Source organism: Miscanthus floridulus, chromosome 11 (genome assembly GCF_019320115.1).
Source record: "Miscanthus floridulus cultivar M001 chromosome 11, ASM1932011v1, whole genome shotgun sequence".
Classification (NCBI taxonomy): domain Eukaryota; kingdom Viridiplantae; phylum Streptophyta; class Magnoliopsida; order Poales; family Poaceae; genus Miscanthus; species Miscanthus floridulus.
Window position 1 is genome coordinate 7,016,097 of NC_089590.1, and position 72,089 is coordinate 7,088,185.

The following is a 72,089-nucleotide window of genomic DNA, read 5'->3' on the forward strand; positions in this document are numbered from 1 at the left end:
TTTCACGTAGTGTACATGAACTCATTATTGGACGTAAAACCATGATAGGAACGACACAGTTTCCAGGAGACTCATTGGAAGCGATCCATGAGTGTGCTTCATCTTAGTCTTTGCCTCTTTAATTGAGCGAGATGGCTATCGTTGTCAATTAAAGCGACAACAATTTACTCAATGAAAGAGAACATGTTTGAATGGGCAACTAGTGATGTTGTGTCATGGAGACGGGCTCAACCGGGTTATATTTATTAACTTTTCCAGTCATTTCTTCTTATTAAGGCCGCAAGCTTCGGCCGATGCTCAGCGTGGCCACGATATTAAAATTAACCGTGGCTGTCTGATGCTGTTTTACGTCGTTGATTTTCTACCGCGTGTCCGGTCATTCCGTAGTGCGATTCGTCGATCCGACTGTAGCTTCGTGCCTACGTGGTTGCCTATCGTTGGCCCGTTACCGCCGTCCTCGCCTCCTGGTCCTTTATGAGTTGCATTGGGCCGTCGGGTTGGAGAAAATTGGAATTTTGCCCTCATGGCAGGTGGGCTTCATTTAAATGCCATCAAGTTTGTGAGTTTCACTGAAATGCCCTTATAAAATAGGTGCTTCACGCTATTTTACCATTTTCTGATTTTAGACCAACTTAAAAAAATTTCAGCCCGAATTTTTACCTGCTCTGATCCATTTTACCCCTGCCTCCGTTACTCGTTCTCTCTTTTTCTCACGGACAGTAAGTCGTCTCTCTCTCTCTCACGGCGGGGATATCTCCCAGGCGAGAGCAGGACGCCGGCGGTCACAGTCCCGGGCCGCTCCTCCCCAGGCGCGCCGCCCCATCGTGAGTCGTGACTGAACCGCATCGTCCCCCACGCCGATTGCTTCGGTGAGTTAGGCATGGCGGTGCTGCAAACGCACCAGCACGGCTAGGCCCCACCCTGCTCCACACGAGCGCTCGAACTTGGAACTGAGAACGAAGAACAGAAGGAGCGAGCGCTGCAAGGCCTGAGCTGATTTCTACAAGACCGAGCAAATCAGAAACGCTTGCAGCAGGGGAAGGGCAGGGACTGCACTACACCATTCCACTTCACACAGGTGGCTACTGTCCCCAACCAGAAACGCACGAACAGGAAGCTGAGCGGAATGAACAGAAAAGGGCGGCTCCAAGAAATTTAACAAAATCCTACCCAAACCTCCATGAACCACTCCCAAACTTTGCACAGATGCAATTCAACCTAGCACGAACCTATTCCCCAAAAATCATTGTCTGAGATTGACCCAAACTCTGAAAATCAGGATTGAAACCAAGAACAAAAATGGGGAAAAATAGAACGCGTGGTCGCCGGCCTGGCGCGGACGGTCAAGGCGAGGACGCCTGGTGACGCATGGCCTTCGGCGGTGGCCTGGCGCGGACGGGCGGCGGTAGCCAGCGTCGACTGGAGCGACGGCGACAGCACCATCATCACCATGCGGCGGATAAGAAGCCGGACAGGCACGCCACCCACAGCATCACGCTGCTCCCCGCGGCTTGGCTGGGGCCGCCTTCGCCTGGTGCAAGGAGCCGTCTTGGGGGCGGATGACGGCGGCGAGGCTCGGCCCGGGGGCGCAGCACGGGGGTAGGGGCGGCCTGGGGCGACGGCGCTCTGCCTTTCCCGCGAGCGAGAGAACGAGAGGGGGAGAGATGAGAGGGCAGGGGTCAATGAGCTCAGGGGCAAAATGGTTAGTTCAGGCTAAAATTTTGAGTGAAAAATATTAAAAATAGACTTAAATTTTAAAATGGCATTATAACGTGTTGGACTCGTTACATAAGGGCATTTCAGCGAAACCCACAAACTTGATGGCATTTAAGCGAAGCCCACCTGCCAGGGCAAATTTCCAATTTTCTCGTCGGGTTGCGGCCTCCCATACCTCGCTACGGCTTTTCGTCTCCGTGTCTTTCTCGTGCGCTCCGTCCTCGTCGCCGTCGCCATCATTGACCTCGCCGCGGGGGCCCCTTCTCTCCTCTTCAGCTTGCGTGGTGAGCTGCGGTCCCCATGGCCTCACCCCGTCCGCTTGAACTTATCAGCGTACTTTTTTTTTCTCACAACGAATCAACATAATCAGCCATTTTTTCGGCCAGCTTCGGCCATGGTTGTTTATCGGCCATTGCGGCTTCTTCCTCGTCTTTGGCTTCTTCCTCCGCTGTCTCTGCCTGCCTTCTATGCCTGCGTTTTGCCCTGCGCCTTGGGTTCGTTCCACATTCTGTGCTGCTCGTCGGGTTTCTCTTTCCGTGCGCCATCTTTCTGCGCCTATTAGGGTTCGCCGCTACAGTACAGCGCCGCGCCGGGCCGCCTTGTCATCGCCGTGTTTCGACTGCCTGCTTTGTTGCCTTGCCCTCCTCTTCTTCCGCCTCCGGTTTCCCACCTTCTTTATGTCTGAGTTGCGTCCTATTGGCCGTTTTCTTGTGTCCTCCCTGTGTCTCTGTCCTTGGTAGGGTTTGGGGCTACAGTGCCGTTCCTCACCTCGCCGTCCTCGTCTTGCCGTCTCTCGTCGGTGCCCTTCCTGCGCTTGCCGTCCTGGTGTCCCGTCTACGATTTCCCCGTTCTTTTGCGTTTTGGCTTTTTTTTCTCTCCGCGCCTTTTGCCTCTCCTCTGCTTACGCGGTGACATTTGCCGTTCTCCTAATCTTTCTTTTGTTTGCAGGTTGGCTGCGCCCAGTCCACCGCTGCGGGCTCACTATGTAGGTAATTTTGTTGTTGCTACGGTGCTATGGCGGAATGTCCTTCCAATTCCTGTCGTTTGTTCGTCTTCATGATTTTCTTTCCAATGTCTCTGCTCGCAGCTGTGTCGTGCGTCAAGGTGAGCTGATCATCGGCAGGGGGGCCCTATTTCTTATCCGGTTGCTGTACATAGGGGCGGATCTGCTAGGGGGGCTGCCGAGGCTCAAGCCCCCCCTGGCCGCGCCATTGGAGCCCCCCTTAGCCCTCCATGAATTTTTCAGCCATTAACAACAGGGAAGAAGGTGCTGGAGTGCTCCTGACGGAGGTTGAAGATGAGTTTCGAGTTGAAGATGAGTTCTCAGCCCCCCTAAATGTATTTTCTAGATCCGCAACTGGCTGTACAGATAGTGCTTATTTTCCTCTGATCAGTTTCCTCACGTTCAGTGATGAATTCCATGTGTTTGTGTGTGCATGCATATGTTTGCTGTATATTCTTTGCGTATGCTTAGAATTGTCCTTTGTACTGTGGGTTCATCGCTTGTTACCACGCTATGCTTTCTTTTGTTAGCTTATGTTTCCTATCAAATCGCTAGTTTCTGTTTGTCTTACTCTGTGTGATCGTGCTGTTAGGTACACTCAAATATCTCCTGCCAGTTCGATCCGAGTTCCCATGCCGTTTGCCCTCATTACCATCCTGCTGCTCTGTTCAGCGATGTGTTTTGTTCCTCGGTCATGAGGTTATCCATTATGTACTTTGGGTTTACCTAGCGCTACTGCTTCTGTTCGTCTTGGGCATTTTTTTTGTTTCAATCCTTTGCTTGAGAGGGCACGAATTGAATCTAGGGCTATCAATTTTGGTGCAGGCTATAGGATTGGATGAGATCTTGGTGAAATCTTGCTCCATTCTTCCTTCAGTTGGAGGTTCTGTCCTGGGTGCATTGTTTAGTTCCAAGGTTGCATCTTCTTGATCTTGATTCCTTGCAATTCCTATGGTGTTTATATCAGTTCTATTAACCTTGCCTCCATACTTTGTAGCAATGTTGCGTTAAAATTGGCGTCATGGTGCCTCCTATGCTCCTTAAGTGAAGGTACAACACTACAACCGCTGACTTTTCATCTCTTTTTTCCTCACTAGGTAAATGCCCGTGCATTGCAACGGAAACACATAATACCACGATAACATATGTATGAGCGTGTGTTATACTGTTATCAAAAATAGATACCGCAATCATAATGTTCCAATCAATTTTACATAAGTCTTCACGAAAGATAGATAGTTAAAATATAACTCTAAATTTGAATGCAAAATTGAAACATCAACATCAATTGTCGCATCACTACATGCCTACGATACACGAAAGATAAGCTTGCACTTCTTTAGGAATCAAGTGCTACGGAAAGATAATCATAACAAGTTTGTATTTCACAATACATGTTTTACAATCTATTCTACAATTAAGAAACTAATCTCTCAATAGTTCGACTAAGAGAACGTGCTTTGCACGAATACCAAGCTGCAGTTGGTCACCAATCAATGATGATCCAGAAGATTTTCTAGCCCAAGATGCGGCGTCTGACTTCTTGCAGCTGAAGCATGCAGATGACTGAATCTATAGTTAGAAGTATCTTACATATAAGTTGTTTGTTAATTTTTAAAGTTAAAGTACCATTGATATCCTAAAAAAATATGTATCGATGTGTGATGCATTACCTCTTTTATGGAGTTATAACCTCTTTATATACGATATTCTTTGTGAATATATCCTTTGTCGCTTTCTTCTTTCCATTCCCTTTTCCTTTCCTCTTGTTCACGTCCTTCTCAGCAGCCGGCACGGTTAGGATCCTAATGTTCAATTTTGTCGTAGCTCTTGATAGCGTCACATACAATTGGAAGTGTGAGAACACTGGTTTCGGCAAGTATACCCCGACGTTAGGGATAGTCTACCCTTACGACTTGTTAACGGTCATCGCGAAGTTGAGCCGTATAGGGAACTGCTTTCGCTTAAATTGGAAAGGGAACATCTCATCATCCAACGGGCATAAGGGTATACGAGGCAGAAAACCCCGCTTTTCAGCATGCTGTCCCAACACAATTTCCGTGTCTATGGTATTCTTTTGAAACCCCCGTATGATAAGCCTGGTACCATTACAAAGTCCATTCGCAGGGTCAATGTTTCTAAGTAATATGACCGAACAACCCATCTTCAGCTTCAACACATGTGTAGGTAGACCATTGGGTGAAGTGTTAAGAAATTCCTTAGGGTAGTAGTTGTGCGGATCATCCACTGCACAATCAAAACTATGGTACACCATCTCTTTCTCGTGGAAATGACCTATCATCTTCATATTAATCATATCAACCCAGTCGTTCTGCGTAGATAAGATCGCTCGAGAGGTGATATAATCTTTACTTGACATATTCGCATTGAGGTTAGGGAATATGCAGTCAATTAGAGTATCAAGGTCACTATCTTCCTCATTGTGTGGTACACATATATCATGAGGAAGACGGATTTCATCATCAACAGCCGCCTCCTCAGATCCTCCACCGACGCGCAACAAGTATTCTACAAACCACGGGGCGCTCTTTGCCCTCATATTACGCACCAGTTTTAGGTGTCGCATGGAATCCCAAAGGTACGACATACGCAGTGAGGCACCGACCACCTGAGCCCTCAACCCTCTCTGAACAACGGGAAGAACCTATCTGAAATCTCCACCGAACACCATGGTCTTCCCACCGAATGACAGCTCTAGTCGATCCATTATATCACGGAGGCTATTGTCCAGCGCCTCGATAGACTGCCTCTTTATCATGCTAGCCTCGTCCCAAATAATGAGAGATGATGCTCGAAGCAGCGTGGTAGTACCACTCTGTTTCGTGAAGGTGCAAAAGGCCCCATTATCAATAGTAAGGGAAATCTTGAAGCGCGAGTGGGCGGTTCTACCACCAGGCATTATTGAGGCTGCGACACCAGATGTAGCTGTTGCCACAACAATCTTTTTCTGACTACGTATAATAGCGAGAAGTGCTCTGTACTAGATAAGTCTTTCTGGTCCCACTAGGACCATCCACAAAGAAGAGACCTCCGTCGTCGGTATCAACCGAGGACATGATCTCATCATATGCAGCCTGTCGGGTTCATAAACCCGGGGTCCCTCGGGGACCGGCTTCCACGCCAGGGCTCGGCCTAGGAAAACGGCCTTTCTTTCTTCTGGACCGGCCCGAAAGTCTAAAACCAACAGACCAGAGCACTCACTTCAGGCCTAGGCCACCTTCGGCCCATGTCTCCGATCGGAGCACTAGCTCAAGCTCAGGCCAGCTCCGAACGGCCTCTCCGATCGGAGCGCTAGCGTCAGGCCTGGCTGCCTCCGCACGGCCTCCACTTAGAAAGCCTGACCCGAGGACCACCTCCTGACTCTGACCCTGTGTCTCTGACCAGGATTCATAGAAAAACACCTGCCATCACTATTCTTCGACTGGCGCACCAGAACCGACTGGGGACCATCCGACCAGGGACGCCCGCTCGGAAAGAACCAGAAGGCATGCGGAGAAAGGTAAGGCATGGCTCACAAGTCAACACCACTGTACCAGGGACCATACCCTACATGAAGCAGTGCTCTGCAGCCACCTTGACACAAAGTATTGTAGGGGCCACTAGAAACTCCCCTATGGTAAGCCCCCTGCGTGTCTCTAGACATCGATCGTGGTATGGGCTCCTAGGATTTGCCATACCGGATGAACATAGCACGGCTCCTCACATGCCACTAGGCATCAAAAAGTATTTTGCAGGTACCGGCGTCATCCTTCTTGAAGAAGATAGCTCGACCTCCCATGCACATCCTGACATCCTACAGCGACATCGACAGTATTGGGGGGCTTCAACCATTATCTAGTTTTCATCACCGTAGGCAGCAAGACTTAGAAATATCTATACTCTCCCCCTCTCACCTATAAAGCCATCCCCTTCATCTATAAAAGGGGATGCACTCCCTCCCCTGAAGGGGAGATTGACTTCTTGAAGCTCAGACCCACTGGATCGATATCAACACTTCCAACCATAGGACCGCCAAGTTCCAACTGCAACCCTTCCGGTCGAAGCCAACCTGATCCTCACGAACACCTCCTCCTTTCTCCTTCTCGTTTGTAACCCCACTATAGACTTTGAGCACCTAGGCTCAGGAATAAAGTCACCAACCAACCCCGACTGGATGTAGGGCATGTTGCCTGAACCAGTATAAGTCCTGTGTCATTGTGTGCTAGGCCACCTCTGATCATAATATACAGCAAAACTACAAATATTTACTAGTTGGTCACTTTCTGCACCCACAGTTGGCACCGTCCGTGGAGAAGACGTTGTACGTTCAACACTCTTTTGGTCATCGGATGGCCCATTTTTCCGCCACCCCCACCATGGCGGGCTCAGGCGATATGATTCAGTTTTGGCTCATTGGAGTTCCCCGCACTCTCGCCCACCGGGATGCAGGTTCCACCCAGCCTTCGAGCCATTCCAGGCCTCCCGCTTTAGGGAGCCTAGACTTCAGTCACCGACTGGCTCGGCAGTACTCCACCTCCGCAAGGAGGCTCACGACCCGGCACCCGTCGGAGGGACATCCTCCATCGACTCCTAGGACGCGCAACTTTGACGGCACGGACATCTGTGCTTCATTCCAAGCAAACTCTCTGCTCAAACCCCGCTGTGAGTAATATACATGCTGTTATTTACTTACTACGCTCTATCTTCCGCCAAATACCCGGTGGGTTACCGTTGTCCTCATCGCAGCCGCCATATGGCCAGTTCCCCTATGGCCTTGCAGTCTTCCACGGACTGCATACGCCCGGGGACTCCAAAAGGTGCTGGCACCATACCCTATTACGTCTGAGTTCATGGGGATGGCAAGCTATTCTCCCACCTTCTTCCTCGACATCATGGATGACGGCGTCGGGAGTGATGGCTCCAGCATCGGTGATATGGCGCCTAGCCACCGTTGATCCTAGGAGTATGCTGTGGCGGACGCCCCAGAATAGCCGCTAGGGGTAACAGAGTCCTTCCAGACCCACCCCCCACTGGGCCCCCACGCAGGGAACCTCCGAGCTCACACAGTGAGCACGGGAAGGATCTACGACGATAGTGGCCGCATCAGCCACCAACTACACCAACGCGCTCGGACGCACTACACTACGCCCCAGTGCGCATAGACCTAGCAAGCGACGCTCGGGGTCGTGCCCGTCTGCCCCAGTGCAACACCTCGGTTCGGGGGACTAATCCTCCATAGTTCGCTTATGCTAGTCAGAACATTGCCGCCGCGGCAATGCTCCTATGTGACCTGCCCAAACCAAATGACCCTCACGGACTGGGCAATCCATCAGAACCTCCGGGCACTGTTGGAGACCGCCGTCGTTCAACAGGCGAAGTACTCCGTATTGCAACTCATGACCTCGCACCTTGTCCGAGGAACAGGGACTGCAACAGATAGGGCACCACACCCTGTCATCACCTCAACCACTGATTGCGGCACAAGGAGCCACAACTGCTCCTCATCTTGACTTGACGACCACCCTGTATCGATCCGCCTATCTACGTGTGGCTCGGGCCGAACCAAGATGCGCGTAGCGTCGACCAGAGTTCTAGCCCTGACAGCCTGGAACCACATACCTTTGTCCAACACCCCCAACAAGCAGCCATTTTCTGCCAGTGCTTCAACGAGGGCCGTGACAAAGGTAAGGCCAAGCGCTAAGATCAAGACGAGGGCCCCTCCACACAGAGGGGAAAGAAGAACAGAAAGGATCGCCACTGACCGACCAACTCCGCGTTGGCCGTCGCGGCAGATTATGCAGGCACTCAGCCCCAGCAAGACCCTCTAGGCCACTTTCATGAGCTCATGGAGAGCCCATGCACCAACCACAACTATCCCGTCAACCATCTCTACAAGGACTGCCAGCTCCTTAGGCGCCTGCTGAGGTAGGCTGGCGGGCCAAGGGAAGAAGGGGGCGCAACGGACAAGGATCCAGACGACTGAGGTGATCCGACCAGAAGCCTACCGACTGAAGGGCGACGACGATGCTCTCTCCAAGGACATTGGAACAGCTATGTCTTTTCTTCTTTTCCTAAGTTTTGGTCTTACCTTACTTAGCGAACGCTCCTACAAGAGCACCCCGACCCAAACACTGTTCAGCTCGGAGCGCTCGGGGGCTCCACCAGGGGGCTCTACTACCCCTTTGTTGTTTTTACCTTAAATACTCTTTTGCTTTTGTATAAAGAAACTCCTTCCTACCTGAGTAAAAGGGTAGTTCGTTCCTTTGTTTTACCTTACGTAACTTTGCTTTAGAACATTCCGACTGATCGCACCCTGCCTTTTCCTACGGCTACGACCTGGCCGAGCCTCGCAGGCCACGCCCCTAGGCTTGTAAAGTTACAGCCCACGGAACAAACGGGCAGGTACGAGAGAGAAAGAAATTTAAAACAAAATTATGCCAAGGGAGAACTAAGGAACGAAAGGGAACAAGCTTCCCCGAATGGAGCAACTCCATTACAAAAGCAAAAAACCGATTACAGTCATTAAAACACACCACGAACGTCTTACACGGGGGCTCCCCCATGAACTTAAAACTTTTTATGATTACTATCTACTTCCACTAAACTACTATTATTTTTACATGCTACTGGGCTGGCCCGGCGACATCCGACTGACGGTGCAAACGACGAAGGCTCAAGCTGCTCACTTCCCGATGGCACGGCATCCGGCTCAGCCAAGACCGGGGCGACATTCCCCTTCGACCCAGGCTCTTCGCCATCCAAAAGCTCTAGAGAATCCTCTCCACTGCGCACTTTTGGCTAGGTGTCATGCGGCGAATGTCCATCACCCACTCGGCGAAGACTTGATCTGCCACCGACCACAGCATACGGTAGCAAGCGCTCCCTGATTGACTAGATGTTCGCCATGCTCATACGTTCAGTGTATTCGCTACATATGGTGGCGAAGTCCAGGTGTGGATGGTGCGTCCCCACCGCTGGTCAGCACCCTCGACGCTCCGTAGAATAGCCTGGATCTGATGAGACCCCTGGACCTCCCTCGGGACCTCCGCCTAGCTGGACAACGGGCGCGCTAGAGCTCGACGCCGACCAAAGATCTCAGAGGCGACGTGCTAGGCAACTGTTGTGAATCTGGTCAAGATCCCCCTCAAGAGCACAACGCTCCTCATGGGACTTGGCTAGCTCCTCTGTACGCTGGCCAAGCGTCGCCTTGGTTGTCTCTAGGTCCCGCTCCAGCACCTCCACTTTTCCGCCTAGCTCTAGCGAGAAGAGCAACGAGCTTAGAAACAAGCTGAGGGAAAAGCCAACACAACAAAAAACAAAAAGGGTACATACCGACATGAGAAGCCTCGAGGGAGGAGAGATCCTCCACTTGCCGAGCCACCTGCTCGCGCAGCTGGGCCACCTGCTCACGCAGCCGGGCACTCGTGTCCTCTATCTCCATCACCCTAGCCCCAAGGCGCGACCACCTCTCGATCCGCCTTCGACCGGGCCCTCCGCTCCACCTCCAGGGCCTTCTCCGCTGACTCTAGGGTGGCTCGCTCTGGATCAAGGGCCGCCAAGGTCCTTCTGAAGCGCCACCTCAATGTTCGCTAGGGATGCCTACAACTTTGCCTCAGTCTCTGCCTGGCGGGCCCTTGCCGCCTTGAGCCCTTGGTCGGCCACAGTCGCCCGCTTCTCTACACTGCTGCCCCTCCGCCCGAGCCGCGGCCACCTCGGTCCGCTCGGTCCTGAGACTCACAGCAAGCGGACTCCACCCGATGCTCGAGCTTGGCCATCCGGGCGTACTTCGACCGGAGGAAGTGGGACTTGCGGGATGATGACTTCCTTATCTCCTATGAAAGGTAAGCATGCTAAAAACAACCGACAAGGGGATTCAAGGGGAAAAGGACAAGTACCAGAAAATCACCTTCGCCGTGAGCTGCATGTCGCCCTCAACCAACTGCTGGGCAAACAAAGCCCGCTTCTGGGCACTTTCAAGCTGCGTGGTCAGCTTGGTGAGTTCTAATACCGTGACATGCCCTTGCCCCCCGAAGATATCCTAGAGCTAACGCTCCCGAGAGTCCCAAAGGATGAACCGTGTGCTCGCTGGATGCTCAGGGCAGGGCCACTCTAGGTCACCGTCCGGCACCTCACCGGAGGGCCTAGCCTCCGATTGTGCCACCGCCAAGTCCTGCGGTGACACCACCGGCCCGCCAGAGGTCCCAGCCACCGACTGGACCACCGCCAGGCTCCGTGACGGCACCAACGGCTCCACCATGACATCACTGGCGGGTTGCTGCATCGGCACCGACGGCTCCACCGGGACATCCGCCTCATCATCAGACGGGATCTCCACCACCTTGTCGACCTGGTCCGCTACCGGGTGTCCCGACCCTGGCCCGACCACGTCTTCCCTCGGCGCCTTCAGCTCCGGTGACAAGGGCGAGCCATACGACCCTCTACCCAGCAAGGCAGGAAGCTCGGTTTCCCTTGCCTCCGTCACGAGAGTCACCTCCAACGCCACCACCACCATCGGCATCGGGATCACCGCTAACACCTACGCCATAGCCGCCGCCTCCTCGATAGCCAAGCTAGAGGGCACCATCCTCGGAACGAAAGGTCTTGCCACCGCGACACGTTGCAGAACGAGCTTCCAGGTCTCCTGCACGATAGTTGGGGCAATACTCATCCCCGGCATCCCCAAGCCACTAACGGAAGGTATGGGTCAGTCACACTCCAACAAAAAGCTCAGCCAGCAAAAAACCAAAAGAAAATGAAGAAAGACATACCGGGTGGCGAGCGACACAACTCTGAAGGCCGACCCCGACCTCGATGCGCCCACAGGACGAGGACTGCTCCTGGCCTACGACCCATGCCCCCTCACTTCAGACAGGGTCAGAGCCAACCCAACCTGCTCCTACTTGGCCTGCGGATCGCCACGACCTCTGGCTCAGGGCTCCCCGACCAGAGCAGCGGCCGGGGTGTCCCCTGACTACGAGTCACGCATCGACCGGGCACCAGTTTGCCCCTCAGACTGCTCGGACTATTTGGCCACATTCACGGCAGGCAGGGCCTCCTCCGGCTGCAAGTTCGGCGTCGGCACCGGTCCCGCCGCCGCACATTCGCCGGGCCGCTCCTCGGACTGCTCGGCTCGTCTAGCCGTGTCTGCCACAGGCAACGATGGAGCTGGCAACACCATCGAGGGGCGCGGTGACCGTGTCCGCTTCGCCGCTCGCTCGCCAACGGTGTCCGTGCTAGCCGCACGCTTCTTCAATGTAGGAACCTACGCGCGCCGTGCAGCCTCCTGCTCCCCACCGGTAGACATCACCATGGGGTCGTGACGCACCGTCGAGGTCACAACGACCTCCTGACTCTCCTCCTTGTCAGAGAAGACCATGTCATCTAGATCCGTAGGATCATCCGACGCGAGTTCTGACTCAACGTCGCTCCTACGTTCCCCGACCTTCATGCGCCGAGCGACCTCCTTCTTCTTCTCTTCTTTCCGCTGAACCTCCTTGGTTCTCTTCTTCTTCTAGGCATCTGCCGCCTCCTTCTAGGCGGCCTATCATGCTCAACCTGCTGGCCCCTTAGGAAGGTGTGTCTAGGACTTATACCTCCCAAGCCCCTACGGAACGAATGAACCAAAATCAAAAAGAAGAGGGGCAGAGGAAAAAAGCACGAGCAAAGTGAGGGAGCATACCAGCGAGGGCACGATCGAGGCATTAAACGGTATGGGTTTTCCCACCACAGTCTCTTTAGACCTTAGCTGTAGCACTCGGCCGACGCGACTTCAGATCTCATCGTCCGATAGCTCCTCCGGCGACGCGCGGTCTAGGTCTGACTAGCCGTCATACTTCCACATCGGGTGCGTCCTCTCTGCCAACAGCGTGACCCAGCGGTGGTAAAGGGTGTGGAACACCCGCACCCCATTGAGGCCATCCCTTACGAGCTTCTGGAGCTCCTCCTCAATGACCTCCACCTTGTGCCTCTCTATGTGGGCATAGCCCCATGACCAACTCTTCTGGTTCACCGGCCTCCCGCCAGGTAAACACTAGAAACGGCGCCCCTCGCCGGATTCCTGATGTAGAACCACTCCCCATGCCATCCCCGGTTGGAATCACATGGGGAGTACGCGGGATACGAGCCTCCCGCACGTGGCTTCCTCTACACGGCGAAGCCTCCGACCGAAGCGATCTCGGCCGAACTCCAGTCCACCATCGCTCTCCCAGAGAAGAAGAGCCGAAAGAGGTCCACGTGCGGCTCCATCTCGAGGAAAGCCTCACAGACGGTGATAAAGCCAGCAATGTGCAGCACCCCCATTGGATTGAGGTGCTGCAATTCTAGACCCCACTCATTGAGGAGCCCACGTAGGAACCAATGCGTGGGGTATCCTAACCCACGCTCATGGAAGGTAAGGAAAGACACTACCTCATCAGGGACAAGGTTGTAGGAACTCCTCCTCCTTCCTGGGGACCCTCCAGTGTACCACCTCCCATGATGGCAGGAACGCCTTCGTGACAAACGCCTCCAGCACCGATGCCCTCATGGTGGATGACCTCTAGTCCGACATTCTAGTGAGTTCTCCTCTTCTCCCTCGCTCTCTCCCCCTTCCTTTCCTAGAAACCTCCACAGCTCTTAGGAACACTCTCAACGAGGAGGAAAAAGAAAGGCGGCGGTGGCAGACAACGAACAGGCAAAAGAACGAGGCGAACACCCTCTCTCTTCTCCTACTTAAAGGAAAGGGAGCAGCAGTTAGGAAAGGGCGTGCCGATCAGGAAGGCGAAGCGGTGGGGCGAGAAACTCTCTCTCTCTCTCTCTCTCTCTTTCCATTTAATGCAGATGGGACACCCCCTGATCGATGAGACGTGCCCAGCGTGACGAAATGGCTCCTAATCAGATGGGACACGACCGGGACATGGCCCACCACTACCGCAAGACTAGCCACTACCACACGTCGGGCATGAAAACCGAAGCGTCACCACACGCGGACGGCTCCCCGTCTCCCCAGGCATGACCTAGGGAGATCCAACAGCGAAATCTCCGCCGAGAGAAATCAGCCGGCCTCCTAAATCGATCGATTCACTCAAGATGAGCACCTAAGGTACAGGTCCTGGTCGGACATTTCCGAACTGAAGCTATCCAAACCCCGTCTCTCAATTCACCAAGGTGAGCATGTGTTCATAAAATACAAAACTATTCACATAAGGGCTAACCCACGATTGACAAGCGTAGGTACCGGTCGGACGTTTCTGACTGAAGCTCTTTGAACCCCGTCATTCCAGTCATGCAGGCACCACCACCACATGAAATCTCTGCTAAGAGACCAACCAGCCTCCTGAGTCAATCGATTCACTCAGGATAAGCACCTGAGATATAGGAAGGAAGCGAAGGGGCACCCCATGCGGGCCATGCCGACTCCGTCTCAAATGACGAGCATGGGTCCCGGTCGGACATTTCTAACTAAAGCTCTCTGAACCCCATCTCTCAGGTCATCAAGGTGAGCATGTGTTCATTAAATATAAAACTGTTCTCACGAGAGCTAACCCACGATTAACAAGCGCAGGTCTTGGACGGGCATTTCTAACTGGAGCTCTTCGAAACCCGTCGCTCCAGTCTTCAAGGTAAAACACCATTAAAGCCCCTCTATTTCATTACAAATCATTCATACATCCATACACGCATTCATCTCATATGCCTAAACCCCCTGGATGGTTAGGGCATGAACCGCCTGGGGGCTCGGGACCTAACCATCGCACATGCAGCGAAATGCACCAAAACGCTCTGTGTTGCGCCACAAAGCGGATGGCTTGCCTCATTCGACATGAACAACCAAACAGAGCCTAGGGGAGAAAACTATAGATGAGCACCGTGCGGTCTTCGCCCGGTCTGACAAACAGGGTCATCTCAACCTTCTTGTTTGATCCTAAACCTCTCGCCAAGTCCATAGAATCTCCATCGAGGGGAGGCCAGTCAGGCCACCCGGGTTGGTCTATGGAACGACCTAGGCATCCATCGGGCTGTAGGTAAAGGAGTAGTGGAATGCCACAAGAGGGCTATGCCGACCCCGCCATGAATGACTGGACCCAGATTCTACTCGATCACACCCGTTAGCAAGCTCACCGAGCTAGTCTTCGAGCCTGAGCGATCAGGACAGGCGACGAAACTCAGCCTCTCCGGTTGTGAGGAACCAGATGGGGTAGCGCAAAAATGACTCACAGCCCCCACGAAGGCCCGACAAGGCTCGGGGGTTTAAACGCCATGGGACCATGACTCCAAACTTGTGTCGACGAGATAGGCGACATTCGGCTATGGCTTGGGACCGTGACTCCTTAATTCACGTCGATGGGATAGGTGACATTCGGCTATGGCTTAGGACCATGACTCCTTAATTCGCGTCGACGGGATAGGTGACATCTGGCTATGGCTTGGGACCGCGACTCCTTAACTCGCGTAATGGCTTTAGACAGCTTCACTAACTAAAACTAACTCTTTCGATCCACGGCGAGCACCGACGCCTGGGTCTACTCGTGACTCCACCTTACCCGATCCCACGACATGCACCGACACCAAAGATCGAACTCTGTTGCATCCGAAACTAAGTTATTTCTATTCATGGCGCGCACCAACGCTAGGGCTTGTTTTAAAAACTAAAAACTTCCTCATCTGGTTCCCGACGCGCACCGACGTCGGGATCATTAAGTTCTGTCTCAATCCAATCCCCGCGCTTAAAAACACCTTGGCTGCTCAATGACGCCATGGTTAAACAAAATTCCGTCTCAAACTAAAAAACATGCATACATGCCTGCTGAGACAACACCCCCTAACCGGTTCGGCCTGAACCGCCTGGGGCTCGGGGGCTACACCCAGTAGGTGCGCTCCGTGCGCACCCGCCAGCAAGACAAAAATCCCTCGGACAATTTTGCCTGAATTGGCCGAGGGCTCGGGGGCTCCTATCGGGTTCATAAACCCTAGGGTCCCTACTGGGGACCAGCTTCCACGCCAGGGCTCGGCCTAGGAAAACGGCCTTTCTTTCTTCTAGACCATCCCGAAAGTCTAAAACCAACAGACTGGAGCACTCGCTTCAGGCCCAGGCCACCTTCGACCCATCTCTCTGACTGGAGCACTAGCTTAGGCTCAGGGCAGCTCCGAATGGCCTCTTCGATCGAAGCGCTAGCGTCAGGCCTCGGCTACCTCCACACGGCCTCCACTCGGAAAGCCTAACCGAGGACCGCCTCTGATTCCGACCCCGTGTCTCCGATCGGGATTCATAGAAAAACACTGCCATCACTATTCTCTGACTAGCGCACCAGAACCGACTGGGGACCATCCGACCAGGGATGCCCACTCGGAAAGAACCAAAAGGCATGTAGAGAAAGGCAAGGCATGGCTCACAAGTCAACACCACTGTACCAGGGACCATACCCTGTACGAAGCAGTGCTCTACAGCCACCCTGACACAAAGTATTGTAGGGGCCGCTAGAAACTCCCATATGGTAAGCCTTCCGCGTGTCTCTGGACATCGATCGCGGTATGGGCTCCAGGATTTGCCATACCGGGTGAACATAGCATGACTCCTCACATGCCACTAGGCATCAAGAAGTATTTTGCAAGTACCAGCATCATCCTTCCTAAGAAGATAGCTCAACCTCCCGTGCACATCCGACATCCTACAGCGACATCGACAGTATTGGGGGGCTTCAACCATTATCCTAATTTTCATCACCGTAGGTAGCAAGACTTAGAAATATCTGTACTCTCCCCCTCTCAACTATAAAGCCATCCCCTTCATCTATAAAAGGGGATGCTCTCCCTCCCCCAAAGGGGAGATCGACTTCTTGAAGCTCAGACCCACTAGATCGACATCAACACTCCCAACCACAGGACTGCCAAGTTCTGACTGCAACCCTTCCGGTCGGAGCCAACCGAACCTCATGAACACCTCCTCCTTTCTCCTTCTCGTTTGTAACCCCACTACAGACTTTGAGCACCTAGGCTCAGGAATAAAGTCATCGACCGACCCCGACTAGATGTAGGGCACTGTTGCCTGAACCAGTATAAGTCCTGTGTCATTATGTGCTAGGCCACCTTCGATCATAACTGTACAACAAAATTACAAATATTTACTAGTTGGTTACTTTATGCACGGACATAGCCTATTGCTCCTCGTTAAGGGTGTCTGACAGACCCACATCATCCTTGTTAGCCTCAATGCTAGCCTCCTAAAAAATCTCTCTAGAAATATCATGAGGCATCATATGTGTCGTCGATATCAGGAAGTGGATACATCTTTATATCCTTCTGCATTGATTGTAGCAATTTTCGAATATCCATGAGGACCATCTGCTCCACCATGAAGGTGGATTGATTATTGCGCTTGTAGTCCTCTGACATTGCCTCCTTGTGTTTCTGCAATAGTCCAAACACATCACTGGGCTCACAAAATACCAATATTGTTGCAAAGAGCCTTCGCAGCGCATATGGCATCATCCACTCGATTGCCTCAGCGAGACTCACGTGCAGCGTGTTGTCCTCTTCAATTAAGCCCCTTCTTTCTGTAGCTTCATGGAAGGTCGGTAGGATTTTGCCATCCACGGTCCTTAGACACTCAAAGGAGGTTGCACCTGCCACGTGGTTCAGGAGAACCCTAAGATAGTAACGCTCCCCCTTGGCTGGATTGGCAGACATGATTTTTCCAATCCGTCGTAATGTATCACGATGTACCCTATTTTGCTAAACTTTACCCTGTGCTTGCCACATATAGAACTCAGGAAAGTCCCTGATACAATATACCTCAAGCTGTTTTATCTGTCCTGTTCTTCTCGAAGTACGCTGTAAGCATTGACTTGTCAGCACCTAGATGATCAAGCACTCGTCGAATCCCCTGGCATCTATGAAATGACACCATGTGCATGTCTGGAAGATGTAGCTATAAGGACAAAACAGAAGGGTACCTATCACTCAAATCAAACCCATATATTCTCCACAAGGCTTCTGGGGGGTTACCCATCTAGCATCTTTGTACTGCTTGATCTCATCAATGTTCCCTTCACTATCCTCCTTTTCAGCCTCTCTCATAGCCACAGACGCTCGGTCATGACCTTTGTAAATGTACTTAAACAGATACTTGACTGCCTTGATGCTCCTACATGTCTCAACATTGATATGGTAGTTGAATAGACAGAGGAGATACGAGTTGTAAGGCACGACCCATCTATTGTCAAGCTCGTGTCCGCGAACCTTTTCTTTTTGGCCATCTTCACTGCCTTCTGTAAACTGGATATGAATCCTTGCCTTGTACTGTGACATCACAGAAAGGTCTAGGGTAATGGTTCTTGCAGGAATCATGACCCTTTGTGCATGGACAATCGTGATTAAGCACTCCGCAAGGGCCATGCATCATATGTTTGGTAACCATTTTGTACAAGACTGGGTACTTCTTCTTGTTCGGGAGCTCAGCTGAGATAAGGCGATCATACTGCTCTAGGGCATGTGATCTTGTACTTCCTATCCATGATTAGCAAAAAATATGCATGCGGCAGACCCCTCTTCTGAAACTCCACAACATAAACATGTGCCCAGCACCTTTTCAAGGATATCCTTTTTTAGTAGTCTATCCTTCAGCTCTTGTAGTTTTGCTCTAAAGACCCAAACAACGAGATCTGGATGATCTTGTGGTGTCTGGCCAGGGTAGAGTTCATGCTTGATCTCATCCCAGTTTGGGTTACATGTCATAGTTAGGAAGATGTTCGGTTTACCAAATCTTCGTACCAGAGCCATGGCGTCCATGTACCGACACCTCATGTCATGTGGGCCTCCAATAAATGACGAAGGCATCACTATCTGTTTTCCAACAGCTTCTGCTCTACCTTCACCGGTATGTAGGCTATCAACCAATCTTTGGTAGAGGTCAGGCCCTAATATCATCTTGATGGTTGCGTATATAATCTAATCGAGAACTCTCAATCTTGATGTACGTGTCGACTGCAAACTGCTGGAATAGACGCTTGCTGTATAGTATGGGGTTAAATATTCATGGACGTATCTGAAACTTGTAGCAGTAGTAGTCACGCACAAACACGCATAGTCTACCAGGGGAGTCTACAAAAAATAGCCATGAATTAGAGTTGTTTGTAGAATAACCACTGAGGTACATGGATGCAAAGTATTTAAATAAGAAGAATAACAAACCTATTTCTTCTTCTGGCCCACTACGAGCCTTCTGTAGGGCATGATACTCGATGACTTCTTCCATACTAACTCCTTTCTTCAGAATATCCATGTGCCACCCAAGCTCACCCTTAGGGAAGAAAAGAGGGTATGAAAGAGCATCGTAACATCCATGATATGAGCGGATGCCGTGTTTGTTTCTATCTTTCGCATGTAGGACAACACTATTCTAGAATTGACCAAGGAGTTCGCTTCCCTCGATCCAAACAACAGCCACCTCTGAAGTTGACGGTACATTGTATGTTCTCTGGTCCAGCCTCTGGTCAAAGTTTAGTGTGACATGATAGTCCTCGAGGTGATCAACCTAGCCTAGACTCCTAAGATGTTGTGAGTATGGGTTATCATGAAGGATGGCCACAAGCCTCTTAATGACTTCTTTGTCTTTTTGACACTTCTCTTCACGACATTGTCGATAGCGGTGCTCAAGTCTTGGATCATCGTCATAGAAGTAAAGCTCGAGATGTCTTGGCTCTTTACCCTCTTCTCTGCCAAATGACCTTACATTGTGATAGATTTGGCCATGTGCACGAAAGGTGTATATGCCACTGTTCTTCTAGCTTGCAGTAGCGCTATCGAGGCGACAATATAGAGAAGTGAAAGAGAAATAGCCATTGAAAAACCTAATGTTGTTACGAAAGTGCCTAGCATCTGCGTCATTACTTGACCAAAGCCTCATAAGCTCATTAGGTACGTTCAGTTCATTGAGCTCGACCTTTTCGTCGTGACAACAAAACCCACGTGGTTCATGCTCAAACCTTTTCGCATCGTAGTGCTCGCAATTTGCAATAGGTTTTAACATATGGGTATCTATAGGCAGGTTACTATAGACCTTTTCATATTGGTCAGGTACTTCAGAGACAGAAGCCGTGTCTTCGTCAAGGTCATTGTCTTGGACATCGTCATCATCTTCCTCATCTAAAATGGCATTTAAGACGCGATAGTAGTTTACATAAAGCAGTGGAAGATTTTATTTATATTCGGTATTTCGCTCAAATACCTTACCCAGGAAGCAGGTATCCCTCTTCCTCTTCCTCATCCTCTTCAAATATATCTCCCTCATCATCATCTATCACCGCCAAAGATACATGAGTTTGTAGAACTACAAGTAAAAATATACAAATGAGTTCAAATAGTTTTATAGAATGTTAGAAAATAGTGTAAATTACCTCTGTCATCAAATAGTGGCGTTGTCGGTTTGTCTGACCTCTGCTGAAGGCTAGGTCCTGTCCTTTCTGATAATCATGTAATGACCATGGTTGAGTTATGTATAATATGATATATAATTAGATCACCTAAATGGGATAATGAGGCATCAGTAGTTACCGTTGTTGGTCACGGTTGATTGAGGCAAGGGCGTGTTAAAATCCACTCGGTCTTCAGCCATGCATTCACAATCATCAAACAATGGTGTCGTTAGTGTGGCTAATGTAGCCTGAATGTTGGGTCCTACATTTTCTATTAATCATGGAATGACCAAGGATCGATTAGGTATAATATGGTATATAGGTTACCTAAATGGGATAATGAGGCATCAGTAGTTACCGTTGTTGGTCATGGCTGATCGAGGCAAGGGCATGCTAACATCCACTCGGTCATTAGCCATGCAGTCACCATCTTTATGAGATGTCCTTGTGTTCGAACCAATGCTCAAACATCGTGTTACGTCGGGTCAACAATGCATGTCTTTGTCCTCATGTAACATGTGATTTATGTGTCATATGGCTAGGCAGTAACTCATCGCATCCATCATCATCGACCTCCTCACGAGGTGGAGGAATATAAAGAGGTGTTGCACTACTGGACTCTGGGATAATCCAATCACTGGATTTTGTCATAGTTCCATGAGCTCCAGATGCGCCTGCAGTGGGCCACACAAGCTCAGGAATAAATAACGGGTTCTCCATGGCGATGGACTCATGATGCAAAGTGTGATTCTGTAATTCCCTTCGTCTTTTCACCCCTGCTATGATAGCCTCCTTTCGCCCTGTGGCCCTATAACTCAACCATTGTTGTTCACGTCTAGCTTCCCTCTCTTTTGGTGCCATATTTATATATCGCTCCCTAAAGTATTGGCTTCTTGTCTCATTTCGTTGATGGAGTTTATCAAGTGTAATTGTAGGGGTAGCACAATCAAGGTTGTGCTGGGTGTCCACGTCACTTGTATGTTGCAACCGTCCTAATACATTGCACGTATTATTAAGAGAATGTGGAGTCTACACAAAATATTATTTTAAAACAATACTCATTATAAAATCACCATCTTTTTATGTTACATGGAACAAAACCTAAGAACAAAATTAGAATATATTCAACGTGCCTTAAAAAATATATACATGTATCGAGATTAGTAGTTTTGTGTACTTGTCAATCATGCTATCATTGTATGCACTTATCGCTGTGCAAACACCTACATAAAATATTGCTCTTAATTTTGAAGTGGGGCCAGTACTCCTAGTGAAACCTCATAACTACACATAAATAATATAGTACCTATATTCTCTTTATCAATTTGCATAGGTTGGTATGAATCATTCCTGTGTAACCGATCATCATTTTCGACTGTCACCTGTGGTTTCAGTGTTCGATGCAATCTCGCCATCTGCAAAAAAGAAGCACAACATATTATACATTTGGGTTGTACAAAGAAAGGGAATTGTATTTAAACAATTTCATAGTGTATGTAGTTACCTTTAGATACTTTAGAGAGCATAGAATCGGCTTTTTTACGATGATATGTTTCGCGTCGCTTCCTATTAATTTCACTCAGTTGTTCTTCAGCCATTGCAGCACGTCGCATTTTGCTATTTATTTCATTCCGTTGCTCTTTAGTCATGGCTGCACGCCATGCTCTTTCTCTTTGCCTTTTACGTTCTTTTGGATCAATGACTTGTGTAAGCGAATTGGATTCACTTTGACCATCTAATGTGTGTAATAAGAAAAGTAAAAAAGGCATAGTAATTAATAGCATTTACTTACATTACAAAGCATTGATATATATATGACCAGCAGTTACCTTCATTGATCTAATATATATATGACCAGCAGTTACCTTCATTGATCTGGTTTGTCAAGTCTTTAAATGGTGTGCGACAACTCTGATTTTCAACGGGTTCCATGTACCTAAGAATGACTAATAAAACATAAAAAGATAAATCAGGTGTGAAGCTTATAAAATGATGAAAAAATAAAAAACAAAATCTAATTCACATGAAATGACCAGATTAAACTTAGGCGGCGTTTGGATGGGTTAGATAGGGATAGAGATATATGGTTGATATGGATAGGCAGGTTATGCACTGGGAAATAAGGTTCGAAAACTAATCCATCGTTTGGATAATGGGTTTGGGTTTGAGTTTCAAGCGGGCCCCACATATGGTAAAAAAAGAAGAAGAGGAAAAAAAAAATACACGAACTCTTTATCTCCCACACAGGTGTGTCTGTCCTTATCCATCCATCCACATCTCCACCTGCACGGAGTCCACGGACTCACCACCCGCCCGCCTGGTGAGCTGTGAGCACCGCGAGAGCAAGGCGGTGGCGGTGGCGGTGGCGGCTGCAGCGCATGCCAGACAACGATGGCTACTGCTTCGTGCTCTGGCGTCGTGGCAAGCAGCTATGGCTCCGGCAGCGAGGTGCATCTGAGGCGAGCGGCTTCGGGCTAGACCCATCCGAGACGAGCGGCGGTTCCAACGGCGCGGCGCATCCGAGGCGAGCGGCTGCTGCTCTGGAGGCTCGGCGCATCCGAGGCGAGCAGCTGTTCCAGCGGCGGCATGGCACATGGCGGCCCGAGCGGCGACACCAGAAGCTTTGGCGCGTGTGGGGCAGCAGGCTGCGGCATCTGCGGAGCGCGAGGAGACTGCGGCGGTGCGTGGGGCCGCAGGGCGCACCAGCAGCGGGCCGCAACGGCGCGGGCGCTAATAGGCCGTGGTCGCAGGCGGCAGATGGCATCGACTGCCTCGCCTACGCTCCCGGCGTCGTCTATGTCAGCACTTCAACTTGTGCTGCCACAAGAAGGCGCAAGATGTTAGCCCAGACCAAATTTCCCCCAAAATCCATGGTAAGTGTTTCCGTATGCTTGTCAGCTTGTGTGGTACATGTGCAGTTGATTTTTTTAATCTTTAGCTAATTCTTGTCTGGAGAGATTCGAGAGCTCGATGTCGAGCCTATACAAATCTTCAGTTTTATCCTTAAGTGTCAGAATGAAGCTTCTTCAGTTGGATTTCAATATGTATTGTTGACTACAAAGAAACTTATTTCTGTTACCTCCCACTACCAAATAGGTAAGAAAACACAGATTGGTATATGGGACCGCACAAATGATTAAGAACATTCAATAGCCTGCTGTGCTGTTTTTTTTGCAGTTTGGAATTTAAGGTTAGCACACCGTCCATTTCATTTGCTTTTATTGTTGTTTTGGTCATCATCCCAACACTTCAACGGGAATAAAGTCTATGCAACTAATTCCAGCAGGACCCATGCATGGAGAAAGATACTATGAAATGAGCATTATATGTACTGTGAACTGAACCTGAAAGATACTATGAAATGAGCATTATATGTACCATATGCTAATCCTGACAATGATTTTCCATTTTTCCTTAGGCTTGCATCTATACATGAGACATCAATATTGAAAACTGCGTCCTTCGGTTTCACCCTACTAATCCTATACATGGATTTCCTTATGGTGTTCCTGCAACCACTCCTCACTGGAAGTAACAGGTACATCTTGTTCCTCTGTTGGTGGCTCCTTTGTCAGATGTTTTTAGTTTCTTCATCGCACCACTAACATGTGCTTTTGCAGCAGCTCTAATTGTTACGTCATCACCCTTACTAAATTAACATGGTTATGCATTTCGTCTTTTTTCTATTCAGTAAACAATTATAGTCTAGTTTCTTAGATCAGTTGTATGTTATCACTTATGAGTGGCGGCTCCTATAGCCTCTCCTTTTCTAGACATGGTAATTTTTTTGTTTGTTATCTGTTTAGTTCTCTGTCACATTAAAAATACATAAAAATGTTGCTGAACAGAAAGTAAACATGCCTTGTTTTCTCTTATTTATTTGATAGTTGATGCTCGATTGATTAATGTAATAGCATTGTTGCTCAAGCTATTCTACCTCTTGCATCCTTGTATGTACAAATGCATATTAAAGTGTCACTTATATATTCTGACAGGTGAACTCATTTTCATCACTTTTGCAGTTAAACATTAGTGGGGCCACCTCAAACCTTAGAGATTCAACGGGAAGGCCATTTACATCATCCTTTTCCGGTCAATCTGGAAGACATGTCATTAAGGTTTAAGGGAATTATGGAACGAAGTGATTTTTTTTTCTTAAACAAAACCCAGCAACATCATATTTTTAGGGCAAAAATTGCAGTTCATATATAAAGGTAAAACCAGTTCATAATTAGGGCAAAATCGTGCATTAGAACTGCAATCACTACAGACTATAATGAACAGGATTAGGGCAATTTTGTATGCATCACTTACCCATGACTTGTCGTGCCCTGTGTACAGTGTGACCAAGGAGCAGATCGTGAGGGAGACGCCGAGTGCAGGAGAGGCAGATTGCCGTCGATGTCGGGTGGCCACCGCGACGGCACCAGACAGGCGTCGTGTGACCGGGAAGCAGATTGCGAGGGAGGCGGTGAGGGAAGGAGAAGCAGATTACCGTCGATGTTAGGTGGCCGTGGCGACGGACAGGCATCGGCGGCTTGGAGTAGCAGATCGCTGCAGACGTCAAGTGGCCACAGGGCGTCGGAAGATTGGGGTAGCAGATCGCGGGTGATGTCGCGGTGCGATGGCGACGGCACCAGACTTCGCGTCGGCGGCTTGGAGGAGATTGCTATCGATGTCGACAGCGAGTGGTCAGGGCGACGACAGTTTTATTTTAGCTGGGGGTCGCGGGAGGCGCTATTGCGATCGGCGTGAGACCGGCGCGCTGATTGTTTGATTCCTTTTTTCTCGGAAATGTTCTGGGCAGCCGGTTGTGGGGTGTGTTTCCTGATGGATTGTTTCTTTTTTTTCTGGTGAGATTTTTTTTCAGGGCGCTGTTTTTTTGGATGGCCATTCGCAGGCACGCGGTTGGTTGGCGAGTATTCCCTGCTTGTTTGTTTCCTTTTTTTTTGCAAGACGTGGTTTTTCTCAGAAAGCTTGTGAGCGGTGGTTTTTTGGAAAGATGAGGCTGCGCGGTGTTGTTTCTGTTTTGCTAGGCACGTTGTGGGCGCCATTTTTTTAAGGAAACAACGGGAGTGGATCGCAGGGCACGCGGTGATTTGCCGGGAGGGTCATGGATCGCAGGACACACGGTGATTAGCTGTGGTTTTTCTCAGAAAGCTTGTGAGCGGCGGTTTTTTGGAAAGATGGGGCTGCGCGGTGTTGTTTCCGTTTTGCTAGGCACGTTGTGGGCGACCTTTTTTTTAAGGAAACAACGAGAGTGGATCGCAGGGCACGCGATGATTTGCCAGGAGGGTCATGGATCGGAGGACACACAGTGATTAGCCGGGTGCACGAAAACTATCACTGCTTTTTAGTTGTAGAGATAATCGCAGTTTACCTATTTGCAAATACAAAAATATCAACATTAGCTGTACTAACATGAGCTAGGTCTGGTGGAAGTACCAACTAAGTAGGCATGGTTCTGCTTTTGTCGTTTGACAAAATAAACATATATTGAATTTTAGATCGCATCCTTAGGAATCAGGGAAGACGCTTACTTTTGGATGACATGAGTGATCCTATTTCTAACCGATGGCATGTTTGCCTCCATGTGTGCCATTTGTTGTTGGTTGTATATGCAACCCAACTTGGGCTTCAGTTCATGCTTTGGCATTCCAGAAAATTTTTGACAATTCAAGACTTCACTTCGGTACTACTGTCTTCATCTTAAGCTATGTAGACATGGATTTGCTATTTCTTTGCATAAACATAGGTATTGATTTACTCTCCTCACATTTGAGACATGAGCCCATCATGCATGTAACTGTTTATTTCATAAACATATTGATTTCTTTCGCAAATGGTTCTTTTATCCACCAAGCTTCTATTTCTGTACCTGCGTTGTATGTCACTGTAGGCCCTTGAACTTTCTTCATTGTAATATATATACCATTCGTGGTGCCCTGAAATAACCATAAGGAACCGTGGAACAAAAGTTGATTATTAGATAAAGGTTGAAGAAGACATGAATTTCCATGTTCCCAGTTCTGTCATTGCTGGCCATTATCATGTATCACAATATTTGCGTTCGGCTGTGTTCCTTATCGCCATCCAGGCACATGATTTGCACACATGGATGGGTGTATGTGTTAAAATTATAAAAAATAGCAAAGATTTTTCCGATCAGAGCCTTGATGAGATCAGGCTTCCGAAGTATGCTAACAAGCATGATCATGCTGACAAGTACGACCTTTTGTGTCCGTATGATTACTTCTACTATTGGGTAAAATTGAGCCTTTACTGTTGATAGATCCCTTTTGAGTGTTATTTAATTTTGATCAGGTGTTGAATTTATGTACAGCTCCACTGCTTGCTCTGCACTGTTCGGGTTCTCCATCTACCATTAGCCACCTCTGGTCATTGTCGCTCTGGCATTGGCTTGGAGCACAACGGCCCCAGCTGCAGCGCCCAGACGTCCATCGCCTGCTCCACTCCGTCAAAAAAAAAGAGAGGGTGCTTTTCTCCATGGACGCGTCGCCTGAGCTATCCCCGTCCTCGCTTTTTCCCCCTTTTTGTCTCTGGTGCGTGCTCTCCTTGCAAACGCCGAGGCCAGGCGCGTGTGTGGATTTGGCTCGCCGGCCTTAATCGCTGGAGTAGCCCCACACCGGCGGGTCTGGCCCATTGTGCGGAGGTGCACTCTCTCCCCTTCTCCCCCTCCTCTTTCCTCAGCTCCCTCTCCTCACTGTGAGGATCTTGGCCACCCTCCCCTAGAAGGCCGTTTGCTCCTGCGCTTCTCTTGTTTTTAAATACGCAGATCATGTGCAGAACTGATATCCTTCATTGTACAATGATGATCAATTGTTTCATTCTGCATGTTATTTGCTGAGGTTTTGGGGTTGTGGGATGATGAACTTTTTTAGACCGAGACAATGGAATTGTGCAATGATGGTTAGTTCTTTCATTCTTCCATGATTCTTGCTATCTGCATTAGTTTTGTGATGACTATGTCATTGTATCTTAGCAATTCGCTTTTGCATATGTTATTTCGTTTTCGTTAATTGCTGCATTTTGTGCGATCGTTGCTGAGCATAAGTCCATTGTCACTGATGTCTTTACTTAACATAATTTGTTGGTTGTTCTATTACTGACCACACCCCATTGCCATTGATGTATTTATTCCTATCCATCTCTGTCCACTTTGTTGCAAATCCACTTCCTTGCAGGTCTGAAACATTAGGAACTAGGGTCTGTCAATCAGCTAGATTCGATCTTTGCACTAAATTGGTTGTGCCTGTGATTTTTCAGTACATACACTTTCTTGCAGATCCACTTGCTTATGCCAGTGATTTTTCAGTACACACATCACTGCCATTGCAGGTGAATTTTAAAATACTACATACATGTGATCAGCTCTACTTTGATCTTTGCACTGAATTGGTCCTACTTAGAGGCCTCCTGTTCCCCTGTTCACTATTGTTTTTTTATTACTCTTTTGTTTTTACAGCCCTTTGCACCAGTGTTTTTACAATTAGATTTAAGCACATGATTATATACTCTGAATTCACTGTATATGCTACCAGAAAGCTACCAAAGATTGCCTTATATTTCTATCTTTGTTTCGATAATTCTCTCTCTGTCTTCGTCTCTCTCATTGGCAGGGTCTCCCAGTTTTTGGCAATGGTGTTGGACATATCACATATGACATGCCTTCGGTAATTACTCTGATGCTTGCTATTTGTTTAGTAGGCTACAGCTACAGCCAAAACCATGAAGCTGGCTGCTTTTAGGATTTTACTGTATGCTGCGGAAAAGGTTATCTTTCAGAGTTTTATATAAGCTTCGACCGTCTTTCGCATCTGTGTTGCACTGTTCGTCTCCAGGACCTGCAGTCTGTGCTTCAGTGCTTCTCTTAGTTTCTGCGTTCATGAGGATTTGCGGGTTTCCTGTTTCCCTTTGCTGGTTGCTAATATTTATTTCCCCTGTGTACTGTGATGCAAGGTGGCAAGGTGGTCAAGGAAGAGAAGGGGTTCTTTCCAGAAATGAATTCGTACAGCCTAGCAGAATCCGAGGTGAGCTGGTCCTTCCTTTCGATTGCTCTATGTTTGTTCTTATTCTTTTAGATTTTTCATGTAGTATCTGGTGATGTGTGTTTGCCATCAGATTGCTTACAGTTGTTGGTCTTTACAGGTCTGAATTTGATCATCTCGATCTGAATTTCTGTGGATGCATCGCTCCCCAGGGGCTCTCAGGATTGGTTAGTGACTTCATGTCTCCTGAAATATTTGTTTAATGCTATTGTCTGTGTCATTGTTAGTTTCCTCTTATATTAACTACGCATTTTTGTTTTAACCTGACATGGTGCCATTGTTAGCTTACTCTTAGATTAACTGTGTATTCTGGGTTTATGTGTACGGAGAACATGTGTTTTGTAAGATGGTGTATCTTCTCTGTGCTTTCCAATTCCAATAAAGGTTACATACAGTTTATGATTCAAACGTAAATCAAAGCACTTGCTGAATGAGTCCATTACTGTGCTGGTTCATTTGTGGTGCCTCCTCAGCCCTTAATGTGTTTGACAACTAGTGACATGTGTTCTGCTGGTAGAACATTTGGGGAAATGCCTTCAAGATGATTGATGAAATGTCTACATGGATGCACTGGCCAGTAGGCACCACCTCGAGTAATCAGGTGCTGCATCTTGGCATATGTGCTCTGCCTGTGGATTAGTGACGATGTAGAAAAAGTAAAAAACCAACAATGTTTCTCCATCCCAGGTTTTTTTGCAAAATTAAAAAACATAGTGCTTCTTTCTTATTTCAGTCAATATATAAGACAATGCTCTTATATTATACCAGTCTTGTGACAGAGACAAGGCTTTTTGATAGGTTAAGAGGATCATAACTGTGAAATAGTCCTTCATTTCCTTGTGTCTTACAAGATCAGCTTCAAAATGTATGGCCATATTTTAATTCTTTTAAATAGTTCTTAATATTTATAGAGCATTTTTGGCAAGCCACAAAATCCTGAAGCACCATATTAGTAGCTGAGAGCCTAATATTGCAGGCACTAATATTTCCAACTGGTAATGTTTGAAGAAATTATGTACAGTGTACAACTGGCACACTGTCTTGTGCAAAAAGTTTGCCAAAATAATTAATCACTGCCTACCTGCCAATAAAATTATTCTATTTTATATAACAGATGTTTTCCATGCTAATATACAAATTAGACATTGTGAATTCTCTTTTTCTTGGATTGTTTCAATATCTGTATGGAGAAAGCTAAGAATAGCGAACTTTAGGGGTACCAAAAATGGTGAATTTTGAGCACAAATGGCAGGTGTCCAGGATGATTTGCTTTTTCCATCTATTTGGCTTCCAGTTTTTTGGATGATCAGAGTAATGGTGAACAGTGCACACACAAGAGTCCTATCATTCAAGCAGTGCAAGAGCGTATTTGGTCAAAGGCATTGTCAAAGATTTCCAGAGACAGGTGCCTGCGCCAAGACCGGTAGCACTCCAGCCATCCAGCCAGCTTCCTACTCCACCAACATCATTGCTAATAACAGCTGGTGAAGGCACCACATCCCAAACACCTTCCACTTCAGTCTTGACACCACCAGCGGCATCCACATCATCCCCTACTCCTACACAAGCAACAACAAGTGTATCTGATCCACCCAGTACACCGCCATCAATTCAGCAATTGGTTAACACGGCTCTACCTGCTCAGGTAACAGACCCAGACACACTTTGCATTCATAATCCACTCCATAATTTGAGTCCTTGTGCTTCATCCTCCACATCGTATGCCTTATGTTTATGTCGCAACCAGCATAGCATCCGCTGATTTCGCCCGTTTGCACGCTCATTCCCACGGGATAAACCTGATGATACGGCCAGCGATCGTGACTCTGTTGAGTAAGAACCTTATGCCTTTGAGACGTGTGCATGGTACTCTCCATCATGAGATAGTTCCTTCATTTTATTAGCATACATTCATGTTAGTCTTGTCTGCTTTTCAGTCCTCCCAGGTCACCACAACAGGGCCGGAGCAAACCTGTCAAGAGAAAGCTATTTGATGATCAGAGTACCGACCAGCAGGTTCTTTTTACTCATCCTCATTCTCCATACCTTTTCTAATATCTGGTTCATGATTTCCATAGTATCTTGAGTACCAACTGCCTACAAAAGTAAAAAGCAAACAGACCTGTCAGTTGATGCTGCTACTACCCTACTGCCTATTTCAGACGTCCCTTACCTTATTCTGCTATGCAGATCAACAGGCCACGCCAGCATGCACATTTTTAGCCACGTTAATTCATGTTGGAATGTTGTATGCTCCAGGATTCCTTTGCCTTCCTTTCGTAGTTGCAACTTGAGACCACTGAAATTTGCCTTTCATAGTTGCCGTTCGTTCACCGACCGCGGTCAGCTCCTTCTGATGAATCCAGATGGAATAGCGGGGTGTATGCACCGTCCACATGCAGTACCACTACAGCATTGTATCAACCGACCTGCTCTTAAACAAGAATCCTACATTCCATAGCCTGTACCTACAGATACAAGCTCTTATTTTACCGGTTCTTCACTTTGTGGTGCAGTTATGCTTACTATTACCATGCATCTCCAGTCCTGTTCGCAACTGTTATTGTACAACATGTTTGTTATCTTCCCTCGTAGAAAAACATCCCCCCATGTCACTTTCCTTTTATATGCGCTTTCATCCCTGCTATATGTGACTCATCGTGCTGGTTACAGAACTAACTGTCATGACGGTTCTGCAGGAAGAAGAGGAATGTGCTGACCTTCCTCAGGACATACCTCAAGGATCGATGGCCGTTGCTAACACACAACAACAACAAAGCCTTTAAGTCCCAAACAAGTTAGGGTAGGCTAGAGTTGAAACCCAGCAGAAGCAATCAAGGTTCAGGCACGTGAATAGCTGTCTTCCAAGCACTCCTATCTAAGGCTAAGTCTTTGGGTATATTCCATCCTTTCAAGTCTCCTTTTATTGCCTCTATCTAAGTCAACTTCGGTCTTCCTCTGCATCTCTTCACGTTACTATCCTGGCTTAGGATTCCACTACGCACCGGTGCCTCCGGAGGTCTCCGTTGGACATGTCCAAACCATCTCAACCGGTGTTGGACAAGCTTTTCTTCAATTGGTGCTATCCCTAATCTATCACGTATATTATCGTTACGAGCTCGATCCCTTCTTGTATGACCGCAAATCCAATGCAACATATGCATTTCCGCGACAGACAAAGAAAAAGGCAAACGCAACACTGATTCACAGGAATCGTCCGACTACCACCCAAAGAGGTAACTTGCGCTTGAACTGCCTCCATGATTCAGCAGTTTATGAGCTGTAGATCCAGTGCTAAAGAAGCTAGGCCTCCTGGCAAAACATCTGGCCGTGGTTCTTCCAGCCCCCTGGAAAAAAATGAAAAAGGTACTCACAACCGCATCGATTCTTTTTTTCTTCGCCACATGCTGATCCTCTGTTACATAATGAGACCACTGTTGATACTGCAGTCTCTGTCTTTCAGGCTCCCCGGGTTCCAGACACGGCTGCGCTTCCCTCCACGGGAACCTGTGCTTTTGTTTAATCCTGCCACTACCTTGCCTGCATAGGCAGCTTAGCATATGTACATATAGCAGACATTAGCTCCTGTTGTGTAATTACATCAGCACTACCGTCACTGCTTTGCCTGCACCCCGATGCATAAAGCTAGCAACTGTTGTGAATTGTTATGTAAGATCTGCTGACCGGACCTATGCAGTTAAAATGGACCATTACAGCACTTATCAGACCTATCAATGTAATATAAACATATGCAATGTGCTCGTGCTATGAGCCTGAGTATTTGTCGTATCAGTGTGCATCAATGGGCTCATGTTGGGAAAGTTTATGTCAACATTCAATCCTGCGCTGCATCTTAAGCTGCCTGCTGACGCGCGCAATGGCGCGCCCAACGTACTAGTGCCCATTAACACTGTGGAAGATATAAATTCTTCAGAAGGGTGCATTGTAAGCGTTTTTTTTCTTAATTTCAAAGAAAAAAAATCTATATCCTTCCAAATGTAACTATTATATATCTTTAATTTATTTTATAAAGAAGGAAACCCATGTTGATGCGAGGGTCTAGAAATTACGAGATTAATAACAAAAACTATTAAATTTTATGATGATCTAAATGGTCTGAATTTAACAAGAGTTCATACCTAATATGATTAATATGTAGCCATATTTTGAATAAAATTTAATATTTGATAACCTATATTAGATAACATATATCATGTACATACGGCATTATGTCATGGCCTGGTCGTGTCAGCTCGTTTATCTTAGGCATCTGAGCATAATATGCACTTAAAAAACTCTATTTTCAAAAACTTTGCATACAAGTTCTGTACTTTCTGGGCTTCGTAGTCGCTTGCTCGGACATTTCTGAGTGTTGCTGCCAGACGGTCCGGCGATACACAACTTTAGACTTGCATAATCGGCACCTGCACGACACTATGAACCATCGGACAGTCCGGACCATCCGACAGTCCCACCGAGCAAGTTGACACCTGTAACATGCAACACTGTGATCTGTCAAAAAAAAAAAACCCACTCGGACCCACCTGTCAGCCCTCCCCTCCTACAAACAGCCCACCACACTACCACAGACAAGATTAGTAGGGGCGGCTGGTGAGGCTTTGTAGAGGCCGCTCGGCTAGCCGTCCTTACCCTACCGTCTCTACAAATTATGTATTTGTAGGGGCGGTTTCCAGACCGTCCTTACAAATCGATTTGTAGAGGCGACTGGTGTTATCAGCCGTCCCTACAAATCGATTTATAGGGGCGGCTGATAACACCAGCCGTCTCTATAAATTCCCCCTATAATACCTGTTTGTAGGGGCGGTTCAATCTAAAATTGTCCCTACAGTACATTTTTCCGTAAAAAAAAATAAATTTATAATTCAAATTCGACCAGTCTGGTCAATGAGATGAAGAAAGGCTAGAAAGACAAGCTACCTGATGCACTTTTGGCATACAAGATAGCTTACAAAACCCCCATCGGCATGTCACCATACCAGCTCGTTTATGGAAAAAGTTGCCACTTACCAGTCGAGTTAGAGCATAGAGCTCACTGGGCAATAAAGAGCTGGAACATGGATGTAAAACTAGCCGGCAGAAATCGACAAACACAAATTGCTGAGCTAGAAGAATGGAGGGAGAAGGCTTACCATAGTGCCAAGCTTTACAAAGAAAGAACTAAAAGATGTCATGATCACCGAATCAAGAAAAAAGAGTTCAAGGAAGGAGACTAAGTTCTTCTATTCAACTCCAAGGTCAAACTCTTTGATGAAGGAAAACTTCAAAGCAAGTGGAAAGGACCGTACACCATCATCAACACGTCATCACATGGCTCGATAACAATTCAAGACGATGAAGGTAATACTTTTAAGGTAAACGGTCAACGATTAAAAGTTTTCTTGGAGCCTTCATATAATCCAAAAGAAAAAATGTAATAAAATTAATTGCTTTTAACAAATTCCCTAACTCAAAATAAGTACATCTCAAATTCAATAAAGATTTTTAGAATTGTTGTCTACATGTGTCTTTGTGTTTTCTTTTATTTACAAATAAGACAGGTGCAAAAACAAGTGTGGGGGAGAAGACACGCTCAAATACTCTTCCCCGAAAGATGCACAAGTGGTCAACATGATCAAATTTTGGTTTGTGCATCCTCACTCCTTATATTTAAAATAAAGGTTAGAGCTGAATAATTTAAAAATACAAAACTAAAAAGGAGTGATGCTCCATCTCCATGTCTTCCTATGATTAAAAACGTTTGCATACTCTTTATTCCTTGCTGATATTTTTATAACTTGTGAACACTTATCATAGGGACCCCATTTTATCTAAGTGATTGACGAATGAGATATGGTAGGATGACATGACACTTGCTCTTTCTTCCAAAGTACTTGGGATTTATCTTTACAAAACAAAATTCAAAATAGCATGTTTCTTGAATGATATACAAATACCTACCAAGGCCTTATATGATCATACATGGCAAAACCTTCCACATATGCCTCTTGCTTTATATTGAGTTTGGTCAAGTACTGTGATCCCTGTTGAGAGATGCTTCATGCTCCCAAGATCAAAACTCACGCACACGCCACGAATAATCAGCTATTCCTACACTAGGAATACGCTAAAACATGCTTCCATCACATACATACTCCATACTCTAAAATATGATCTCCCTAGCATATTTGTAGTAAAGGAGACAAAAAGGCTATGCAAAAGTATTAAAAAACAAAAAAAAGAAAGAATGGGGCACATGAAGGTCCCAAAGCATTGAAAAAAATGATGAGCACATGAAGGCTCATAGTAAGAAGAAAATAATGCTAGCCCTGTCTCCAAATAAAAGCTAGAGGAAGAGATCATCTCAAACAAAGGAGTATACTTTCACCAAATTCCACACACTTGCACAGTTTTGATCTAAGAGTATGACGCTTCCCTCCGGTGGATCCGGAATTTGACTTTACAATATATGCAGGGTAAGTATGCTTCAAATTTTCATCCCTACCCAAGCTCCACATAAGCTTTTAGAAGTAGGATGGTCAAAAAGAAGGCAAATCATGCCTTGGTAAGGAAACACTTACAAATGTGAGTGACTTGAGTGAATCATTCAAGGAACAAAAAGCTATCTTTATGTTTTCAAAACCATAAAAACCCAAGTTTCTGAGTAGGGATAGAGTGAGAAGACTTGAATCCAAGCTATTCCATTTTTCAATTACCCAAGTATAGGTTCAGGTGCAGCTTGGAATAACTTGTATGCAGATTTCAAATCAAGGAGATAAACCCGCTTAGTCCTTAGAACTTTACTCGAGGACGAGCAAAGGACTAAGTGTGGGGGAGCTTGTTGGTGGTCCTTAACGATAAAATCTGACCACCAATTAAGACACAAATAAGAGCAAAAATTGGCAATCTTATACACATAGGCATTTACTATTAACCTAGTTCCACATGTATTTGGAGAATATTGTTTTGCAGGACACAAACACAAATGCATGAAAGATTTTGCCGAAAGGCGCTTTCTGACGCTGATTTGCGCAAAGGAACAACCAAGACGCCCATCAACTCAACTCAACCAGGTGCAACACCAACCACGGAGAAGCCCAGGTCTAGCCCACAACCTACTGCACGAAGGCACGGGTGAGGAGGCCTGGTCAGGGGGCGACCGACGCCTAGGGGCGAGCGACCCCCCACCGGCGCTTCTCAGCCACCCCTTGCTTTGGCGGTGGCATGCCTCCATACAGAAGGCGGTGGTGCATGGATTTCATGCTTGGAATAGCCACAACACCACCTCTCCTCCTTGTATAAATAGAGGGGCAACCTCCCCTCTACAAGACACACAACAAGAAAGCAAGAGGAGAAGAAGAGCTTCATTCCTACCTAGGCTTTAGCTAGAATAAAATAGGGAGTGAGAGAGGGAAGAGTTAGAGAAGTGCCGGGGTTATCGGCAACCTCCCCTAGTGTACTCACTACACTTAGCGGAAGGAGTGTCCAAGCTAGCAACTCCTCCACTTGTACCTATACGATCATCTTACTACTTGAAGTAAGAAGTTCGTGTTTTACTTTGGAATTGATATCTTAAGAAAAGTTATCTTTGTTCATTATAAGCTTGTGGGTTCATCGTCTGTCCTTGTGATGGATGCTCTAGTAGAGGACTCCTGATAAAAATGGATGTTCCTGGCCATGCTAGAGTAGTAACCAATAGCATAGACATGGTGTCTGAGCTAGAAGTTACCTTCGTTTGTCTCGTACTCCATGGTTGAGGGGTAGGCGGCAGGTGGTGATAGCCATGTCCGTCCCTTGTAATCCCCCATGTTCGGGTATGGCGTAGAGCTATAGACTGGCAATGCTTGGCAGACCATGTGTTATCTGGTACCCGAAGTAAGTCTATAGTGGCAAAGTTATCTTAACTTAGGATCTCTATCCTTAGAAAAACCTCGCTACCCGAGCTATCCTTCTTCTTGTTATCTTGGGCGAACTAGCTAAGAGTCTTTACACATCCATTCCTTTGGAAAAAATACGATACCCTGAATACTTCCGGGTGAAGTGCTACAACGGTATATCCATGCGCTTGCAGATTCTTTCGCTTACGCTAAGAAATACCAACAGCCGCACCTGGGGTGTGCCCACACCGCCTGGCCCCTGTTGATACTTCTTAACAACTATTGGAGGAATTCCGCAAGCGCATAGAACTATCACGTAGCACTTCGCTCGATGAGTACCGAGTGTCGAATTTATATTTTTCCCACAGGAAGGCGGAAGGCTACAATTTATATTTACTGTCAGGATTGCTAAGGTAAAGCCTAAGTGTATGCTAGGTAGGTGAACGATGGTGGAAGTTGAATGTGAACTACCTACTAAACTACTAAATAAGCTACACTAGAGATAGCTAGGTGGGAGAGCGACCGATTTATCGTTCAAGTAACTAAGGGTAAACAAATGACTAGGAAAAATGCGCTAGTACTTCGGGGCACAACCCGCCTACTAACTAGGAGAGTTAAATAGACAAGGTCTGCCACGAGCCCTATGATTTAATAACTAGACCTATCGTGGTGGAATGCAGAACATGGACAAGGCTGTCACCACTTGCCACCTACCACAATCTATCCGGAGGCCTAGTCATATCCACAGGTAATCTATAACTTAAGCACCACGCTTAATCTATAAACTTACTACTTTGATCCGAGCTCTGATGAAATGAGATCAAAGCACGCTAACCAGACAATTGAACCAATACTAACGAATAGCTACTAATTAAGACATAGCCTATGCTACTAATGCCAAACAATAAGCACCTAAGCTCACTAATGATGAACAATAATGAACAAGTACTTAAGTAAAGCAAGGCAATAATACTAAAATAAAGTACTAGAATAAAGTACTGAATAAAGTAAATGCTGAATGAAATAATTACAAAAGAGCTATACCAGACCTAGAAGACTCTTCTAGACTCTGAGAGAAGCTCCGCTCTTGCTCTACTCCACTACTAGACCACTACTCTATAGCTAATGCTAAGCTAGAAAGCTAAGAGAAGCTTGGAGAGCTTGGAATTGAATGGGCCCTTCTCCACTAAGCTCTACACCCCATATTTATAGTGTAGAGTGAGGAGGGGGGGGGGGTACTTGTAGGCAGCAGAGACATTGGTGGAGCGCCCCTAGGATGCACTGGCTTTGCATCCTACGGTGTTGGTTGGCTCCCAAAGGCGATTTATTGGATAGCACATGTCAAAATTCGGGCAGTAGGTCGGTTGGTAAGGCAGTTGGAGGCTCCCAAGTGTATGACAATGGGCCCATGGATCCACAGTCATCAAATCTTGGCCATTGATCAAACCAACATTGAATGGACGCTTGTCATTACTTCTGGAGGAGCTCCCATGGATCGGTGACGTGGCAGGGCCACTTGGGGGGCTGAGCGGCGCCCAAGTGGGACCTAGGCGGCACCTAAGTGGGGCTGGGCGGTGGGCCCAAGTGGGCCCAAGGCCTCTTGCCACATCCACTTTCTCCATGTGTCCATATTTGTCACCTTTTTGCTTATTTTTGCTTAAATTTCCTGCATACAAATAATTCTACAAGCACAAGTGGAACTAGGTAAATTATAAACAAAATTCTACACATGTGATGATGATTTACCTCACTTTGTCATGCTTTTGGATGGAATATTGATGGTCAAAATGGGTGTTAGTGACCGTCAAGAGCCCCACCTCGCTCTGGCGGTTAATTAATGCCATGCAGAGGTGGTTTAGCATGGTTTCCTAATTTATCTCCCACCAAACCGACCTCAAGTATGTATAAGTAGAGGGGTGGAGCTCTCCCACAAAGACACACACCATTTGAGCCTCTGCACCTCACATCTCCACTTGTAATCTTATTCTTTTTAGTAGTCTTTGGAGCTAGCAAAGCTATCAAGGAGAGCTTGGCTCCTTGGAAGAGAGAGATCTTGGTATGAATATGAAGAATTCTTCTAAAGTCTTAATCTCATTTTATCAATATAGTTGTGCTATTGAACTAGAGTATAGTTTTCATATTATGATCGTGACTTATGAATTAGCATATAGTTTCTTTGTTATGATCTTAACATGTAGAACTTTATGCTTAATCATTCATATAACTTATATGATTAGAATTAGAGCTAAGTTGAGGTGGCGGTTTGTCGTTCCTTTGGGTTTGCCCATGTCCTATGCTTGTCGATCCGTAGGGTCAAAGTCCTGGGGGATATGGGTTGTTTCTTTGTACATGGCCGTGGTGCTCGGGTGCACCAAAACCTTCAGATATGACGGTGCTCCATAGTTGAGGGATAGGAGGCAGGTGGTGACAGTCCTGTTCATCCCGTGTAACCCCCCACGTTTAGGTATTTGTGTAGGAGTTCATAAAGTCCCCCTGGCCTGCTGGCAGACCAGTGTATGGAGATCTCCCTATCCATCTTACACTTAGGTCTAGCTCTAACCATGTAATTTGTATGATCATCAACTATTCTTTGCACGACTATATTAGAACAAGCTTGCTCCACTTAGGAATATTCTTTATTTCTCTTTTATCCTTGAGGTTAGCCCAGATGTGTGTCCACTATCTTGAAAATACCATGTTTACCCTTGTTATAAACTTTGGTTCACTATGCAAGCATGTAATCTTGTTCATATCCATGCTAGAATCTTTACACCTTGCCTTGCTTTGGGAAAATATAAATAATGATACCCTGAATACTTCTAGGTGAAATGCTCCAATGATAGATCTGTGCATTTGCGGATATTATTTTTGTAATCGTTAAGAACTATCATGTTAGTGTTCCTTGGCGACGTTGCTAAGATTTATCCAAATCTTAGTGATGGTGCTAAGAAATACCAACATGCATTTCTGGTGCCATTGCCAGGGATGGATTTCATCTCCATACTTAGTGATTGTGCTAAGAAATTCCAACAAGCGTTTCTGGCACCGTTGTCAGGGAAGACATTGGTTAAAAAGAATCTAGTAAGATATGATCATGATAACATGCATGAATGGTAGCCATAGTTTGTGTAGGCTAACTCTGCTTGTTTTCTCCTATTGTGGATGAAAATAGGATAGTGTATGACCGGTTACAACCTGTCGGACAACTACATAGAGAACCCAGAGGCACTCCTAAGGAAGAATTGGTCTCATGCCTGCTTTTTCTTCTGTCACTCCACCGGTAGTTGAACCAATCACCCCCACACCATTCCGCTACTACCGCTATGGCCCTAGAAGTCACTCTGCGAGTTCTCTGTCCCTGCCATTGCCAACGTGCCCGTTGGGCCCACTGTTAATGTGGGTGACAAGAATTTCAAACTTTGCACTGGGCTGATCATGATGGTGCAGGCAAACTCATTTTGTGGGTTGCCTAGCGAGGACACAAATGCCCACCTTCAGCACTTCCTTGAGTTGGCAACACCATTGTTATCAAGGATGTCGCACCGAACGTCATTAGGCTTTGTCTTTTTCCCTTCTCCCTCTTGGGGAAGGTGAAGTAGTGGTTCTACAAGGACAAGAAGATGTCAGCACATGGAGCAAGTGTTCCACGACATTCCTTGTGAAGTTCTTCCCTATGGGCAAAACCAATGTCTTGAGTGGAAGAATTTCAAATTTCCACCAGAATGCCATGAAGTCCATTCCCGAGGCGTGGGAGAGGCTGCAAGAATACATCCAAGCCTACCCACACCACGGGGTTGAAAATTGGCTTGTGCTCCAAAACTTCTACTGATGGGCTGACACCTATGTCGAAGGGGCACATTGATGCCACTGCTGGAGGCGCCTTTCTCTTCCTCACCATCGATGGAGCTATGGCTCTCATTGAGAAAATGGTGTCAAATCAGAGCTGGGGGGAGGAAAGGTTGAATAAACAACAAAAAGGCATGCATACCGTGAAGAAGGCGGATATGCTAGCCACAAAAATGGATTTACTGTTGAAAAGACTGGACGAACGGGCTCACAAGAAGGAAGCCATGAAGGCCACCGTCCAGGCCATGGACTCATATATGACATGTGAGGTCTGTAGAGAAGTCAAAAACTCGTGGAACGACTGCCCCGAGACCCATGAAGATGCCACGTACATCAACAATGGGGTCCAACAAAATAATAATAGATGGAATAATCAATCCTCTCCATAGGGAGGTAATTCGAATTTCAACTCAAATTTTAATTTGAATCAACCTTCCTTGAAAGACTTGGTCTTAGGCCAAGCAAAATTTAACGAAAACCTTACTAAAAAGTTGATGTTTAATGATAAAATGCTTGAAAATATAAACTCTAAATTGAAAGCTTATCCTCCTCTGTTAAGAATCTACTAAGTTTTAATAAAATGATTGAAACTCAAATAGCTCAAATAGCTGCCGCCATTCTGGTCAACCAGTCAGGGAAAATCCTAGGGCAACCCGAGAATTCCTTGGAATTTGTCATGCAGCTGCAAATCAATAGAGGAGGAGAAGTCTTGCTGACGGACTATAAATGTCGAGCCCTTGCCGAAGGTAAACCGGTAGTTATCCTTGAAAAATTCAAAATTTCATATTTGAAAATTCAAAATTAAAATTTTTGCTCCAAAATAAAATTTTCAAAAAAATAAAATTAAAATCATTTTTTGATAGCTTAAATTTTTCTATTATCATTTCTTGTTTTTAGAATATTTATGAAAATTTAAAATATAATAAAAATTTGTGGAAAATCAAATCTGAGAAGAGGGGAGTTCGAAAAAATGCAAAACCCCAACAGCTAACTCCCAGGGAGCCGTTGGGAGCTACCGACCAAAGGGGGACTGAACAGGCCCACCTCTGGTGTGGGTGCACTAGGGGTGCGGCTGCACCCTGCCCGGCGCCACACTGCGCCCCTGCTGCTCCAACGGCTAGGAACCATTGCCCCCTCCCCCTCTTGGCCGGTGATCTCCTCTATAAAACCAAGAGCTCGGGTGTGAGCCCTCACTCACACTCTACTCTCATTTCTTTCTCTCCCTCTCTCTCTTTGCTCTACCACTTGCAAAAAAAATATTTTCCACAAGAGCTTGAGTGCAAAGAAACTCTACAGAAATTTCCTAATCTCAAGACCACCAAGCCGAGCTCACGGGTTGCTCGATTTGTTTTCAATAACATAACCCCATTTTTGAGCTTGTTGTGCTATTTTTGCCATGGGCAGGTTCGGGAAAAAGATCATCAGCGCTCTCAAGAGGATCACGGGGTCAAGCTCAAGTCGCTCCCATGGAAGCTCAAGCGCGCACTACACCGAGCTCGAAGAGAGCCTGATGTATGAAGATGAAGAAACCGAGCCAACGGAGGAGCAAGAGTAGCCGATGGAGGAGGATGATGATGCACCCTACCTCGACTTGGAAGGAGATTGGGAAACACAAGCGTACAACCTCATCAAGAATCAGTGAGTTCATCCACACGCTTGTGTATGACTCCTGATCTTCTCCAAAAGTTAGGTATGGATGTTGAATTCACCACCATTTGGAAAGCCGTTGGATGGGAGGACGTTGCTCCCATTTGGGAGGAAGGTTCTTGCCTCCTGACTATCCAATTTCTATTCTCTTTGCAAGAAGTAGAGAATAGGATACTTTCTGTCTTTTTGAGCAAGAATATTTTTTACTTGGAGAGATCTTAGTTCTCACTTAGGCTTCGATAGAAAATGCTCAATTGACTTAGATAATGCTCTCAAAGGTTTTAATCGCCATGAATTTTGGAGAGTAATTTCTGATCAAAATGTAATTGGCAAGTTTCAACCTCCTAATATGAACATACAACATCCTACTTTGAGGCTCATGCATCGTTGGATTGCCATGAATTTGTTTCCTAGGCAAGATATAAGATTTATTCATCATACTAAAATGCAATTGCTCTATGCCATGACTAAAAAGATTAAAGTAGCTCCTATGAAAGAAATGTTCAAACATTGGTTAGATTTATTCAAGGCTTCCCCAAATATATCATGCACATCCCTTGTAACACGTACTGCCACTAGTATTGAGGTGTTGGAGGGACAAAATGTGACATACATTCCTACTCCATGCACCATTATTAATGAGCATTACTTGATGCAAGGGCATCATCTGAAATATAATGCTGTTGGAAACCTTGTATTTTTCTTCCCGAGGGTATACAAATGAGATTTCGTTAGCTAACTTAGAACTTCGTTTGTATAAATCTCTAGAGCTAACCTTCTCTCTTGTTGCACAAGAGGAAGCACGCATGAGTTCTATGTCTGGTAGGGTAATAAGGAGCAGAGCTAGGAACGAAGCAAGCATCTCTCAACAGCCGCAACCGATGCCTTCACCAGTTGTACCAAAGGTATTCCATGCAGGGTGGTTCCCGACTGGGCAAGTACAAGGGTTCACACCTACGTACCACCCCAGGTTGGGATCACACTTGAAAGGGACCATGACGCCTAAGAGGGGGGGGGGGGGGTGAATTAGGCAACTTAAAATTCTAACTCTAACTAAGGCCTCTAATTTTACCTAGTCAAAACCTATACAAAAGATAAACTATCTAAATGTGCGACTATGGTTTTGCTAGGTGTGTTGCTATCTCTACCACAAAAGGAGTTATGCAGACAATGTAAATGCGGAAGCTAAAGAGTCAGGTAGAGATATGCAAACTCTCATCAATGACTCTAGTATTTTTACCGAGGTATCGAGAAGCGTGCAAGCTTCCCCCTAGTCCTCGTTGGAGCCCCTCACAAGGAATCCCTCGCAAGGGCCAAGCTCCTAGGTCGAGGTAACTCCGTGGATAGCCTCGGGCCTTCCCCACGCGCAAGTGGGTCTCCGGTGTGCCTTTCGGCAGTCCTCTCCCAGGACCGCTCCCCGCCGTCTTCATTATCAAGCTTCTAGCCTGAACCGCCACGAGCCTTGTTCCCTTTGGTATATGGTGGCGGCCACACCACAAATGCGGTTGGTGTGATCTCGCAAGACTATGAGCCCCTTCGATGTATAGCAATGATGTGCGCAAGCACCGAGTGGTAAGAGGTATGCAAACCTCACTAAACACTTGGCCTAAACCTAGAGCAAGCGAATAAGCGATGGTCTAATCAACCTAAGCACTTCGCAAAGCACCTATGCTAATCACCTAATGAATCACTAAGCACTATGCAAGTGGAGATCACTAAAATGGTGTATAAACACCGTTGGTATGTTTCCTCAACTCTACCCTTACTCAAATGGCCTGGTTGGGGGGGGTCTATTTATAAGCCCCACTGAGAAAGTAGCTGTTGGGGACGAAACCTAGCTTTCTGCTACTAATCGGACGTTGCTGTCGTCCTAACTGGACGTGTCTGTCCATCCCGACCATTGGAGCGCACGCGTTGATCAGACTCTGGGCCGAGTGCGGTCATCATCAACCGGACATGTCCGATCACACCGGTGCCGCTCTAGAACCTCTCTGGACTTGATCAGATGCTGCACTTGGTGCGGCCGGTCGTCCTACCATTGCATTCGGTCACGCTGAGAACATTGCCATTGATGATGAATAGTGAAGTCCGTGCGTCCGGTTGAAGGGTCAAGATGGCGGACTAGAGGGGGGGGGTGAATAGTCTTTTCTAAAATTAATCGCGTCGGCTAACCGAAACAAGTGCGGAATTATAACTATTGGTCTAGCCAAGACTACACCCCTCTATCTATGTTCTCTAGCACCTTCCAAAGATACTAATCAAGCAACAAAGGTGCCAGGGCTAGTTAGAGCTCACCTAACCAATTCTAGGAGCAAGGTTACGCAAACCTATGCCACTAGTACTTTAAGCAACAAGGGAGCTCCTACACATGCTAGTAAGCAAAAGCACAAAGCTAACTAAGCTCACTAGCAATGCTCAATAACAAGGCAACCAATGCCTAATTAGAGAGCGCAAAAACTTAGCTACACAAACTAAGCAATGTGACTAACAAGGTTACTAAAACCAAATTAGCCACGCAAGGGAGCTACTTCTATGCTACATAAGCAAGAAGGTAATTAACAAGCTACACAAGCTATCTAATTACAAGAGCAACTATACAAGCTTAATATGTATAAAAGTAATTGCAAGCTTGTGTAATGGGAGATGCAAACCAACGGGAAGAACAAGGTTAACACGATGATTTTCACTGTGTTTGCCAACACGCTAGTCCCCGTTGTGTCGACCACTCACTTGGTGGTTTGGCGGCTAATTAGCATCACCCGCTAAGCCCGCACGTCGGGCGCCGCAAGAACCTACCCTGGAAGTGAGGGTAGCTCAATGACACGCTTTACTAGAGTTGCTCTTCATGGCTCCCGCGGGGCGAGCACAATGCCCCTCACAAGCACTTCTCCGGAGCGCCGCACAAGCTTCTTGCGTGCTTCGACTGGAGACCACCACCAAGCCGTCTAGGAGGTGGCAACCTCCAAGAGTAACAAGTATCACCGGCTTGCAATTCGATCACCTAGTGCCACTCGATGCAACCTCACGATGCAATCACACTAGAATTGCTCACTCACACAATCGAATGATCACTCTCAAGTATGTGTGAGATGGAGGGCTCCTAAGCACTCTCAAGCATGGACACAAAGTCCCCCAAGGTGCTCCACACCAGCCATGGCCGAAGGCCACTTCTATTTATAGCCCCAAGGGCTAAACTAGCCGTTACCCCTTCACTGGGTAGAAATCGGGCCGACCGGACGCTCTGGTCGTGTTGATCGGATGCTGGACCCCAGTGTCCGGTCGCCCGCAGACGGCCATGTGTCCCGATTCCAACGGTCACTTGACTTGATCGGACACAGCAGCTTCAACTGACCGGACGCTGAACCCCCAGTGTTCGGTCATTTCCAGTAAGGTACCGACCTCGACCGGACGCGTCCAGTCACACTTGATCGGACACAGCCTAGCGTCCGGTCACACTCCAGCTTTTGCGTCACCGTACGTCAGCCTGACCGGACGCAGCCTGCCAGCGTCCGATGCTTTCAGACCCAGCATCCGGTCAGTTGACCGACACCAACATCTTCGCGACCAACTCGTTTTCTCTTCTAACTTCTTCACCCTTGCTCCAAAGAGCCAACCACAAGAATTTGCATCCAGCACAATAGAAAATAGGCATTCCGTTTTCCTGAAAGCGCCGAATCCCGTCGAGCAAGCTCGGCGGGAGGGAGAGAGGGACCCAAACCCATCTCAACCCTACAAGCACCACCTCCTTTTGTAAATGTGCTAACACCATGTGTATGTGTGTTAGCTTTTCACAATCATTTCCCAAAGGATGTTAGCCACTCAACTTGCCACGCCACTGGATCCTAGTGATGATGCAAAGTTAGATCACTCGAGTGGCACTAGATGACCGATATGTAAACAAGTTTGCCCCTCTTGATAGTACAGCCATCTATCCTAAACCCTGGTCATAAACTTCTCTACACACCTATGACCGGTGAAATGAAATGCCCTAGGTTATACCTTAGCCTTGCGCATTCCATTCCATCTCCTCCAATGTCGATGCAACACATGCACCAACACGATCAACAATGATATGATCCACTTCATATCATCACGTGATCATATTGGTTCATTGATCTTGACTTTACTTGCTCTTCACCTGTTGCCATCGTCCATCGGCGCCAAGTCTTGCTCAAGCTTCACCGCCACGCGGTCCATCACTCCAAAGCCTTTGACTTGCCCTTCACGCTTGCAACCGGTCCATCAAGCCAAGTCTTGTCTTGATCTTCTCCACCTTGATCACATGACTCAATGTCATGTCTCATGTGCAATAAGCTCCTTCATCATCACATGTGTGAGCTTTGCAACATCTCCAAGCCATTTTCACCTCCATGGCATATGTTGCTCATACACATATACCTGTGGACTAATCACCTATGTATCTCACATAAACACAATTAGTCCACCTAAGTTGTCACTCATTACCAAAACCAAACAAGGACCTTTCACCGGTCACTACCTCGCTCAGCGTTCGGTCATAGCTTTGCTCAGCATCTGGTCACAGCTGCTGTCACCTGCTATTACCGAGCAACTGATTGGACACATCTGGTCCATATATGTCCTCGTCCGATCACCTTTGCTGAGCTCATTTTTCGATGATCTTGCGTCCGACTTGGTTCCCATCTTCGTGATTGGACTTTGCTTGATATTTTGGGTCTTCTCTTATGCTTCTAGGTTCTTGCTTATGGTGTTGATCGTGGGATCATAATGTCGCCTTCATCCAAGTCACGTCTTGCACTCTATTGAACTACAAAACAATTAGTTGCAAATTCATTAGTCCAATTTGGTTGTGTTGACCATCAAACACCAAAATCCAAAGTAAATGGGCCTAGGGTCCATTTTCCTTACAATCTCCCCCTTTTTGGTGATTGATGACAACACTACCAAAACAAACAAATAATAAAAATTTTGGAATTTAAAAACTATTTGCTTGCTAGGATGCAATGCAAAGGGCGAGGTTATATGATGCTAAAAGATACCACATGTAAACATATTTGAAAACTTATCTTGCCCTTGCACATGTCCCCATGTGGCATTATGGATTTAAGCCTCCCCCATACTCCATAATCCACTATCATCCCTTTGTCGGACCATTACTACTTGTAAATTATTATGATCGGGCTTGCTTTTGGTCCTACAAATTCTCCCCTTTGAAATCAAACACCGAAAAGGAAGACCTTAGTAGCACAAGGGAGGGTCAAACTTTGTGATCCTTTGTATGTGGAGTGGAATAGGTCACCAAATTTGACTCTCACATTACATAGACTAAGCTCCCCCTAAATATATGCATACATATGATGAAGAATGTAGTTTATGCATAATTGGCAAATTAATGCTCAAGGAAGTTTAATCTATATAATGCATGGAGAAAGCATATAAATACCAAAGTGAAATCAACATGATGATATCTGTTTAGAAATACCACATGTGGAAACCAATTTGATTTATACCACTTGCAATAGGTGGTGGATATTTGAAGTATGATGCCTAACTCCAGGGACTCCATTTTCCTTGCAATGAGACTACTACACACATGATAAGCTTGAAAAGGTGTTAGTCTCAAAGCATCCAACTTGTAGAGTAACCTCCCCCTAAATTTGTGCACACAAGTATGGAATACTTGTAGGAGACATGCACATTGATTTTAGAATAAAAAATACCACTTGAAAGATGACATCACATGAATGTGAGAATCTTTTTTGAAGGTGATATTCGGGAGAAATTATCTACAATTTGGACTTTGGCACATATTTGATGAACTAATTGTAAAACAAGCTATGTGCCATGCTCCTAAACAATTTAAACCATGTAGGTTTGATCCAAGAGTAAAAGTGATACCGAGCAAGCCTACCATATGATTTACCTTGTGTATGCATGATAAAAGATTTAAGCATACAAATGCAAACCTAGGCATGAAAAGGAACTAGATGCTAATTGAGATTGCAAGAAATTAAATCTAGCTACCTAACATGGGGAGGGGAATTTGGGTCCATCGTGTTCACTAACCCACTTGGCAATTGACATGATCCAATGTGATGCACCCCATGAAATGCACCCAAAACTATACCAAGTCTCCAAATTCCCTGAAGTCCATCAAACTTCTCACTTTCCTTTCAGGATCCAAACCTTCTTGGTGCTCTTCATGTTGGAAATGATCTCCTTTGGCACCCAAATGCATTTGGCCCCATTGTTGGATTGCTTGTTCACCTTGATGGCTACCACCTTGTCATTTTTCTTCTTCTTCAAGAGATAAGCTGTGGAGGCCTTTTTGTCCACCTTGTTGGTGTAGGTGTTGGAGAGCTTGCTTGTTTCCTTTTTGTTTTTCTCTTTCTTCTTAGCTCCTCCCCCATTCTTCACCTTGCACTCATAGGACTTGTGACCTTCCTTGTGGCACACATAGCAAACCACTGGTTTGTCCTTCATCAAGCTTCTTCACTCCCTTGACGGTGTTATCTTGATGAAGTTGGGCTTGCTCCATTTTGCCTCTTACTTGAGTCAAGTCCTTGGTAAGGCGAGCCACTTCTTGCTTGAGTTGGGCTTGCTCTGTTTTGCCACTTTGTCAAACTATTTGTGACCCTTGTTGAGATTCTCGTCATGCACCCATGATCAATATACACAGTACACCCACACCCACAAATAAACTGCTAACTCTTACACTGAGAGTTACGCAAAAATATGTTTTTCCGCCCACCAAAATAATTACTCTATTCCTTTATCATAAGTCTCTCTTTCTAAAGTTTTCATATGCCAAAAGAAAAGTACGGGCTATGCTAAAAAAGGAGAAAAGAAAAATATCCATGCTAAAAAGCATGAGAGAAAAAAATGCATACCAAAGAGCATGAAGAAAAGAAAAGAAAAAGAAAGAAAGAAATAAGATAGCCCATACTTTCAAATAAGAGGCATTTCTCCAAAAGAGAGCCATGATCAAAGGAGTGCCAAAAATACTTAGAAATAGGAAGTTTTAAAAAAAATTGCAGACACTTGCACATCTTGATCGAAGTTTATGACTTGCATCTCCTTGGATCCGGTTTTTGAATTAGCAAAATATGTGATGCAAGTATGCCTTGTTTTCATACCTACCCAAAACTCCACCAAAAAGCCCTTTAGTGATAGGATGAAAAGAAAGGCAAAATATCAAAATGCCTTGGTGAGGTTTTATACACATTGAGTGATCGAGTGAATCATTTGAGGAACTTACATTTCTTTGCAAAAACTCATAAAACCTCCGGATAGAAGGTTGATCAAAGAATGAATGACTTATTGATTCTATTATAACCATTCTATCTTGCAACCACCCAAGAACTTGGAAAAGCTATAAGCCCCATAGGAATTAAGGAAAAGGGTGGATAAAAAATGCCAACTTATTTAAATTATGGAAGAATACTTTGTTATAGGCATGGCACTTATGAATTATATTTGGCATAGTAGCAACTCCTGATCAACAACCAATAACTTAGCTGTTTGCTTAGGATGAGAAATGGTTAAGCTTGGGGGATTTTGTTGGTGGTCCTTAATGACCAAATCCTACCACCAATTAAGATCCAAAATAGGGAAAATAAACAAACTTATGACACATATTGTCATATTGTTTAGCTCCGGCAATGCCTAGCAATGTGATCACGTAGATTGATCTAGATGGTTGCACATGTGACATAGAGATTTATACTAGTTTGGGCCCCCGGGAAGCGAGTAAAAGCTGTATGTCCAGTTGCAACTTCTTCTTGTATTTGTATGCTCAGTTACAGGGGCTGTTGCTCCTAGCTACAGTGGTAGATTGGAATGAGGCGATGGTGTCATGGTGGACCTGATGATCAGTGGAGTCCTTACCCCTCTTTATATAGTCAGAGGGGTAGGGTTACAACAAGGGCAATCGATGCTACAGATTGGATTCCTAGTCGGTTACAACAAATCAATTCTATCCTACCATAGCTATGATGGGGGCAGATATCCTTGATATGTCATGATCTCCAAGTTGGTAGTTGTGCCTAGTCCTCACATGCTTCCTCCTCGGTCATCCTCTATTGATGGGCCAGTTATATGGTCGGTGAGGGTACCTTGGGCCCATATCTCTGACAGTATCCCCGTAGGATTTAATGATGGGCTCGTATAGCTATACCATCCTTCGGGTGCCATGAGTCCCTATAACGTTCAGGTGCCGTAGGTCTCGATGAACACTTCTTGGATGCTGAGATACTTGAATATAGTTAGAAGGTCCTGAGTATCAGGACGACTGTGCATGTTGCACTGACTGGCAGTAATGTCTTCCTGAGTTTTGAGGTTCCTTCGGGTGGGAGTCTCCCACCTGTTCGAATGCATCACATACATGTCATTGAATCCTATAAAAGATGAGGATAGTGGTGCCTGGGAACTCGAACCATTCCGTTTCCCATGCTTTTACTTTGTGGAACCCTCTCGATGCCTTGAATGCATTTTTAATGCCAACCACCCACTCCCCTACTACCATCGTCAGGGCGCTTATTTAAGCAATGGGTAGGGAGGCCAGTGAGTTTCACCCCTCCTTTCTTCCCCAAATCCCCTAGCCTTAGATAGAGTGTGAGAGTGGCAATTCTGCTTGTGCAGCCATGGTTCATGGTGATTTCTAGTGGTCACACTGATGCTGGGAGAAAGCTCTCAAGATTGGGTTCGACAGTGCCCTGGCAGTGGCCGTTCTCCTTGGGTGTTAGAAGAAGTTCCATGAAGATGGGGAGGCACAATACCATTAGTGGCCCGAGTTGCTGAGGGAATGGTGGCTGGGCTCACTTGGTGGTCGGCACTCGGGGGCCCTCTGGGTTGGAATATCTATGGGGAATCCTAGAGGGCAAAGGGTAGCTTGCTGTTGCTAGGAAACCATTTACCCCATAGATCTCGACCTGGGTGCTCTCATGTATCAATTTGGAGACTTGATGCCAGTAGAAGATGGCGTGAGCCGCCCTCCTCATGGGGCTTCTCCTTGCTCTTGGATGTTAGAGGAAGCTCTACGAGGTGGGTCTCTCAGAGGCATCTTCTAAGTATTGTCCATGCTCGTGAAGGTTGAAGGAGGGGTGAGGGTCGTGGCACACCTTCATCTGACTTCTATGCTTCATGAGGTGTCCATCGCTTTGAGTGGCAAAGTCGATCCTATGGTTAGAAGGCCTATCATAACTGTAACAATTTCTGATAAATTTTGGTCATTATAAACCTAGTGATGTAAAATGCAATAGAGTTTAATTGAAAAAGAATGAATTTTGTTGATTTTGAACACTACTACCTGTGTCCTGATTAAATCAGGGTGGTTTGAAGATTTTCGTTCAGTCGAACCTGGCCTTGCATTTTTATGGGCCCCCTTTCCTGACCCGATGGGTAGTTAGTATAACTACAGGTTATGTAAGCGATCCGATCTAAAATTTTACTCCTACCAAGTGTGGTCATTCATGGCTCCTGAAGCCAGCAATCCTGAATGCTCAAGAATTACTTCAGGTGAATAGCGAACACTTGTAAACCTCTAGGGCTATGGCGTATGCTATTCTGTTGAGTTAATAACAGGTGAATAGGTGAATGTCCACTATCTGAAAGTGGCCGAACAAAGCCTGACCAGCTGGGGCACATCATAAAACTCTTTTTTCCAGATTTTAGGAGCTCGTACTTTGGTTGTAGCCATGGGCTGACTAGTTTTCTAGTTTCCCTCGGAGGGGCACACATCCACTAAAATAAGGTACTTGGAGCCTATCCAAGCATTCGAGAGATTTACGTAGCCTCGAGGCCAGAGGTTTTAGGATCAGGCTAGCGACCCCCCTGAACATCCCCCTCACTCTAGAAATGGCAGGGTTCAGCTTCGTGATTCCGAGCCTGAAATCACCGACTGCACCTGCTACTTTGGTGGGCTATGCTGGGCTTTAGTGGGGCCCAAATGTTGGTCCAACCGGTTTCACCAGCAATTTTGGGCCTCAGGCCTAGGATCAATAAGGGTTTTTGACTAGTATTAGCCGCCCTTATAGGTTAGCCGAGGGTGGAAACGGTCCATCCCTTTGTCGCCGCCGACAAAAGTAGTAGTGCTCACTCCTCTGCTTACCTTGAAGTAGCAGACATCGTCACATCCAGATCCTGCTCCTGGCAGTCACAGTCATTGTGATAGAACCATCTAATTTATAAGAGCACAAGTACAATAATAGCCTATGAAGTAGTTGCACTATCATACTTGAGCCCATATAAACCCGGTAGTCCATCGAGTACCACAAAGGGTCTCGATTAATCGCCAACATACAACCAAGATTGTACATGATTCAACATACATATCACAGGTTACATAGAGTTCACAAATACATTGCCATACATCAGAGTGCGATTAAAGTTATTACAAACCAAGTTCAAATAAAGTAGTAGCGGAAGCAAAGTAGTTTTAAAAGCAACATCTCACACTATTGTTTAATACAAGCCAGGTCATGATCAAGTCTGACAAAAGCATCATAAATAAGACATAAAAGTAGAAGCGTCTTGCCCGGGCCTACTCCTCGTCCATGGTGGGACAGAAGCAGTTCTTACAGTATCCATGATAGACAGTACCATCTGCAACAAGTGGGAAATAAATCCTGAGTACAAGAAGATACTTAGCTAGACTTACCCATCATAAACCAAAAATAAAGTGACTCCAAGGATCATGCAAGGCTTTATAAGTGGAGCTAGCTTGACAACATTTTGCATAAAAAGCCACTAATTCAGCTATACATTTTATAATTCGATCATCAAGTTAATTATAGCTATTCATCTCTAGATTAGCAACTAACATGTGCCAAACATGTGGTATATTAGTAGCATAACAATAGTAACCATAGCCGGTGTAAGATTTTCATATTCATTAGAACCATCATATTCGATAATCCAATTACTACGATGAAGGGGCTCCACCAAGTTTCTTACTATCTGGGAGAGACGGCGATTCAAATCAATTGCAACCAGCTTGGCAGTTATTCCTAACACAAACCCAGGTCTACCAGCCATGGTAGCATTAGGTCACCTTTGGTACAACTCAGGTACCTATTTCATGGGTTCGATCAGCGCCGCACAACCTAGGACAACCACCTGTTAGCATGATCAGGACTACCCTGCCCTTGGGCTCACATCTGGCTCCCCACACATCCTTACTATCATCCAAAGTGCTCACTTTGACAGAACGAGGCCCGGCTTGAGTTGAGCTACTCGGCTTCGTGGTCAGAACGAGTTATCTAGCCAGCTAAGTGAGAGGCATGCGTTCAAAATAACAACAGGGCCTCCAATGATGTGGTCCTTAATCAGCACAAACATAATCACATGAGTCAACCTACAAATAGACTCTGCTTGGCCTCTAGTTACATTATCCCATGGTTCTTTTTGATGATAGCAAATATAGCCAAACGTGCTTCGGTATCCATCTATATCTCGTAGGTGACAGGAAATCACCCGACTTCTACCGGTCTAAGCATGGTTAAGCATATATTCGATCCTAGACCTACACAAGGTTTAAAGTATATATCTAGACAAGATAGTTCTATGCATCAAGTGTTTCCAAATCAACTCTTATAACCTAATGCATTAAACATAAATGACTCAAGTGATATTTTATAAAACATAGGAGGCTTAGAATGCTCTGAGGCTTGCCTTTTAGGAAAGAAGTGGGTCTATGGTCAGGGCACTCTAGAAGTTCCTCAGTAGCTTGCTCCTCACTTCCAAGAGCTACCTGCGGTGATGCCTCCTAGGTCTCCTCGTCTTCAGCCTCGAACTCCAACAACGTGATTCCTTCAGGCGATCCTATATGCATGAGCGCAAAATAAGATATCTTGGATGCATAGATAATGACAAGGATGATATGACATGATGAAATGCATAATCATAAGTGTTCTCAGCAGCAAGGTATTAGGGTGATAACAAGATTAACTTTCTTTTTACTGAGTAGGTGCATATCTCTTCTTTAGTAATTAAACAAACACCTATTTAAAACATTTTCTGGACTACAAGATAACAGCCACTTGTTTTGACCCTAACTAGAGTTTTACACATCTAAACAATATGGATGTGGACTTTATCGAAAGCTTATGAAATTTCCTACAACTCTCTTTTAATCATCTTAAGGTGATTCAGTATCTATCTAGGTCAAACAGTTCAATCTTCTAGATCTATCCAGAGGATAAGCAAATCTGATAGCAGAATTCTAATAGCTATAATTCTTAAACCATTAATCCTATGTCCATTACATTTTAGGACAAGCAAGATAAGTATGTTATATACAACTTTGTTATTAACAAGTTTAACAGGAAAAGTCACTATCATCATGAATTTGTCAACACAACAGAAACTACTCATGCAGCCATCTAGTTGAATTATAAAGCAATGATTAAGTAGCTACCTAGAACCAATCAATTCCAAGCAACTACTAATATCAACACATCATATGCATCACAAGCACCACACAAAACATCATGGTTAAGCCCAACTAATTTATTTATATACATTTATTAATTTCCTTATATAATAGGGCGATTTAGAAGATAAATACCTCCATTGCACAATAAATTCTAAGAAAAATTATAGTATCTTACATATGACCCCAAAAGTGTACTATACAACTTTCATGCCAATTTAATTAGTATAACCATCTCTACAAAAATGACAAGTTGCATATGCTTATTTTAGCAAAAATAGTCTAGCCTAGTGAAAAGTGTCAAACAACAGAGTTCATATTTTTCTTACTTTCATCCTAGCATAATAACACTATGCAAAAATTTGCACGATCAAACATTATGTACTTTTACCCCATTTACTTTCACTAGAAACTAGCAATTATTTAAGATTAAATAGGAAGACCATATTCCAATTGTGCCTACAATAGGTTTAGTATTTTTTCTAGCTATAGCATGTCAACACAAGACTAACAAAATTAGAATCACATTTTTATCACTCCTATAGCTCAAGTTATGCATTTTACAAGATTGAAACAATTTTAAAAGCACTTTATTAGCTTAATTTAGTTCTACTAGAAAAATATCGCAAACTATGGGTTTCATATTTTTATCAAATAGTACACTACATGATGAAGCTAACAAAATTTGGTTCACTACATTTGGATACTCCTAGCTCTAGATATGATTTTTGCAAGATTGCTACAAAATCTAGAATAATAAATAAAGAAAATCAAATTTCAAATCGAGCTCAGCTGCTAGGTGCACCCGGTCTAGTGCACCCAATGCGATTGACAATAGGGGTCCATGGTCAACTAACCCCACCCATCAGGCACATAGAATAGGGCACGGTGGTTGACCGGCCACTGCTCATCGACGGCAAGGTCACCGACGGCGAGGTCATCGACGTCGTGTTCCCCACACTCTTGCACACCTACTAGTACCCTAGGTTGGCCTGGCGGATCACCGGAGCTACCTCGCCGGCGACCATGGTGGCTCGGCGGAGGTGCTCGGTGGTAGGCTCATCGTCTCCAGCAACGACATATCCAGGCGAGTGAGGCTACAGCGTTAGGAGGTCCTAGTGGAGCTATAGGGTTAGGTCTAGGTCATAGTGGAGCAGCGGTGAGCTCTAGCCACATGCATGGCGGCACGACGACGCACAGCGCATGGCAGTGATGTCACCGTTCTGACAAGATGGATGTCGCTGGTAGATCTTCATCTTTGGTTATGGTGCTAGGGTTAATGGAGATGCGGAAACACGTGCTAGAGGGGGATGACGGGGTCTGATCGGTGCCAGACGTGGTGAGCTTGAGCTCACAGTCATGGCGGGCATGCGCGGTGCGGTCGCATGTTCCCGTGTGGTAGTGGCGGTAGTGGTTAAACTGACTACGACATGAGCCATTTAGACCTAAGACAATGATAGACTAGGGGAGAAAGAGGTAGGAGGAGTAGCGGATAGGGCTGGCCAGGGTGAGCTCGTAGCTCGGCGGTGCTCCATGGCCATGGTGGCAACGATGATGTAAAATTTAGCATTACCGGGGCTCGAACCATGGTGCTAGCGGGACGATAAGGTAGAGGTGGTGGCGGCAAAGCTGTGGGCGAGATGGATTGGTTGGAGGTGTGGCAGTGGTGGTGCGTGAGCACGGCTGAGGCACGCGGTGACGATAGCGGCTTGCTCCGCTCAGCTTCGAGCGAGAGAGTGAGGCTAGGTGAGGCAGAGAGAGTGAGCGCGCTTGGAGAGCGAGCGGGGACGTGGCTCCCTTTGCTATCCACCCTAGCCTGACACGCAGGCCCAACATCAGCGTATGATGTCCACGTGGTGACACGGCCTATGGCCGATCGGCCACGACGTCGCGCTGCCCCGGTCGGTTTTAGGCCTGCAACAGATGACTGACAGAGCAAGTTCATGTACATGCAACTCCCAAACGAGCTCGATTCAATGAAAACTTCCCTAATACAAAATGTAGAGCTATGTGAGATCTCCAACTTTGCTTTAGGGAGTAACATCTAATTCATCATGGTTTGCAAGTTACAATGCTCCCAAGTGTGCTACTTTGAAACTGTAATCAGCTAATGAGAGCAAAATTTTCAAGTTTGAAAACAACATTTGTTTGCTACTTGGGTGCCCTATTTGACCATGTTAGGCACTGAATTAGCTCATGACCCTTAAATCAAGTTTGTTACCCATGCCAAGAACTACAACTTTTATTAAGGGTGCACTGCCATGCAAACCCTTTATGCTGTAGTTCAACTCTAGTCAAAGTAGTATCATGAGAAATGAAATTTTGAGTAAACTATGACTTAGAAGCAAATTTGGCCCTTGTAATGAATACAAACTTTGTTCCTTTTACCATCCTAGATATGTCTAAGGTGTTTTTGTGACCTCACAACCATCTCTCATATTGGTCACACATGATCACAAGCATATGTAAGTATATAAGCAACATCCTATGTGATAAAGAGAAGGTGAATGAAATGAAACTTCACATGCTCATGCTCATGAATGCTTGGATGATGCTTGTGCTCATGAAATACAAGTGCCAAATGCAATGCTTAACACTAGGGTGTTACAGCCCCTCCCCTTATAGAAATCTCATCATGAGATTTGAAAGACCTACCATTTTTCATGAAAGGCGGGATAAACTTCACATAAATAATCCTCCCATTCCCACGTGGCATCTTGTTTGCTAGTTGTTATTCCACACCACTTTCTAGAACTTGATGACCTTGCTCCAGGTTACTCTTTCCATTTCTTCCAAAACTTGTATTGGTTTTTCCTCATAAGTCAAATCCAATTGGAGCTTAATATTGGCGGGTTCAATGGCTTCATTAGGTATGCGAAGGCACTTTTTAAGTTGAGAAACATGAAAGACATTGAATATGGCTTGCATCTCTAGAGGTAACTAGAGCTTGTAAGCTACCCTTCCACTTTGCTCGATGATCTTGTATGGGCCTACATATCTAGGTGCTAGTTTTCTTTTCACACCAAATTGGTGTACTCCTTTCATTGGTGATACCTTAAGGTATACATAGTCACCTACCTCAAAATCAATAGGCCTTCTTATCTTGTTAGCATAGCTCTATTGCCTAGACTGAGATGCTTTGATATGTTGTTGGATAATACTCACTTGCTCTTCAGCTTCTTTAACAAAATCGATGCCATAGTATCTCCTCTCTCCGGGCTCAACCCAATTCAAAGGAGTTCTACATTTTTGACCATACATGGCCTCAAAAGGAGCCATCTTGATGCTCTCTTGATAATTGTTGTTGTAGGAAAACTTGGCTAAAGGTAACCATTTTCCCCATGAACCCTTGGAAGAGATCACACATGCTCTCAACATGCCTTCTAAGATTTGATTTACTCACTCAGTCTATCCAGAGGTCTAAGGGTGATATGCTGAGCTTCAAACTAGGTTGGTACCTAACTGCTTGTGCAAGTGCTCTAAAAATCGAGCAGTGAATTGAGAGCCTCTATCTGATACAATGGTTCTTGGTACCCCATGTAGTCACACTATATGCGAGATATACAATGTTGCGTATTCATGTGGTCGATAGTGGGTGCTAACCAGAATAAAATGTGCAGACTTTGTCAACCGGTCCACAATTACCCATATCGAGTCAAAACCCTTCTGAGTGGGTGGAAGTCCAACAATAAAGTCCATGCTTATTTCTTCCCATTTCCAGCCTAGAATGGACAATGGCTAGAGAGGCCCACCAGGTTGCAGATGATCTACCTTCACTTGGCTACAGACATCCCACCTAGCAACATAGGTTGTAGTTTCCTTCTTCATCTTTGTCCACCTAAAATGGTTTTTTTCAAATCTTGATACATTTTGCTACTAGGTGGATGGATAGACAACTTGGATGAATGAGCTTCATCTAAAATTTGATTTCTGAGTTCATGGTCCTTCGGTACCACAAGTCAGTCCTTGAACCATAGCACACCTCTTTCATCTAACCTAAAATGTTTGGTTTCCTGTTCTTTCATCTTTCTCTTGATGTGAAACACACCTACATCTGTCTTCTATAGTTCTATGATTTTGCTCTCAAGTGAGCAACTGATAGTGATGTTGTGTAGCACAATCGGATGCAATAGATTAAACCCATCTTCCAATAATGCCTCTAAAGCATTACAATGCAATTTTTGACTAAGTGCATCTGCTACAACATTGGCTTTTCCCGGATGGTAGTGCACTTCCAAATTATAGTCCTTGATTAGCTCTAACCACCTTCTCTGTGTCATGTTCAGTTCAGGTTGAGTAAAGATGTATTTGAGGCTTTTGTGATCAGTGTATATGTGGCATATATTTCCCAACAAATAATGTCTCCATATCTTTAATGCATGAACAACTATTGCGAGCTCTAAATCATGTGTGGGATAGTTGACTTCATGCTTTATCAATTGTCGAGAAGCATAAGCAATAACTCGACCTTCTTGCATGAGCACACACCCTAAACCTATACCTGATGCATCACAAAACACATTAAAAGGTTTCTCAATGTTAGGTTGTGCCAGAACAGGAGCAGTAGTTAGTAAGGTTTGCAGAGTGTGGAAAGCTGCTTCACACTTCGGGGTCCAATTAAACTTTTCATCTTTTTGTAACAACCTGGTCATAGGCTTAGCTATCTTGGAAAAATCTAGAATGAAACATTGATAATAACCTACTAGCCCTAGAAAACTCTAAACTTCATGAACCAAAGTTAGGGCCTTCCAATCCATGACCTCTTGAACTTTAGATGGATCTACAGAAATTCCATTTTCTGACAATACATGACCTAAGAACAGTACTTTCCATAGCCAGAATTCGCACTTGCCAAACTTTGCATACAATTTATGCTCTCTTAGCCTAGATAAGACAATACTCAGATGTTCTACTAATCTGCCTCGTTCTTCAAGTAAATTAGGATGTCATCGATAAACACAACCACGAACATGTCAAGCTCGGGCATGAATACCGAATTCATCAAGTACATGAAATAGGCAGGAGCATTTGTTAGTCCAAAGGACATGACCAAATACTCATACAAGTAATACCTAGTGGAGAAAGCTATCTTAGGTATATCTTCTGGCCTAATCTTAATATGGTGATAGCCTAATCTCAAGTCAATCTTAGAGAATACCTTTGCTCTTGCCAATTGATCAAACAAAATATCAATACGAGGCAAAGGGTACTTGTTCTTAATAGTTATGGCATTGAGCGGCCTATAGTCCACACACATCCACAAGGATTTGTCCTTCTTCACAAATAAAGCTGGACAACCCCAGGGAGATGAACTAGGTCGAATGAGATCTTTGTCCAAAAGTTCTTGTAGCTGAATTTTAAGTTTAGCTAACTCATTGGGTGGCATCCTATAGGGTCTTCTTGAGATAGGTGCTGTACCTGGCACTAACTCAATCTTAAACTCCACATCCCTATCTGGTGGCAAACTAGGCAACTCATCTAGAAATACATCTAGAAACTCACAAACTACAGGAATATCATAGAGAGTAGTGGTTTGGATGGCACAAGACAAGTTTTGAAGATCAAAACTTCTAGGAAGTGGCACTAAGAAAGCACCATCCCCTTTAGGTTCCCTCAACATAATAGTTTGAGTGGATGTGTCGATAAGAACTCCGTGCCCACTCATCCATTTCATGTCCAATATCACATCTATGGTTAATCCTAGCAATACTATAAGATCCATAGTGTACTCCCGCTCTTGTATGGAGATGAGTACATCTTTGTCTAATTAGTTTGTGGAAATAGTAGCCCCAGCTGAACTTATACTATAACCACCCTTGTCTACCTCAATTATCTTCTGATCATGCTTAGATGCAAATGTCTAACTCATAAATGAATGCGAAGCTCTAGAATCAAATAAAACAATTGCAGGGTGTTTGTTTACAAGAAACATACCAGCAGTCATGACTTCCCCTACGGGAATCTCCTCCATGGCTGTATAGTGCACATACCTAGTATGTGCCTAAGGATTGGCTTGCTTCTGATTACCCTAGTTTTGATTCCCATTCTTCTTGGGATAGGGGCATTCCTTGGACCAGTGACCTGTCTGATTGCAATTGAAGCACGACTGGTTACTTCTTGGCCCTGCTAAGCTTCCTTGGCCCACGTTACCCTTGGGCAGGGTGATGGTGAATGCCTTGCGAAATACCTTATGAGGTTGGCTAGACTAGGTGTTCTTCTGGGGAGGCTTAAACTTAGGTGCTGGGGGACATAATTGTGGCCTAGCTGCCACTAGAGCTCTATAGTGAGAAGACCCTGAGGCACCTGCCTTAGCTGCCCATTTATGTCTTTTTGCTACTGCATGTAGGTTGTTCTGGTTTTCCTATGTCAGGGCATCACTGACGAAGTCGTTGTATGTAGCACATTTGGATTTGGCCATTATTTTCATCAACTTAGTGTTGAGGCCTCTCTTAAAACTTTCAATCTTCTTTGCCTCTGTATCAACAAATTTTGGGGCATAGCGGGACAAGTTATTGAAGGCATGCATATACTCTGTAAGAGTCTTGGTCCCTTGGGTGAGCTTCATGAACTCGGCTGCCTTCATACACATCAGCCCTGGGGGAATATGATGCCCCCTAAAGGCTTCCTTGAATTGCTCCTAGGTAACATTTGCTCCAGCAGGTAAGGTAGACAAATAATGAGTCCACCAGATACCTGCAAGCCCCTATAGTTGATGCGATGCATACTCAGCCTTCATCATTTCGGTGACCCTCAATAGATGGAACTTCTATTCAATAGTGTTCAACCACTCATCAGCCTAGAGTGGTTCTTCTGCCTCTTTAAAGATAGGAGACTTAGTCTCTAGAAAGTCCTTGAATGTACTATATTGATTTGGCTCCGACCCCTGATTCTACTAGCGGGCATGAGTTGTGTTCTATGCAATGAGGCACATTGTTTCTTCCATTGTTCACTGGCTTCCCAAGAATTGCGCAAAAAATTCATTCATGGCGGGTGGCGGCAGTGGTGGTAGGTTGTCATCATTACCACCCTAACTGGTGCCAGCCCCTGTGTGAGTGCACGTCATCTACATAATTGCATCAATAAGTGATTATTGGATGATGTCATGAATTGCAGAAGAATGTGTAATCATGCAAACTAAATTTACTGAAGAGAATTTAAATTCATACAATAAAACAGAGGCACAATTATTCCTTCTCACAACATAACATCACCAATTTGATCACTTATCGTGCTCGAAACGCGTTAACATGCATGTCATATTTTTACCAGTAAAACAAAACTGGAATTTCATTAGAGTTTGAACCACAGTGGACCAACATGCAAGTTTCCAATATTACATCAATGATACATTCGAAGATCGAAACTTAAATCACATGTCCATTACTTAAAAGACCGAAAAAGATGCGGAACTAGCGCATCTAGCTAATCACTATAGCTGAGTCAGGGCTCAAAGTGATCACTATCAACACCAAACATATCATCACCATGGTCATCCTCCTAGGGCTTGACCTCCTCCTCAGACTCCTTGACATCCTCCATGCCATCATCATCGGCAACTGATACATTTGGATCTTCTTCCTCCACGGCTACTAGGGGAGGAATAGGATTAATGATGTTGTTGAGGCGATGAACATAATGCTGATGCTCCGCAATGGTGTTCTGGTGATCCTGAATCTGACGCTAGTACTCTGCCTCCCTCCGATAGTAGTCATTCTCCAGCCACCCAGCTAGAACCATAGTCCTAGTTCTAGCCTCCTCTCTAGCCTCTGCAAGATAGTAGGACTCATCCCTCTGCTAGATGGCTTGCACCCTCTGAGCATGAGCAGCCCGTGTCTCTGCCTGTGCTGTGTTCCTATTTGCAATAGTATTCTCCATCTGAGCCTAGGGGGCTCCCAATGTTGTATGAGCATCATGAGTGTCCCAAAGAGCCTCTCTAGCTGTCTTCTTGTGCTTGTGCACACACTTCCTCAGCCTTCGCTGTGCTTTCCTAGCTTCCATGAGCTTGTTCACATAGATGTTATAAGACTCTTGCCAAAAATAGCGGGCATCGTCTTGGGCATAAAACATCTGCATGACAGCGAACATAGCACTCATAGCAGGACACGAGCTCTGTGCCCGCTCATCATGGTCTCGCACCACAGAAACGTGGTCATGCTGCCTCCAAACTACCATAGCTGTGTCCACCTGAGGAATAGATCCTGATGCACTATTGGTGAGTGAATCACCATACTGCTGACACAGTGTGCTCAACATCTCAAAGGCTACCACTTGAGCGCCTTCCTAAGGGGTTCTCCCCTCAGACTCCGCTTTCTAGCCCTAGTACTGTGGTGCCCGTGTACAAGCTGGGATGGACACTTGCACCTCATACCATGGTTCCTCCTGCACATGCCTCTCTGTCCAAAAGTATTGGGACGGCTCTATGTACCCCACAAAATGCAACACTCTCTAGAGCAAGGCAGGTGTGCCAAAGATACCCAAGAATGCCTCGTTCCCTTCCAGTGGGTAATAGGCTACCATCTGTAGCAAATATGGTGCAACTCTCGTGAGAACAACGTTATAATAGAAAAGAGTTACTTAACATAATATGAAACTTATAAGGGGAGGAACAATGCAAGTATGTAATGAATGATTTATCATGATGCATGCGCGTTCCATACATCCTCACAAACTTAGGAAAAATTAAAACTTCTAGCAACATACTTGGTGGCATACATACGTTCTCTCATAATATAACATATCTAGTCAGGCTACACATTTCGCTGTTAGTGTACCTGCACAAGAATTTCATTTCATCCCAACCCCATAATTATATATGCATAAATGTAAATCTAGGCTCTAGGTTGCAAGCTAAATACTTCCATATATATACCCATATATATACTTTCATATCAAAGCTACCCAAAAGTAAATACATCCCATATACACATATAAATATGCATATATAGCCGTATCAAAACTAACCCACAATTAAATACTTCTGCATATATATGAGACATATATATACTTTAGTATCAAAACTACCTCTCCCCTTAGATTGCATGCTCACATCTTGCGATCATGCCACTCATCATCTTACCTTGGGCGTAGAGGCATTTGATCCATACATCACCACTCAAGTGAATGGCATCCATACAATAGCATGCCGTATGGACGACAAAAATAAACCCCCCCCATGTTAGTACTTATGTAGCCACCTAAAATCCTTGACTGGGTATAAAGGAAGTGATCACTGGCACACTTTAGATTCAAATTTCAGATTTGAACACCTATATATATAGCTATAAGTTACCAAAAACTAGTTTTGGAAAATAAAAACCTTTGTTTTAAATACACATATGGCAATTAATGTTAAATCTTACTCTGATGCTAGCTGTGATAGAACCGTTCAATTTATAAGAGCACAAGTACAATGGTAGCCTACGAAGCAGTCACACTATTATACTTGAGCCCTTATAAACCCGGTAGTCCATCGAGTACCACGAAGGGTCTCAATTAATCGCCAACATAAAAACAAGATTGTACATGATTCAACATGCATGTCACATGTAACATAGAGTTCATAAATACATTGCCATACATCAGAGTGCGATTAAAGTTATTACAAACCAAGTTCAAATAAAGTAGTAGTGGAAGCAAAGTAGTTTTAAAAGCAACATCTCACACCATTGTTTAATAGAAGCTAGTTCGTGATCAAGTCTGACAAAAGCATCATAGATAAGACATAAAAGTAAAAGCACCTTGCCCGGGCCTACTCCTCGTCCACGGCGGGACACAAGTAGTTGTTATAGTATCCATGATAGACGGTACCATCTGCAACAAGTGGGAAATAAACCCTGAGTACAAGAAGGTACTCAGCTAGACTTACCTGTCATAAACCAAAAATAAAGTGACTCCAAGGATCATGTAAGGCTTTATAAGTGGAGCTAGCTTGACAACATTTTGCATAAAAGCCACTAATTCTGCTATACATTTTATAATTCGGCCATCAAGTTAATTATAGCTATTCATCTCTAGATTAGCAACTAACCTGTACCAAACATGTGGTATATCATTTAGTAGCATAACAATAGTAACCATAGCCGGTGTAAGATTATCATATTCATCATAACCATCATATTCCATAATCCAATTACTACGATGAAGGGGCTCCACCAAGTTTCTCACTATCCGGGAGAGACAACGATTCGAATAGATTGCAACCAGCTGGGCAGTTATTCCTAATACAAACCTAGGTTTACCAACCATGGTAGCCTTAGGTCACCTTTGGTACAACTCAGGTACACATTTCATGGGTTCGATCAGCGCCGTACAACTAGGGACAACCAGCTACCAGGACGATCAGGACTACCCTATCCTTGGGCTCACGTCTGGCTCTCCACACATCCTTACTACCATCTAGAGTGCACACTTTGATAGAACAAGGCCCGGCCTGAGTTAAGCTACTCGGCTTCACGGTCGGAACGAGTTATCCGGCCAGCTAAGTGAGAGGCATGCATTCAAAATGACAAGAGGGCCTCCAACGATGCAGTCCTTAATCGGCACAGATGGAATCACATGAGTCAACCAACACATAAACTCCACCTAGCCTCTAGTTACATTATCCCATGGTTCTTTTCGATGATAGCAAATATAGCCAAATGTGCTCTGGTATCCATCTATATCTCGTAGGTGACAGGAAATCACCCGACTTCTACCGGTCTAAGATGGCTAAGCATATATTTGATCCTAGACCTACATAGGGTTTAAAGTATATATCTAGACAAGGTAGTCCTATGTATCAAGTGTTTCTAAATCAACTCTTATAACCTAATGCATCAAACATAAAGGACTCAAGTGATATTTTATAAAACATAGGAGGCTTAGAATGCTCCAGGGCTTGCCTTTTAGGAAAGAAGTGGGTCTATGGTCAGGGCACTCTGGAAGTTCCTTAGTAGCTTGCTCCTCACTTCTAGGAGCTGCCTGTGATGATGCCTCCTGGGTCTCCTCCTCTTCAGCCTCGAACTCCAACAACATGATTCCTTCGGGCGATCCTATATACATGAGCGCGAAATAAGATATCATGGATGCATAGATAATGACATGGATGATATGATATGATGAAATGCATAATCATAAGTGTTCTCAACAGCAAGGTATTAGGGTGATAACAAGATTAACTTTCTTTTTACTGAGTAGGCGCATATCTCTTCTTTAGTAATTAAACAAACACCTATTTAAAACATTTTCTAGACTACAAGACAACAGCCACTTGTTTTGACCCTAACTGGAGTTTTACGCATCCAAACAATATGGTTGTGGACTTTATTGAAAGCTTATGAAATTTCCTACAACTCTCTTTGAATCATCTTAAGGTGATTCAGTATCTATCTAGGTCAAACAATTCAACCTTCAAGATCTATCTAGAGGATAAGCAAATCTGACAGCAGACTTCTAACAGCTATAATTCTTAAACCATTAATCCTATGACCAATAAATTTTAGGACAAGCAAGATGAGTAAGTTATCTACAAATTTGTTATGAACAAGTTTAACAGGAAAAGTAACTATCATCATGAATTTTTCAACACAACAGAAACTACTCATGCAACCATCTAGTTGAATTATAAAGCAAGGATTAAGTAGCTGCCTATAACCAATCAATTCTAAGCACACCTACTAATATCAACAGATCATATGCTTTACAAGAACCACAAAAAATATTATGGTTAAGCCCAACTAATTTATTTATATACATTTATTAATTTCCTTATATAATAGGGTGATTTAGAAGATAAATACTTCTATTGCACAATAAATTCTGAGAAAATTACAGTAGCTTACATATGACCCCAAAAGTATACTATATAAATTTCATGCCAATTTGATAAGTATAACCATCTCTACAAAAATGACAAGTTGCATATGCTTATTTAATAAAAATAGTCTAGCCTAGTGAAAAGTGTCAAACAATAGATTTTATATTTTTCTTACTTTCATCCTAGCATAATAGCACTGTGCAAAAATTTGCATGATAAAATGTTATGTATTTTTACCCCATTTACTTTCACTAGAAACTAACAATTATTTAAGATTAAATAGGAAGACCATATTCCAATCATGCCTACTATAGGTTTAGTATTTTTTCTAGCTGTAGAATGTCCACACAAGACTAACAAAACTAGAATCACATTTTTATCACTCCTCTAGCTCAAGTTATGCATTTTACAAGATTGAAACTATTTTAAAAGCACTTTACTAGCTTAATTTAATTCTCCTAGAAAAATATCCCAAACAGTAGGTTTCATGTTTGTATCAAATAGTGCACTTCATGATGAAGCTAACAAAATTTGGTTCACTCTATTTGGATACTCCCAGCTCTAGATATGATTTTTGCAATATGGCTACAAAATCTAGAATAATAAATAAAGAAAATCGAATTTCAAATCGAGCTTAGCTGCTAGGTGCACCTGGTCTAGTGCACCCACTGCGACTGACAGTGGGGTCCTATGGTCAACTGACCCCACCCATCAGGCACACAGAACAGGGCACGGGGGTTGACCGGCCACTGCTGATCGACGGCGAGGTCACCGGCGGTGAGGTCACCAGCGTCGTGTTCCCCACACTCTTGCGCACCTACTGGTACCCTAGGTTGGCCTAGTGGATCACCAGAGCTACCTCGTTGGCGACCATGGTGGCTCAACGGATGTGCTCGGTGGTAGGCTCATCGTCTCCGACGACAACAGGGCTAGGCGAGCAAGGCTACAACATTAGGAGGTCCTAGTGGAGCTCTAGGGTTAGGTTTAGGTCACGGTGGAGCGGCAGTGAGCTCCGGCCACATGCATGGCGGCGTGATGGCGCATAGCGCACGACAGTGATGTCACTGTTCCGACAAGATGGATGCCAGTGGCAGATCTCCATCTTCGGTGATGGTGCTAGGGTTAATGGAGATGTAGAAACACACGCTAGAAGGGGACGACGGGGTCTCGTCGGTGCCAAATGCGGTGAGCTTGAGCTTGCGGTCATGGTGGGCATGCGCGGTGCGGTCACACATTTCCGTGCGGTGGCGGTGGTAGTGGATAAATCGACTATGACGTGAGCTATTTGGACCTAAGACAATGATGGACCAAGGGAGAAAGAGGTAGGAGGAGCAGCGGATAGGGCTGGCAATGGTGAGCTTAGAGCTCTGTCACGCTCTGTGGCCATGTCGGCGACGATGATATGAAATGTAGCATTACCTACTCTCAAACAGTGGTGCTAGCGGGACAATGAGGTAGAGGAGGTGGCAGCGAAGCTGTGGGTGAGATGGATTGGTTGGAGGTGCGGTGGTGGTGGCACACGAGCATAGCTGAGGTGTGCGGTAGCGATGGTGGCTTGCTCTGCTTAGCTTCAAGCGAGAGAGTGAGGCAACATGAGGCAGAGAGAGTGAGCATGCGTGGAGAGCTAGCAGGGATGCCACTCCCTTTGTTGTCTGCCCTGGCCTGACGTGTGAGCCCAATGCTGACGTACGACGTCCATGTGGTGTCCACGTGGTAGATGTGGCCTATGGCCGGTTGCCCATGACATCGCGCTGCCTCGGCCAGTTTTAGGCCTACAACAGACGACTAACAGAGCAAGTTGGTGTACATGCAACTCCTAAACGAGCTCGATTCAGCAAAAACTTCCCTAATATGAATTGTAGAGCTATGTGAGATCTACAACTTTACTTTTAGGAGTAACATCTAATTTGTGATGGTTTGCAAGTTATAAAGCTCCCAAGTGTGCTACTTTGAAATTGTAATCAGCTAATGAGTTAGCAAAATTTTGTAAGTTTGAAAACAACATTTCTTTGCTAGTTGGGATCCCTATTTGACCATGTTAGGCACTGAATTAGCTCATGACCCTTAAATAAAGTTTGTTACCTGTGTCAAGAAGTACAACTTTGATTAAGGGTGTACTACCATGAAAACCCTCTATGCTACAGTTCAACTCTAGTCAAAGTAGTATCGTGAGAAATGAAATTTTGAGTAAACTATGACATAGAAGCAAATTTGGCCCATGTCATGAATACAAACATTGTTCCATTTACCATCCTAGATATGTCTAAGGTGTTTTTGTGACCTCAAAACCATCTCTCACATTGGTCACACATGATCACAAGCATATATAAGTATATAAGCAACATCACATGTGATAAAGAGAAGGTGAATGAAATAAACCTTCACATGCTCATGCTCATGAATGCTTGGATGATGCTTGTGCTCATGAAATGCAAGTGACAAATGCAATGCTTAACACTAGGGTGTTATAGTCATGGCACCAAGAAAGACCCTGGCCAAGAAAACCAAAACCATTAGTTTAGTAAGTGAAGAAGATATGAGCTCGAAGAGCAAAGGGGGACAGAGTCTCGTCCCCAGTTCTCTATGGGAGGTGTTGACGGTGATGGAGGAGGACATCAAGAATCTTGTGGTTGGGGGATTCCTGGCGCTAAGGGAGCTTTTGGGTTACCGTTGTGCCCATGGCCAGGACATGCCCACCCCTAATTCCGGCAAGATTGTAGTGTTCGTTGACTTCTTTTATCATGGATTCGGGGTGCCCATGCACTGGTTCGTCTAAGATCTTCTTTGATACCATGACATGTAGGTACACCACCTGACCCCGAATGAGATCGTGCTTCTAGCGATGTTCATTTCCTATTGTGAAGACTTCGCGGGGATCGAACCCCACTGGGCGTTGTTTTGTCGTTGCTTCGACGTTCTTCCTTAGTCAGACCAAAAGGTCGCCGATAGCCTTTGGATCAAAGTGGCTGAGAAATCTCCATTCTTTCACATTGATCTCCCTTCTAACGTCCCGAATTGGGTGAAGAACTAGCTTTATGTTTATGACTGCTCGGCTCTAGCTTTTTCCCACAAGCTCCCACCCCCTCTGCCTATAGTAGAGAAGGAGGAAGTTCCCGAGTCCCAGATAGAAGAGGCGGATGAACTCGAGAGTGACCTGCAGGATTATCATTGAAGGGGAGGGGTTACTGGCTAGGATTGCCTGGCGGCCTTCTTTTCGGAGGTGGATCTAGCCCCTGAGGGAACATGTGTCCCTAATGTGCGACCCTCCTGACATCATCAGTCTGTTAGGAGAGCCCATCGAGCCGATGACCGTGCTTCAGGTGCTAGTTGTCACCAACAAGGTGCTAGGTCTAAAATCCTAGCTCACATGCAAAGACCATCTGGTAGAGCCCCTGAGCTTGAAGCCGAGAGATGACGAGAACTTAGTAAGGTGTTAGTTGTTCAGTGATCCATTGACAACCCATTTTGTTTTCCTCGTGTAGCTTGCTCCGTTTTGTCGGATCGCCGGAAGTACCGCTTTAGGGCCCCTTTGGACATGGTCCAGAAGTGGAGGACCGATGGTGCGGAGACATCCACCAATAATGGTGAGATGTCTACACTTCGAGAGGAGTTGAGTACGGTCATCCCTGCTCCTCTCCAGAGCCATGCTAATTGTAGCCCGTCAGGTTCGGGCGTGTAGACGAGGAGGTGTAGGGCTATAGCAGAGTCTGCAAGCACCAATGAGGGGGATGAAGCCCCTCGAGAGGAAGAAGAAGAGGCAACACCAAGTGTACGCATTGGTAGCGCCAGGTATGTCAGTTATCCTCGACCATTCATGGCCTTGGTGTATGTAAATTCAGCTTACCATGAGTTGTTCGCAGTGCCGAGGGCTCTAGGGTGGCACAAGCCCACCAATGACAAGCCATCGATTGGGACGGTCTTGGTCGTTGGCAACTTTGGCCTGAAGGTGGAGTATGTCCCCTTCGAGCAAGGTTCTAGGACCTTGCTCAGGCAACTGAAGAAGCCTGTGCTGCTGGACATTCCCAGTGATGAGAACATGTAAGTTCAATTCCTTTATCTCATGATTCCATCGGGTGATGAGTTCCTGATGCTTGCTTTTTGGGCACAGCTCCTAGTCGAAGACTTTATCAACCGAGAGGTTGCTCGAAGCAATCGCACTAGACAGCACTAATAAGATCATAGCTCTAGGAGTTCACCCAAATGAGAGTGAGGACTTTAGTATTTCAGAGAAGATTTGGGTTGCTAATACCTTAATGACTTTGTGGCTGGTGTCAACATAGGTGCACCACCTTTGGAGGATGTTCGGGAGGATGTTTCTCTAGTGATCTAGGTGAGGCATGTGCAGGGTGAACCTGCTTGGGCTTCCAGTGTGGGTGCCCAAGGGAAAGAGCCTGTCATTGAGCTAGTTCACGGGCTTGACCCATTGGGGTCATTCCTAGAAGTTATTCTAGAGGACGGCCTCGAGAGGGTGTTGATGCGGGTTAACACTCCTTCATAGGTGGATGACGTCTGCCTAGCCCCCCTCGAATTTTGGACTGAATGAGAAGGGGAAGGTCCATCGCTGCAAACTTTTGACGCTGAAGGCGAGAGCTTGTTCGACGATGTCGAGGAGCTACATCGTCTCATCTCTGGCTTTGAAGAGCTATACAGGATGGCAAAACACGTGGATAGTTTGTCTACTACACTATGAGCCCTGGTCGACATCATTAAGACCAAGAGCATCTCGGCTGTCGATTCCCTAGAGGTATGATCCGCATCGGGAGTTCCAACCCCCAAGCGCCGAACTGGTGGTTGCACCTAGGCAAGCATAGCCCTTGGTTTATACTCAGGGCCACGTAGTGGACCTGATGGGTCTAGCCCCTGAGTCTTTGGTTGATTCGTTCTGAATAAAGCTAAGACTTATGCTATCTTACTCTTGTAGTATCTTCAGAAGAATTCCTCGGCCAAATCCGCGTTCATCCGAGAGAGGTTCTCTCGGCCAGGCGATGAAGCGAAGCTATGGATAGCCGAGCTGGAGAGAGAGGTGGTGGCCTTAAATCGCCATCAGGATGAGACCCAAGGTAGGGTTTCCACTAGGACCTTTCTCCTTAATGTTTGGTGAGGCTTGTAAAATCATTATTGCCTTTTCAGTTGTTGCCGAGGCTGATGTTGGACTATCCCGAGAGAAGGATGCTTTTCGCACCTCTGGCTCTACGTATTGGAGGTTGAGGCAGAAGCAAGCACTTGCTCAAGAAGAGATAGAGAAGCTTCAAAAGCAGATCCAAGGTGTGTTTTGTTTTTAGCAATGAATCGTGTTATGATTGTATGCGAATTTTGGACTGACACACTTTGTTCGCAGCGGAGTCAGCTAAGGTGAGGCACCTTAAGAACAAGCTTGCTGAGTGTATGCCTAATTATGCGAACCTAGAGGCCATGGCTACTGAAGCTGAGCGGCTACATGCAGGGACCCTTTCGGGCATGGAGATGAAGTATGTGCCTTAGGTGTTGTCCCTTGAAGACCAACTCCAAAGTGTAGTTGTGGCTGGCCGCGCTACTTGCCAGGCGGCCTATGCTCAGCCAGGAGGGCCTACCTCTTCATCAAAGGAGGATTCCCCACTGAGGGGATCCCAAGGCACCTAGAGGAAGTTGCCTAGTATGGCTTATCCATCAGGGTGCAAATGGCACTGGTGACCATCGGGATAATCTTGTTGACACAGATCCCTTGCTATGGTAGAACCCCTCGGAATAGCGTACTTAAGGAGGCACTCATCTTCCACCAGACACTAAGAACCTCGAAAGCAGGCTACAGCGAGCGGTGTCCGTCGAGCACACCCTGAGGGAGAACCCGAAAGATCCACATTTTTCCCAAGGATCCAATAATGAAAACGAGTTACAATACCAGTTCATTTCATACATCAGAGTTGCTTAAAAAGTACATTATTACAATACCAAATACCAGAGTTTAGAATGTTAGTAGTGGAATTTAAAAATAACATCTTGCGGTAGGGCGAGGATTCTGTCTGAGCCCACCAAAAGGATCCTCCACACAAAGACACTCTTCAAGCATCACCTACAACAGGGGTAAATAAACCCTAAGTACACAAGGTACTCGCAAGACTTATCCGACTAGTGGGAATAAGTTCCCAGCTCCAAGGAATATGATAGGCTTTATGGTTTGCTGGTTTTCTTTAGCAGAAAGCAATACTAATAGTGAGTCCTTATTTATGTATTATTATTATCGGCCGTATTAAATTATCATCTAGTCAGTCTATATAAGCACCTGTTCTATTTTCAAGCAAGAGTTGAGCAATCAGGTATACTTCTTCTCCTTTCCACTTTCAGTTCTTACTACGGTGCTAAAC

The 72,089-nt window shown here is 45.5% G+C and overlaps 1 protein-coding gene, 1 long non-coding RNA gene, 1 other non-coding gene and 1 pseudogene across 11 annotated transcripts; 2 read left to right on the forward strand and 2 right to left on the reverse strand.

Moving 5' to 3' along the window:
• The first annotated feature begins 10,788 nt into the window (after window positions 1–10,788).
• On the forward strand, window positions 10,789–12,039 carry LOC136491591 (uncharacterized). Its single transcript, XM_066487889.1, has 2 exons — window positions 10,789–11,416; window positions 11,588–12,039. The coding sequence occupies exons 1-2, from the start codon at window positions 10,789–10,791 to the stop codon at window positions 12,037–12,039; spliced, it is 1,080 nt and encodes a 359-aa protein (XP_066343986.1).
• A 7,055-nt stretch (window positions 12,040–19,094) lies between these two features.
• On the reverse strand, window positions 19,095–21,707 carry LOC136491593 (uncharacterized; annotated as a pseudogene).
• A 671-nt stretch (window positions 21,708–22,378) lies between these two features.
• LOC136494363 (uncharacterized) lies at window positions 22,379–31,967 on the forward strand. Of its 9 annotated transcripts, none has more exons than XR_010768573.1 (11): window positions 22,379–22,982; window positions 23,528–23,647; window positions 24,132–27,803; window positions 28,098–28,160; window positions 28,279–28,345; window positions 29,431–29,823; window positions 29,926–30,011; window positions 30,116–30,194; window positions 30,852–31,074; window positions 31,169–31,544; window positions 31,642–31,967. It is a non-coding gene; the product is annotated as an uncharacterized lncRNA (long non-coding RNA). The 9 variants fall into 9 exon arrangements; XR_010768579.1 differs by having other exon boundaries at window positions 24,132–27,039; window positions 27,750–27,803; window positions 30,852–31,544; XR_010768578.1 differs by having other exon boundaries at window positions 24,132–24,323; window positions 24,451–27,803; window positions 30,852–31,544.
• Window positions 24,160–24,227, reverse strand: LOC136495076 (small nucleolar RNA snoR35). The gene has a single exon (XR_010768862.1). It is a non-coding gene; the product is annotated as a small nucleolar RNA snoR35 (small nucleolar RNA).
• Window positions 31,968–72,089: the final 40,122 nt, after the last annotated feature.

Coding starts and splice junctions, on each gene's coding strand:
- LOC136491591 (XM_066487889.1), top strand. CDS start 10,789: ATGAACCGTGTGCTCGCTGGATGCTCAGGGCAGGGCCACTCTAGGTCA. Junction 11,417..11,587: donor CCCCAAGCCACTAACGGAAG/GTATGGGTCAGT, acceptor CCCTCACTTCAG/ACAGGGTCAGAGCCAACCCA.